This window comes from Apium graveolens, unplaced genomic scaffold (assembly GCF_009905375.1).
Source record: "Apium graveolens cultivar Ventura unplaced genomic scaffold, ASM990537v1 ctg6309, whole genome shotgun sequence".
NCBI classification, from domain to species: Eukaryota; Viridiplantae; Streptophyta; class Magnoliopsida; order Apiales; family Apiaceae; genus Apium; species Apium graveolens.
Genome location: NW_027419369.1, coordinates 62472 through 134560, shown reverse-complemented (window position 1 = coordinate 134560; position 72089 = coordinate 62472). Strand labels below are relative to the sequence as shown.

General features: G+C 33.7%; 2 long non-coding RNA genes across 4 annotated transcripts; both read right to left on the bottom strand.

The window, feature by feature from the left end:
* Positions 1–33328: 33328 nt before the first annotated feature.
* On the bottom strand, positions 33329–34234 carry LOC141703178 (uncharacterized). The gene is made up of 3 exons (XR_012567384.1): positions 34095–34234; positions 33782–33868; positions 33329–33562 (listed from the first exon to the last, which is right to left on the bottom strand). It is a non-coding gene; the product is annotated as an uncharacterized LOC141703178 (long non-coding RNA).
* Positions 34235–35011: 777 nt separating this feature from the next.
* Positions 35012–42205, bottom strand: LOC141703177 (uncharacterized). Of its 3 annotated transcripts, XR_012567382.1 has the most exons (7): positions 42054–42205; positions 41787–41959; positions 40751–40825; positions 39428–39563; positions 37650–37736; positions 35459–35638; positions 35012–35189 (listed from the first exon to the last, which is right to left on the bottom strand). It is a non-coding gene; the product is annotated as an uncharacterized LOC141703177 (long non-coding RNA). The 3 variants fall into 3 exon arrangements; XR_012567381.1 differs by lacking the exons at positions 41787–41959; positions 42054–42205 and having other exon boundaries at positions 40751–40928; XR_012567383.1 differs by lacking the exons at positions 35459–35638; positions 41787–41959; positions 42054–42205 and having other exon boundaries at positions 40751–40921.
* Between the last annotated feature and the right edge of the window lie 29884 nt (positions 42206–72089).

Genomic DNA, 72089 nt, shown 5'->3' with positions numbered 1-72089 from the left:
GGTTGCTTATATTGAGAAAACTCAAGAGAAGCAACAAGCTCAGATTGATCAAATTCTGACAAATCAAGCTTCTCAGCAATCGCAACTTACTGAAATCCAGACCTCAGTGGAACTCCTTATCTCTCTTTTATTACCTGCTGATGCCAAAAAGGGGGAGAAGGTAATTAAGTCCAAATGCAAAACCAACAAGTCACTGCAAGGAAAGGATGATGGAAAAGATGACCAAGGAAACTCTGGAATGGGTGGTGGTCATAGTCAAGGTAGAAGGTTTACATCAAGACAAGCTAGTCACAGAACAAGTTCTGATACTGGGAAAAGAATAAGTTCTGCTGCTGGTAAAAGGATAAGTTCTGATGAACTTCTAGATCTTGATGAGGAAATGTCAAGACAGTTATTTCTTTAAGAAAATCCAGGGATGGACTTGGAAAGTTTAAAGAAAGAAGAAGCCAGACTTAAATCAGAGAAAGTCACATCTAAATCTGAAGCTTCTGGTAAAAAGTTACTTCCAAAACCTAAAGGCATTGTGATCAAAGAAAGGATACATACTGAAGAAACTTTGGCTAGATCACAACCACAGATAGATCCAAGATCCAAGGGTAAAGAAAAGGTTGGTGAACCTATCAAGCCTTATGTACCTCCTGATGAAGAAGAAATTACTCATGGAAAAGATAATCTTGCTCTGACTTCAAGAAAAGTTCTTAAAACAACCTCTGACATGGCTCAAGTTGTTCAGAGTCAAGAAATTGTAAGTTCTGATATTCAGAAGAAGCAAGTAACCTCTGACAGTGCTCAAGTTAACTTGATATCAGAAAATAAATCTAAAACACTCCTACCAGGATTCACTAAAGCAAAACAGACTCAATCTTTGAAGACTACTTCAAGTGGTTTTGAAGCAAGAGTAGTTACTGGAAAGGAAGCTAGAGATAAAACTGGATTGGGAAGTGCTGATGAAAGAAGAGTACACAACACTACCGATGATCCAACTTCCTTGAGTGAACCAGGTATTGGAGCAACTCCTGAGAGATTGAATCAACTAGAATCTGTACAGATGGTTTACCATACCTACTTGAAAGAATACATCATGTTGTATTTCATGACAGATGGTAGGGTTTATCATATAAGACAAAATGCCATTCCATTGAAGTATTTTGAAGAATTGGAGCATGTATTATTCTTACTTCAAGTGGATGACAGAATAACAGAGACTGCTGCAAACTACTTAAAGGAACAGATTCAGAGACAGAAAAGACTTTATTCTGTTAAGTCTGACAGCAGATATGTTCCAAAGTACAGAAATCACAATGGTGATATTGTTGATATGAAGCCTAATACTGCACAGATCAGAACATATCTTGGTATTAAGGGGCTTGAATTCAATCTAGAGTCTAACAAAGCTTATGTCATAAGACTAGATCGGGAGTTGAGAAAAGCAAAGATTAATGATCTCAGAGCTGCAATATTTCAAACTGGTGAAGATACTGCAGAGCTTAAAGATGTCAAACGGAGAATGATTGATGAACTCAGATATGCTGAGAAATGTTTGTTGAAGAATTATCTCAGAACAACTCCTGACATCAGATAGATCAGAAAATGATGAAGCCAAGTCGAAGATCTACAACTGCTTAAATTCTGATATTTATACAGATTGAAGTTGTTATCAGAAGTTGAATTGGTAAAAACTTTAAGGACTGTAAGTTGTAGTTATCTTGTCTATTTCTCATGCATTTGTACTTAATGTTTTTGACATCATCAAATATCTGTTAAACTTGTATATTTTGTTAATTTACAAGTTGGGGGAGATTGTTAGATATATTTGATAATGTCATGGCTAATATGTTTTATGTTTAGATTTCAGATCTTATTTGAACAGAACAAATCAGTACTTAACTGATCAGTACTTATACTGGAAGTCAGAACTTAAGGGATATCAGTACTTATGTTATCAGGAGATAGATATCAGAACTTAAGTGCTGAAGGACGATCAGATAAGGACAGTAGCTGATTAAAGTTAAGAAGATCAAGATAAACATAAGAAGAGATATGCATGAAGAAGGAATTCCGTGAAGAATGGAATACTTGGAATAGAAGATATCTGATTGATATATTTTAGGAAGCAGAATTATATTCCATATCAATTAGTGATTATCTTGTAACTGTGTAGTATATAAACACAGACATAGGGTTTACACTATAAGTGTTATCATTATCGAGAATATTTTTTTTAATATAACCCTAGCAGCTCTCGTGATATTTTGTTCATCACTGAGAGATAACAGTTCCAGATTGTAACAGAGTTTATTGTTTAAATAAAGTTTATTTTCTGTTACATAAGTTCTTGAAGTTTGATTTGATTGTAATAAACACTGTATTCACCCCCTCTACAGTGAAAGTGTGACCTAACACAGTAAGGAGAGTATATTTTCCACAGCCATTCAATCCAAGAAAGTCCTACCACCTACAAAGTATTAGATGCATGAGTGTGTAGATATGAGTTGCATATAGCCACAATAATTAAGAGTTGCATAGTATCGGGGGAAAACACAAACCTGCCACTCAAAATCGACAATGAGATCAAGTCCGTTAAAGGTAAGAGACAAAGACTCTATCTGCAAATCACCAGCAAAGATCATCTAATAACCAATCAAATATACTCATACAACTCATTCAGGATGACGACCAAACTTAAGATGCATATTGGTAAAAAAAGATTTACATATTTTCATCATATTCAATTTCTGAAGAGGCGCACAATCAAGGTCATACTCTGAACAAGTGCTTTCTCACTGATAAAACAATGAAAAATAACGGGTATAAAAATATTAACTGAAAAATTGAGACTACTCCCAGCAACATACTACTTTTTAAGCTTTCAGAAAATTTTAGAAATTCTTATAAGTCATCTAACAGAATTGATCAAAGAAATATAATGAGAATATAAAGAACAAACTCCAAAGTTTCAGGCTTTAAAATGAAATTACCAAGTCAAAGAAGAAAAGGAGATGAATCAGTGTTATGTCTCAACTTATCATGAAAACAGGGATCAACAATCAGACCCATAAATTACATCTACCCTACAAAATTCAGAAGTTCATTTTGGGTGGGAAAGGCTATAGAAAACCTGTAGATTTCATCTATACTGACCATGGTTGAGGAAAGATGCCTTGCTCAAACCTTGAGGACCTCAATTATCAGGAAATGATTCATGACATGAAAGAGCAAGAATTCTGCAAGTTATTTCACATAGTATAATCCTTAAGCAATATGACACTCTATATCCAGTCATCTTTTTTATGTCTTTCATCACAAAATAATTAATTAAAACTAAGCACCACGATGAAATAAAATTATTCAAATAACAACAAAATCAATTACCAAGAGAGCAACATCGCCGGAAAACTTAGAGGCAACAAAAGAAGAAGAGCTATCCATCAAAACAAGCATAAGAAGATGTTGTGAAGAATCACTCAGGATAGGGTTGGAAAATATGTACATATTTACCGGTTAATCAGACAAAAAGAATTAAAGCCCGAATTTGAAACCCTAGACACCCTCCAAAATCATATAAACCGGAAAGTTAGTAACAACCTTTGAATTAGAGCCACGTAACTGTGTAATCAAATATCAAATCTTTAATTTTATCTTCGACTCATCCCTAAGAGTAGAGAGAGTGTTTTCAGAGAGAGCTGAGATAGAGATGTGAGAGAGTGTGTTTGACTGTTTTGTAAGTGGCCCAACCCGAGTCTTTTTCATTTGGTGGGAAAAATACCGCCCATTTTTTCACCTACAAAATTGTAATGTAATTTTTTTTTATTTTTAAATTTTAAATATTAAAGTATGATTTATTAAATAAAAGACAAAAAAAACTAACTTATGTATTTATGTACAATTTACTTTTATAAATTATATAATATTATGAATTACATTTCTAATTCGCTAATAAACCGAAATATAATTTTAAAACTAATTAATGATAATATTTTTATTTTATATTTTTTAAAAATAAAAAATTAACTAATGTAACATGTCATGCAACACCAACAATTTTGTGCAATAACTATTGTAACACTAACTGAGAGGTGTTACAATAGGACAAAAATTTATTAGGTAATGTAACGATGCTTGTAACTCTTGCATTACAGTACCCCACTTATGCGGTAGTGATTACTCCTACAAACTCTCCAGGGCATGACCCACTAGGACATGATATAGCAGCACGACTCAGACAAATAAATAGACAAAACACATAACTTCAAGTTTGAATTGACACTCCTTGATTTTTCTTATAAATACCATGTACCTCACCAAATAGAAAAATAAGTCCTTTTAAAATTCTCTTTATATATAGAGTCTTAGGACACCAGTTTTATCAAGTCGAGAAAATAAGAGTTGTCTGATTAATTCTCGGTTTCTTCAGTCTTAATTTTTCCCAATATTTCGATGATAGTTCTCGGGATCAGTTCAAGTTCGCTGAGATTATTTTTGATTTATCGATTATACTAGTATCTCGTTTTATACAGGGAAGCATGTCGCTACATACGGATGGTGCGGGGCTTTAAGGAGACAGTTTTCTGGACTCGAGATTAAATCCAATCTCTGTTTATTTTCTCAAACTCTTCTCCTAATTTAATTTTTAATTCTTATATGCTTATGTGATTTAAGAATTAGCAGTGTTCTTGTGCATTAGTTATATATTCAATATATAAAATAATGTCTATATCGTACAAGATTGATAGCACCGAGCTCTGTTGCTCAACAAGGAAACTACATGATGCAGCCCTACCAAGGTGCAACATGGCAGCAGTCACCTCAAGGTTGGATGATACAGCAGCTGCTCCAAGGTGTAACGGGGCAGGGGCAGCAGTAGCAGCACGGCTCACACTTACGGATCCTTCAAACTCCAACTAAATTGGCAGGAATTATGATTCAAAATTATAACTGAAATATAATTAATTAGTTTTAATTGTTTCTTGATTATCCCAGATTTGTAGCAGTAATTTATTAGGTTAACGTGTGATACTAATCAAACAAATTTGTCTAGTAATAACTCTATATGAATAAAAGTATAAGATTCTATCAAATATTAATATATGTCCCTTGTGTATCAATAATATCAATAGAAGTGGATGTGTGAAATAAGTTCAGTAGTTTACCGTAAGAATTCCTAATGAATTTTGTGCTTCATGTATTTCACTCAAAAATGTTTTGTCATAAGAATTTTTGCTTAGAAGTTTATGCATTTGAGCTTGACAAACCGCTATTAATACTAGGGATATATATCCAAAAGGAAAACTAGCTAATTATTTTACCTTGTATTCCACTATCCGAGTCACTCTGTTGTTTTCAAACAAGAAGTTATACACTAAACCATATTCAGGCTTCTCTGATAGCAAATTTTTGACAGAGTCTCCACCAGCCCTCAACATCTGATGAAAGCAAGAATCTGTCACAAGATTGGAAAAACATCCGACAGAATGTGTTGTTGGATGCTGAATTTTCTAAAAATAATGTGTTGTCAGACGGTATGCATATTTTATTTTTACCAAAAATTCTAAAAGGAAGAAATCATTGTTAAGGTATTAAAAAATTCTTCATTCTTCTGACAAATAGACTCAATCAGAAGTACTGCCACTACTTATAAATAAAACCATTAAAAAAAATATTTTTATCAGAATTTATGACGGCCTTTCATTGTCTGTCAGAAAGTCCCCTGCTACCTGCGGTTCACACATTCAGATTTCATTCCATTCGTCCCTTTTTTTATTCAAACCCACACTATTTCCTCATGCCATCAGAATGTATAAAAATTGAAAAGCTAACAGCTCCAATCTGAAATTTTATCTTCCTTCCATCAAAGTGTCCATACATAATGTAAATATGATCTATATACACATTGATATATCATTGTAAATGTTCATTATGGATGAATTAATAGATGATATGTCAGTTTATACTTTGTAGATGTCTTTTGAACGTAGTTGGATCCGTAAAAGATCTCATCCTAATGGTTATAGGTTTTACACAAGAATGTCATGACGGTGTTGATGAATTTATTGAATTTACGGAAAGAAAATGTAATCAATGAAGAATTTATTGGTAGTGGTTCGAATAATGTCCGATATGGAGATGTATTTGATCAATGAAAATGTAATCAATGAAGGAATGTCCGATATGGGGATGTGTTTGATCAAACGGAAATATTGAGGGATGCTTTTAGGGAAGAGTTTACCAACCACGAAGAGCGAAATATAAAAGTAGCAGAATTTTCAAACAATGTGAATGGTCACGGGGGCCACATATATAAAAAAATACAAAGTACACGTAGCTGACTTTTGTTATGAAATTAATTCATTTCAAAATTCAACATGGTTGTAGTGAAAAGGGCTTCAATGAGCTGCTCTCTCTACTTAGTGATGTATTTCCGCAAGATCCCCGAGAATTATAATGAATGTAAGAAGATGGATAAAAATTTGAACTTGGGATATGAGAAAATACATGATTGTGAAAATGGTTGCATGCTGTTTTATTGTGAAGACACCTATGGAAAGCGTTGCAAGTACTGTGAGTTAAGCAGATATAAAGATGCCCAGCGTGGAGGAAGCCGTACAATTCCGAGAAAGATCTTAAGATAATTTCTTTTCAGTGATCGTGTATAGAGGTTGTATATGTCTGGACGTACTGCTGAACAAATGAGGTGGTACAAGAATAGAGCTATAACTGAAGGGGTTATTTCTCACCCTACAGATGAAGAAGGGTGGAAAGAATTTGATAACAATTGTCCAGATTTTACACAAGAGGTTCTTAATGTTAAATTGGCCTTGCAACTTATGGTTCCCCCCATAGCAATGGTACTTCATCCCAGTATTCAGTTTGTCCTCTTGTAGGAGTTTTAATCTCCCCCCTTCTATATGCATGAAAGAGTCGTACATGTTCATGATATTACTCATACCTGGGTCTAGTGATCCTGTAAAAATTCTTAATACGTATCTTAGACCCTTAATAAATAAGTTTTTTCAATTGTGGAAAGTTGGTGTCCATACTTATTATGCCTTTTCGAAAACTAATTTTACATTAAGGGCAGTCTTATTATGGACAATGAGTGACTTTCCTCGATTAGGCATGGTGAGCGGTGGTCAACTCAAGGGAAGATGTGTTGTTATATTTGTATAGGGGAAGTCAAAGCTAAACAACTACCCTACAACATGAAGCCCAGTTTTTATGGATTGCATAAGGGGTTTCTGTTGATTAAAAATAAGATTACAAACTGGGAATCAAAGTGTTTATATGAAACTGTAAAAACAAAGAGTATTTATCTGAACGTATATTTTATTAGAATGCAAAACAAGATATATATGCACCTGCATAGAGATGCCATGCCAAAAAAATAGGACCAGACTCTCCTACAAACTAGCTACCACCTAACGTTTATTTCCATGACTTCCTAGAAACTCTCAGCTGAATATATGACCCAGTCATATGCAGATACATGAACTAAATTAAAATAAATACCAACACTCTCCCCTTAATCTTAAGCAGGCTTGTGCAGGTCCTTGACACGCAGAGCTCTCCTTGACACGCAGAGCTCTCATCCTTTCAAATTTCACAGTCGCCAATGCCTTCGTCAACATGTCAGCTCTCTGGAGATCAGTACTCACATGTTCAACAATAATCTCGCCCCGTTCAATGCACTCACGGATAAAATGGTAGCGAATGTCTATGTGTTTGCTACGTCCATGGAACACAGGATTTTTCGCTAAATCATTCGCTGATTTGTTATCGATATAAAGTACAACAGGACCAACGTAGCTTCCTGTTGCTTGACTTAACAGATTTCTCAGCCAAATAGCTTGGCAGGCAGCTGCAGTTGCCCCCATAAATTCTGCCTCACAGGAGGAAAGAGCCACGCAGCGCTGTTTTTGAGAGACCCATGTCACGAGGCTGTCATTCAGGTAGAAAGCCATACCACTGGTGCTTCTTCGATCGTCCACATGCCCTGCAAGATCACTGTCAGAGTAGCCACTCAACATATTGTTGTTGCTGTTTTTCGTGTATACCAATCCGTATCCCAAAGTTCCCCTCATGTATCTAAGAATTCGCTTTGCAGCTTGTAGATGCAGTATAGTTGGTGTCTCCATATATCTACTAATTATACCCACCGAATAGGCAATATCCGGCCTTGTATGAACCAAGTAGCGTAAACCCCCAACAATGCTCTTGAATTCAGTTGCGTTTACGGGCTTTCCACCTATATTCTTAGTTATACTCTCCTTTGGATCCATGGGGTACTTAGTGGGATTGCATCCCATCATTCCAGCTTTCTCAAGGATTTTTTTAGCATATGCTGTCTGTCTCAACTTAATGTAATCTCCTCCTTGCTCCACTTCAAGCCCCAAGTAATATGACAATTTTCCAAGGTCGCTCATCTCAAAACGAGCACTCATTTGATCTTTGAACCTTTGAATGAGGGACACGTTCGTACCCGTTATCAACAAATCATCGACATAAACCCCTATTATTAACAATTCCTTTCCAGTCCTTTTAGTGTAGACGGCATGTTCATACGGACATCGTATGAAACCCAGTTCTTCAAGACACTTACTCAATTTCCCGTACCAAGCACGTGGTGCTTGATGCAAACCATATAGTGCCTTCACAAGCCTGTAGACAAGTTGTTCCTTTCCTTGCTTCACGAAACCCTCGGGCTGAGTAACGTAGACTTCTTCGTGGATTTCGCCATTCAAAAACGCAGATTTGACATCCATATGATGCACTTCCCATGAATTTTTCGCAGCAAGGGCAAGAAGGAGTCTCACTGTCTCCAGGCGTGTTACAGGCGTGAATATTTCATCAAAATCCCTCCCTTGTTGCTGAACATACCCCTTCGCTACTATACGAGCTTTGTGCTTTGTTACTTCTCCGTTTGCATCCTTCTTAACCTTAAAAATCCATTTTAGTCCGATAGCCTTTTTACCAGCCGGGAGTTCCGTTAATATCCAAGTGTTATTCTTTTCGACTGCATCAATTTCATTTTTCATGGCCTGTTGCCAACAATGTTCCGTCACAGCCTTACTGTAACTTGTAGGTTCGGTTGTCCCCATTAACATAAGTTCGTCCTCGTCTAGCTCAATTTCTTCAGTAGCATCATAGACTTCTGCTAATGTTCTGAATCTCTTCGGTTGCTCGCAGCTTGTCTGTGCTTCTGAACTCCCAGTTACATCAAGAGTAGAACCACTCACGGAGGATGGAGTGGTGTCAGGTTCAGCAGTGGAAGAAAGTGAATTACTTTGTGACACGTAGTTTGCCTCTATATTGTCCTCGCTAACAGGTGACTGACTACGTAGTGGGCTATGAAATCCAGCGTCTTCAACTTCATTCCTATCATCTTCCTTATACAAATTACACACAGTAAACGTACCTTTCTGGTTGTCCCCCACTGTCTCTACTTTCTCCCAATCCCATCCTTTCCCTTCTTCAAAAATCACATCACGGCTTACATGAACACCTCCGTTGTCGGGATCATACACCCTATATGCTTTAGTTGACGGTTCTTTTCCCAGGTTGATAACCATTTTGCTGCGGTCACTAAGTTTGGTCACTTGGTTACCTGGAAACTTCATGTGAGATAAGCATCCAAATACTCTGACATGTGCTATATCCGGCTTTCTTCCTGACCAAGCCTCATACGGTGTCACCCCGGTTAAGGCTCGTATAGGCAATCGATTCAGTATGTAGACTGAATGTCTGACTGCTTCTGCCCAGAACATGCCAGGCATATTTTTATACTTCAGAAAACTCTGGGCCATTTCTACTACGGTTCGATTTCTCCTCTCCACCACACTGTTCTGTTGTGGTGAGTACGAGGCTGTGAGTTGTCTATATATACCTGCCTCATCACAATAATTATTAAACAATTTAGACGTGAACTCACCTCCTCTATCTGTCCGGAGTGTTTTGATTTTCCTTTCAGTTCCCTTTTCCACTTTTGCCCTGAAATTCTTGAATGCCTCAAGCGCGCCATCTTTGCTCTTTGAAAAATAAACCCACATAACTCGCATGTAGTCATCCACTAGTAGAAGAAAATACTTATTTCCTGCCATTGTTGGAGGTGAAATAGGTCCACACAAGTCTCCATGGACTATTTCCAAGATTTCGTTTGCACTATAAGTTCCTTGGCTTGGAAAAGAGTTTCGGGTCTGTTTTGACATAAGACAACCTTTGCATACTTCATTCTGGGATTTTATTTCAGGCATTCCAACCACCATTTTTCCGGTCGTCATTAAGTTCATGGCTTTGAAGTTCACGTGCCCAAGTCGGACGTGCCAGAGCCACGAACTCTCACTGGTCTTTGACAATAAACAGTTTGTATTTTCACTGTTAATGAGAATTTTGTAAAGATGATTAGTCGAGCGTTTTACCTTCATTATCAATCTGCCTCCTTCTTCATAAACCCAGAGATACTCCCCGTTTAGTACGACCTTGTTACCTTCTTCAGCTAGCTGGCCGAGGGAAATGATATTGCTACACAACGAAGGGATGTAGTATACCTTTTCCAAAACTCTTTCTTCTCCGTTTTTGCATTTCAATAGTATTGTCCCTCTCCCCTCGATGTGCACCACAGACCCATATCCAAATCTGACCTGTCCCTTGATGCTTTCATCCATTTCCTTGAACTTTGATAGCTGGCCTGACATATGGTTGCTGGCCCCGTTGTCGAGATACCAGAGATTTGAGTCATATTGCTTGTCTTTACCGGCTTGATTCAGCTTTGGCATTACGTTTCCTTCATCTAACAGTAACACCTTCTCTGATACTAATAATGCAGGCTCATCATCCTGCATTTGCACCAGATTTGCCTCATCCTTTTGTTCTCGTTGGCCCTTTGATTTTCTACATTCCGCAGCATAATGACCGTAGCCAAGGCAGTTAAAACAATGCACCCTGCTCTTATCACGAACTCCACGCACAAATTCCTTATTATTTCGACCTCTTGAAGACCCCTCTATTCCGCTCTTTCCACTTCGCTTAAGCCACTCTTCTCTTGTGAGTAGCAATTTTGTATCGTCTTTCTCTCTTCTAGACCATTCTTCAGCTGTCAACAATAGTTGTCCACTACCAGTGTCATTGTTCTGACCTCTAAGCCTCTCTTCATGTGCTTTAAGTGACCCAACTGTTTCCTCTACAGTCATGGTCTCCAGATTCCCGAATTGCTCAATAGTCGAAGCAATTTGAAGGAATTTGCTCGGTACTGCTCGTAGCAGTTTCTTCACCACGTAGGCCTCCTCAATTTCTTCCCCTAGAGCTCTAATGGTGGTCACTAAGCCATTAAGCTTCATACAGAAATCATCCAGTGCCTCCGTTTCCTTCATACTCATTGATTCAAACTCAGACTTAAGAGTTTGTATCCTTGCTTTCTTCACACGCTCAGCTCCCAAACACATGGTTTTGACCGCTTCCCAAGCCTCCTTTGCTGTCTTTTTCTCTGCAATAGACAGGAGAATGTCCTCCGGAATACCTTGATAAATAGCTGCCAGTGCTATATTATCTGTCTTTTCTTCGATCACTGTTTTCGAGTCTGTAGTTTCGACGGCAGATCACACACCTTGTGCTTGCATGTATACCCGCATTTTAATCGACCAGGCTGTATAATTTCCCCTGTTTAACATGGGGTAATTTAGCCCGATCGTCCCCTCTTTAGCCTTACCAGTCTCCATCGTAACCCCTTTTGGCATGAACTTTGGCATACACTGAAGTGCCTTAGCTCTGATACCAGAATGTTGATTAAAAATAAGATCACAAACTGGGAATCAAAGTGTTTATATGAAACTGTAAAAACAAAGAGTATTTATCTGAACGTATATTTTATTAGAATGCAAAACAAGATATATATGCACCTGCATATAGATGCCAAGCCAAAAAAACAGGACCAGACTCTCCTACAAACTAGCTACCACCTAACGTTTATTTCCATGACTTCCTAGAAACTCTCAGCTGAATATATGACCCAGTCATATGCAGATACATGAACTAAATTAAAATAAATTAAAACAGATAGAAAATGAAATAAGCACGCTTTAGATTAAACCAACACTCTCCCCTTAATCTTAAGCAGGCTTGTGCAGGTCCTTGACACCCAGCAGAGCTCTCATCCTTTCAAATTTCACAATCGCCAATGCCTTCGTCAACATGTCAGCTCTCTGGAGATCAGTACTCACATGTTCAACAATAATCTCGCCCCGTTCAATGCACTCACGGATAAAATGGTAGCGAATGTCTATGTGTTTGCTACGTCCATGGAACACAGGATTTTTTGCTAAATCAATCGCTGATTTGTTATCGATATAAAGTACAACAGGACCAACGTAGCTTCCTGTTGCTTGACTTAACAGATTTCTCAGCCAAATAGCTTGGCAGACAGCTGCAGTTGCCGCCATAAATTCTGCCTCACAGGAGGAAAGAGCCACGCAGCGCTGTTTTTGAGAGACCCATGTCACGAGGCTGTCATTCAGGTAGAAAACCATACCACTGGTGCTTCTTCGATCGTCCACATGCCCTGCAAGATCACTGTCAGAGTAGCCACTCAACATATTGTTGTTGCTGTTTTTCGTGTATACCAATCCGTATCCCAAAGTTCCCCTGATGTATCTAAGAATTCGCTTTGCAGCTTGTAGATGCAGTATAGTTGGTGTCTCCATATATCTACTAATTATACCCACCGAATAGGCAATATCCGGCCTTGTATGAACCAAGTAGCGTAAACCCCCAACAATGCTCTTGAATTCAGTTGCGTTTACGGGCTTTCCACCTACATTCTTAGTTATACTCTCCTTTGGATCCATGGGGTACTTAGTGGGATTGCATCCCATCATTCCAGCTTTCTCAAGGATTTTTTTAGCATATGCTATTTGTCTCAACTTAATGTAATCTCCTCCTTGCTCCACTTCAAGCCCCAAGTAATATGACAATTTTCCAAGGTCGCTCATCTCAAAACGAGCACTCATTTGATCTTTGAACCTTTGAATGAGGGACACGTTCGTACCCGTTATCAACAAATCATCGACATAAACCCCTATTATTAACAATTCCTTTCCAGTCCTTTTAGTGTAGACGGCATGTTCATACGGACATCGTATGAAACCCAGTTCTTCAAGACACTTACTCAATTTCCCGTACCAAGCACGTGGTGCTTGATGCAAACCATATAGTGCCTTCACAAGCCTGTAGACAAGTTGTTCCTTTCCTTGCTTCACGAAACCCTCGGGCTGAGTAACGTAGACTTCTTCGTGGATTTCCCCATTCAAAAACGCAGATTTGACATCCATATGATGCACTTCCCATGAATTTTTCGCAGCAAGGGCAAGAAGGAGTCTCACTGTCTCCAGGCGTGTTACAGGCGTGAATATTTCATCAAAATCCCTCCCTTATTGCTGAACATACCCCTTCGCTACTATACGAGCTTTGTGCTTTGTTACTTCTCCGTTTGCATCCTTCTTAACCTTAAAAATCCATTTCAGTCCGATAGCCTTTTTACCAGCCGGGAGTTCCGTTAATATCCAAGTGTTATTCTTTTCGACTGCATCAATTTCATTTTTCATGGCCTGTTGCCAACAATGTTCCGTCACAGCCTTACTGTAACTTGTAGGTTCGGTTGTCCCCATTAACATAAGTTCGTCCTCGTCTAGCTCAATTTCTTCAGTAGCATCATAGACTTCTGCCAATGTTCTGAATCTCTTCGGTTGCTCGCAGCTTGTCTGTGCTTCTGAACTCCCAGTTACATCAAGAGTAGAACCACTCACGGAGGATGGAGTGGTGTCAGGTTCAGTAGTGGAAGAAAGTGAATTACTTTGTGACACATAGCTTGCCTCTATATTGTCCTCGCTAACAGGTGACTGACTACGTAGTGGGCTATGGAATCCAGCGTCTTCAACTTCATTCCTATCATCTTCCTTATACAAATTACACACAGTAAACGTACCTTGCCGGTTGTCCCCCACTGTCTCTACTTTCTCCCAATCCCATCCTTTCCCTTCTTTAAAAATCACATCACGGCTTACATGAACACCTCCGCTGTCGGGATCATACACCCTATATGCTTTAGTTGACGGTTCTTTTCCCAGGTTGATAACCATTTTGCTGCGGTCACTAAGTTTGGTCACTTGGTTACCTGGAAACTTCATGTGAGATAAGCATCCAAATACTCTGACATGTGCTATATCCGGCTTTCTTCCTGACCAAGCCTCATACAGTGTCACCCCGGTTAAGGCTCGTGTAGGCAATCGATTCAGTATGTAGACTGAATGTCTGACTGCTTCTGCCCAGAACATGCCAGGCATATTTTTATACTTCAGAAAACTCTGGGCCATTTCTACTACGGTTCGCTTTCTCCTCTCCACCACACCGTTCTGTTATGGTGAGTACGGGGCTGTGAGTTGTCTATATATTCCTGCCTCATCACAATAATTATTAAACAATTTAGACGTGAACTCACCTCCTCTATCTGTCCGGAGTGTTTTGATTTTCCTTTTAGTTCCCTTTTCCACTTTTGCCCTGAAATTCTTGAATGCCTCAAGCGCGTCATCTTTGCTCTTTAAAAAATAAACCCACATAACTCGCGTGTAGTCATCCACTAGTAGAAGAAAATACTTATTTCCTGCCATTGTTGGAGGTGAAATAGGTCCACACAAGTCTCCATGGACTATTTCCAAGATTTCGTTTGCACTATAAGTTGCTTGGCTTGGAAAAGAGTTTCGGGTATGTTTTGACATAAGACAACCTTTGCATACTTCATTCTGGGATTTTATTTCAGGCATTCCAACCACCATTTTTCCGGTCGTCATTAAGTTCATGGCTTTGAATTTCACGTGCCCAAGTCGGGCGTGCCAGAGCCACGAACTCTCACTGGTCTTTGACAGTAAACAGTTTGTATTTTCACTGTTAATGAGAATTTTGTAAAGACAATTAGTCGAGCGTTTTACCTTCATTATCAATCTGCCTCCTTCTTCGTAAACCCAGAGATACTCACCGTTTAGTACGACCTTGTTACCTTCTTCAGCTAGCTGGCCGAGTGAAATGATATTGCTACACAACGAAGAGATGTAGTATATCTTTTCCAAAACTCTTTCTTCTCCGTTTTTGCATTTCAATAGTATTGTCCCTCTCCCCTCGATGTGCACCACAGACCCATCTCCAAATCTGACCTGTCCCTTGATGCTTTCATCCATTTCCTTGAACTTTGATAGCTGGCCTGACATATGGTTGCTGGCCCCGTTGTCGAGATACCAGAGATTTGAGTCATTTTATTTGTCTTTACCGGCTTGATTCAGCTTTGGCATTACGTTTCCTTTATCTAACAGTAACACATTCTCTGATACTAATAATTCAGGCTCATCATCCTGCATTTGCACCAGATTTGCCTCCTCCTTTTGTTCTCGTTGGCCCTTTGATTTTCTACATTCCGCAGCATAATGACCGTAGCCAAGGCAGTTAAAACAACGCACCCTGCTCTTATCACGAACTCCACGCACAAATTCCTTATTATTTCGACCTCTTGAAGACCCCTCTATTCCGCTCTTTCCACTTCGCTTAAGCCACTCTTCTCTTGTGAGTTGCAATTTTGTATCGTCTTTCTCTCTTCTAGACCATTCTTCAGCTGTCAACAATAGTTGTCCACTACCAGTGTCATTGTTCTGACCTCTAAGCCTCTCTTCATGTGCTTTAAGTGACCCAACTGTTTCCTCTACAGTCATGGTCTCCAGATTCTCGAATTGCTCAATAGTCGAAGCAATTTGAAGGAATTTGCTCGGTACTGCTCGTAGCAGTTTCTTCACCACGTAGGCCTCCTCAATTTCTTCCCCTAGAGCTCTAATGGTGGTCACTAAGCCATTGAGCTTCATACAGAAATCATCCATTGCCTCCGTTTCCTTCATACTCATTGATTCAAACTCAGACTTAAGAGTTTGTATCCTTGCTTTCTTCACACGCTCAGCTCCCAAACACATGGTTTTGACCGCTTCCCAAGCCTCCTTTGCTGTCTTTTTCTCTGCAATAAACAGGAGAATGTCCTCCGGAATACCTTGATAAATAGCTGCCAGTGCTATATTATCTGTCTTTTCTCCGATCACTGTTTTCGAGTCTGTAGTTTCGACAGCAGACCACACACCTTGTGCTTGCATGTATACCCGCATTTTAATTGACCAGGCTGTATAATTTCCCCTGTTTAACATGGGGTAATTTAGCCCGATCGTCCCCTCTTTAGCCTTACCAGTCTCCATCGTAACCCCTTTTGGCATGAACTTTGGCATACACTGCAGTGCCTTAGCTCTGATACCAGAATGTTGATTAAAAATAAGATCACAAACTGGGAATCAAAGTGTTTATATGAAACTGTAAAAACAAAGAGTATTTATCTGAACGTATATTTTATTAGAATGCAAAACAAGATATATATGCACCTGCATACAGATGCCAAGCCAAAAAAACAGGACCAGACTCTCCTACAAACTAGCTACCACCTAACGTTTATTTCCATGACTTCCTAGAAACTCTCAGCTGAATATATGACCCAGTCATATGCAGATACATGAACTAAATTAAAATAAATTAAAACATATAGAAAATGAAATAAGCACGCTTTAGATTAAACCAACAGTTTCCAGACAAACGTCGAAAAAAATGGTGAACGGGGTTTGTTGATCGTGTTATGTTTGCCGGGATAGTTTTTCCTCTTCCTGGATAACCTCATTCCAAAGAAAGGGTTGAAGGATTTAGGGTTTTTCATAATTAGACACATGTTACTAGTTTTTTTGACTTGCCATATTAGAATTCCCTAAGTTTACGTTATTCTATTGATGTCATACATACGAAGAAATATATATTGACATGCATACGAAGAAATATATATTGACAACATTTTCCTTAGCATAACTAATAGTGGTAAATCGAAGGAAACTACATTTATAAGACAATATTTGAAAGTTTTGGGAATAATGAAAGATCTATCACTTAGGGGTACTCAAAGGCCTCGAGCAAAATATTTTCTTACACGAGAGCAATTGAAACTCTTATGTAGTTGGGTGAGAAAAGTGCAGCTTCCTAACGGCTGGTCTTCAAACGTTAAGAGATGTGTTAAGGTCCCCGAGTTGAAGTTCCGCGGCATGAAGTCACAAAATTGTTATGTATTTATGTAATAACTTATACCTTTTTCCTTCGGTGAAATTCTTTAAGATGATGTGTTAAAAGCAATTTGTGACCTATCAAATTTTTTCAAATTTTTTTTTTCAAAAATTTATGCTCAACGACACTCCTTGTATCTGATTTGAAGAAAGCAGAGAACAATATTGTTGGAATTGTTTGTACATTGGAGACCATATTTACACCTAATTTATTTGATCCAATGGAACATCTTCTTGTTCACAAGGTGGGGGTTTTTCACTATAACCGGAATAATTTTGGTATGGATTCGACTCATGGAAATAGATAATTGGAACATATTCAGGTCCTAAAGTTAAACTAGGGTTCAAAAGTTGGGGTTCCATGGATAATATGAACCTTGGGGTACCTGAAGCTACTCGGTAGGGGTCTAGCTAATATGGTGGTTGTAGAGTTGTGCTATGAGGAACCCTGGAAGCACATGGTAGTTGTGCTGGAATTACCTCTATAATTCAACGTTTAGGGTTACTAATGTATTGTTTATGATTTTAAAAGCTACTAATATTAAGTAACTAGAGTGGTCTATAACCAATGGACTTAATTTTCTTCATTTTTTAATTTTTTAAAATTATATAAAACAGAAAAAAATATAATAAAATACACTCAAATCCTCCTAACTATATTACAATATTTTAAAAAGAAAACTTTAATTTTAATAAAAAATGATTTCATCAAATTGTAAAAAAACCTTTTAAAATATTTAAAAAAAACTAAAAATATATTTTGAAGAATTTTTTTTGTTGCGAAAGGTCCTAAATGATATTAAAAGATGATTATAAAGAAGAAAATAACTTTTTTAAAAATATGAACAATAAAATATCCTATATCTGCGTAAACTAGACTGTACGGTTTGGATTTAAAGTTAGAGTCAAGGGGTTAGATCAGGGTTAGAAATTTTTAATACATAAATTATTTTTTAAAACGAACCAAGAGTAAAAATGTCTGGTCAAGTTTATTACTAATTATATTTTTCAATTGTTAATATTATTGTAATAAAAACTTTCGTGGGGACTTTGAATTTGAATATGGGGGAATTAAACCGAGGGGGATTTCAATTTTTGTGAAAACTTGAATAACCGGCCTACAAAATTAATCACTTAATGACTTTAACCAAGCGAATTTAGTTGTTTTTATTTTAGGCTGGATATTTTAACTTTTCAAGGAAAAAAAAATTGGGGGGGGGGGGTGACTTTGAATTTTGATAGAAATTTGAATATATCGCCATTACAAAGTCAACGACAATAACCAACCAAATTTAGTCGATTTTAGTTTAGTCTTACCTAGGAAAAATATCCTATATCTGCGTAAACTAGACTGTAGGGTTTGGATTTAAAGTTAGAGTTTAGGGGTTAGATGAGGGTTAGAAATTTTTAATACATAAATTATTTTTTTAAAACGAACCAACAGTAAAAATGTCACGTCAAATTTATTACTAATTATATTTTTCAATTGTTAATTTTTGTAATAAAAACTTTCGGGGGTACTTTGAATTTGAATATGGGGGAATTAAACCGAGGGGGATTTCAATTTTTGTGAAAACTTGAATAACCCGCCTACAAAATTAATCACTTAATGACTTTAACCAAGCGAATTTAGTTGTTTTTATTTTATGCTGGATATTTTAACTTTTCAAGAAAAAAAAATTGGGGGGGGGGGTGACTTTGAATTTTCATAGAAATTTGAATATCCCGCCATTACAAAGTCAACGACAATAACCAACCAAATTTAGTCGATTTTAGTTTAGTCCCAAAAATTTGAATTTTTATGAAATTTTGGAGAAATTCTAAAATATCGTGAAAATTTGATTAAAACAATATTTACATAATCAACCGATTTTTTTAATCAATGTGTTGGATTTAATTCAACTCATTATTTTAATAGTTAGTCTTTCCCCTTACCTTTATTTTTATATCTTACTCTTGATCTATCATATCATTATAATACAAAAATTTTGGTGTAATCAACTTCACACTCTACAAATTCAAATGTAATCATATCACAAACTTAATCATGAATTTGTATTTGATTATATCTATTTTTTTTATCTATAAACATATAATTTTTTTTACATATGCTTGTTTATATTCAAATATATCAATATTACATGTATGTTAACATGTTAATCAATGCTTTTGGTAAATTGTAGGTAATTGACAAAATCACTTTGTTTTAACGGATGTTGAAGACAGTAATGATAAAGAAGAAGATGGCTCACTCGTGGAGAATTGATGATTTTGAAGTTGAAAGATCTAAAATATATTAAAACCCTACCACACTTTTAAATTTTATTAAATCCACTGTTGTACCCTTCCCGTCTTTACCAATATGCAACCTAATGTCCATTGAAGCACTAGTATATACTCACACACACCTCTATGTATAATTGAGGAACGTTAAACTCTCTTATTGATTAAAATAGAACTAGATACAGGGTAATATAAGTCTGCTAAAAACAAGGATCAAAACAACCAACTCCTACACTATCTCCACTACCTTATTTCTCCTATTACTACGCCAACTACTAGCTGACTACTTCTACGTACAAATAAAACATATATAGCCAAGCAACAACTATATTTTAAATATGTTTAGATTATTAAAAACCCAACAAGTTCCCCCCTAAACTCAACATATTTTTTCACATCCTGCATCACCTGCAACAATGTCCTTGACACCTAGCAAATTCTGTATTGCTTCGAACTTAACCTTTCCTAAAGCCTTTGTCAGAATATCTGCTCGTTGTTCCTGTGTGCTCACATACTTCACAATCAGCTCACCTCTCTCAATGCACTCCCGGATAAAATGGAACCTGACATCTATGTGTTTACTCCTCCTGCGTAGCACCGGATTCTTCATTAATTCAATAGCCGATCTATTATCCACACACAATATCACAGCTCCAACTTCTTGCCCTGTTAGTTCACCTAGTAAGCCTCGAAGCCATATGCTTTGACACGCCGCCATGGTGGTTGCCATATATTCAGCTTCACAGGAGGAGAGTGCAATCACTCTTTGTTTCTGAGATGCCCAAGAAATGAGATTTCCATCCAGATAAAAACACATTCCCCCTGTGCTTCTTCTGTCTACAACATCCCCAGCCAAGTCGCTGTCTGAAAAACCAATTACAGCCCTCTTGCTTCCCGCCTTCTTGTACTCGAGTCCATACTCGACTGTCCCTTGTATATATCTCAGAATATGCTTTACTGCTTGTTGGTGCTTCGTTGTAGGTGCTTCCATGAATCTACTAACTACCCCTACAGCGTAAGAAACATCAGGTCACGTGTGGGTTAAATACCTCAAGCTTCCAACAATGCTCCTGTATTCCTTAGCATCTACCAATTATCCTCCTTCATCCTTATCAAGTTGCATTTTCTGCTCCATTGGATACCTTGCCAAATTGCAGTCCATCATTCCTGCTTTTTTAAGAATTTTCTTGGCGTATGTAGTCTGTTTCAAGGTAATGGATGACCCCCCCTGCTTCACCTCTATACCCAAGTTGTAAGATAGTAAACCCAGATTGCTCATTTCAAACTTAACACTCATTTGTTCCTTAATGTGTTTAATCTCATCCTCACTCGATCCCACGACTATCAAGTCATCTACGTAAACTCCCACAATCAACACACTTCCTTCCCTACACCTTGTGTACACTGCTTGCTCATGTAAACATCTTTTAAAACCCAACGCTCGCAAGCATCTATCCAACTTTGCATTCCATGCTCTAGGGGCCTGACGCAAGCCATACAGTGCTTTTATCAATTTATATACCTTTTGTTCTTGACCTCTCTTCACAAAACCCTCTGGTTGTGCAACATATACCTCCTCCATTAACTCTCCATTCAAGAACGCTGACTTGACATCAAGATGGTGTACCTCCCACTGTTCTCTAGCTGAGAGTGCCAACAACAACCGTATTGTCTCCAAACGTGCCACTGGAGCAAAAACCTCTTCATAATCGATTCCTTTTCTTTGGACATACCCTTTTGCAACGAGTCGGGCCTTATGTTTGATAATATTTCCATCCGCGTCTCTTTTGAGTTTATAGACCTACTTGAAACCAATAGCCTTATGCCCGGATGGTAGATCAGTGAGAAACCATGTTTTGTTCTTCTCGATGGCTTCCACATCCAGTTTCACCGCATTCTGCCATTCCTGCTCCTTCACTGCTTCAGCATAACAAAATGGTTCCTCAGCCTTTAGTAACATAAGTTCATCGATCATGTTTATCACCTCTGTTTCATTATACAAGTATTCCATCGTTCTATAACGATGTGGCCCACTACTGAGTTCAGCAGAACCACCCGCTGAAGTGACACTTGCAGATGACTCAGATATAAACGTTTTTGGAGTTCCTGTTCGTGGTGTTTGTACAGGTGTTGGCACCTCATTTTCGGTCTCTGAGATTTCTTCTCTCTTTGTAAAAACATTTTTGATGGTGAAATACTCAGATGTCAATCTCCCGTCACCTCCTTCTTGTTGCCACGGCCAGAAGCTTTTCTCTTGAAATACCACATCTCTACTCACATGTACTGTCCCTGTTCTGGGATCATACAACCTTTCTCCTTTTGTGCCTGGTTCTCTCCCAAGATATATAACCTGCTTACTGCGATCATCAAGTTTTTTAATACGTACCATCGGGATTTTCATATACGCGATACACCTAAATACTCGGATATGGGCTAGATTTGGCTTCCTTCCATTCCAGGCTTCATATGGAGTTTTTCCATTCAAACTTCGTGTTGGCAAATGGTTCAGGACATACACAGTGTGACGTGCTGCCTCCCCCCACATATACGAAGGCATTTTCGACTCTTTAAGGAAACTTCTGATCATGGCTGCCACCGTTCGATTCCTGCGCTCTACTACCCCATTTTATTGTGGGGTGTAGGGTGCTGTAAGTTGTCTGCTAACACCTGATTCTTCACAAAACTCTGCAAATAATTGTGAGTAGAACTCCCCTCCACGGTCTGTCCTTAGTGTCTTTATGTTCGTCTCTGTTTTATTTTCGACCATCACCTTAAACTTCTTAAACACAGCTAATGCTTCACTCTTCTCCTTCAAACAATAAACCCACATTTTTTACTAAATCTTCTACAAACAACAAGAAATAACGATTACCTCCTGGAGTTGTTGGTGATGGGTCCACAAATGTCTGCGTATACTAGCTCCAACACCTTTTTTGATTCGAATTTGTTTGTGAAGGGAACGATCCTCTTGACTGTTTTGACATCAAGCATCCTTCACACCTGGTTGATGGGTGTGTCAACCTTGGGATTCCCTTTGCCATTCCCTCCTTTGACATCAACTCAAGTGCTTGGAAATGAGGTCTAACCACTAGTTAATTGTACTAATTAAACTGATGCTTGAGTTTTAAAATGGCAAATCAAATAAAATTATTTTAATCTAAAATTTTTATTATATCACTAATATATATATCTATCAACATCTATAAGGTTGGATCGATGAAAAATATTTTGAAAAAAAATCAAAACACCAATTTAGGACCAAACACTATGTGTTAGTCAAACTGATGTTTGACTTTTAAAATGGCAAACCAAATCAAATTATTTTGATGTGAAATTTTAGTTATATCACTAATATGTATATCTATCGACATCCACAAGGTTGGATCGATGAAAAATATTTTAAAAAAATTTGAAACACCAATTCAGGACCAAACACTATGTAGTTGTGTAAGTCAAACTGATGTTTCACTGTTGAAAATGGTAAACCAAAATAAAATTGTTTTAATCTGAAATTTTTGTAATATCACTAGTATATATCTATTGAAATCGATACAATTGGATTGATGAAAAATATTTTTAAAAAAATCAAAACACCAATTCAGGACAAAACACTAGTCAGCTGTACTAATCAAATTGATACCTGAATGTTGAAATGTCAAACCAAAAAAAATTATTTTGATCTGAAACTTTGGTTTTATCACTAATATATATATATATATATATATATATATATATATATCTATTAACATCCATACGGTTAGATCGATGAAAATTATTATTAAAAAAATCAAAACACCAATTCAGGACTAAACACTAGTTATCTGTAGTAGTTAAACTGATACCTGAATGTTAAAATGGTAAAACAAAATAAAAATAATTTCCATCTGAAGATTTGGTTATATCACTAATATATATATATATATTGACATCCATACAGTTGGATCGATTAAAAATATTTTTAAATAAATTGAAACACCAATTCATGACTAAATACTAGTTAGCTGTATTAGTCAAACTGATGTTTGACTTTTCAAATGGCAAACCAAAAAAAATTAATTTCAACTGAAACTTTGGTTATATCACTAATATATATATATATATATTGACATCCATATGATTGGATCGATTGAAAAATATTTTGGCAAACCAAATAAAATTATTTTGACCTAAAACTTTGCTTATATCACTAATATATATCTGTTGACATCCATATTGTTCGATTAATGAAAAATATGTTTTAAAAACTAAAACACCAATTTAGAATTAAACAATAGTTAGTTGTACCAGTCAAACTGTTGTTGACTTTTCAAAACCAAATAAAATTATTTTGATTTAAAACTTTGATTATGATTTGATTTTCTGATTCATATTTAATTATTTTAATAATCCAACCGTATAGATGTAAAAAATTTCAAAAAGTAAAGGGTTCTCGGGAAAATCAACTAATTTAAATAATTAATCTTAGTTAGTTTTACAAAATCGATTTAGGGGTTTGTAACCCTAGAATATTTATTCTATTTTCTTGATTACTTTTAACCAATACGATATAATTAAACTTAATAGTAAATTCCACTGCACACTAATACTGGTGGGATTTATAATAAACAATCAAAAGCACGATTCTATGTTCTTATTAAAATAATGGTTAAAATAAGTTTTTGCAAAAAATCATAATATTAAAATAATTTACCAAAAGTTAGATATCATGGAAATAATTAAAAAAATTAAAATTGGTAAGCACTTAATTAAATTAAGGCCCGGCCCATTAAAAAAAATGCTAGCAAATTACCATTTTCTATACAAGACCATCACAAACAGAAGCAAAAAGCGGTGGCCGCCTGCCTCTATATCCACTCACATCTCTGAACCCCGTCACTGCCTCTCAATAACATGAAGTCCTGAACTCAAAACAAACCAAAAATATGTCACTACTAGCGAGTTGACCCACATTTCTCTCTCTCCTCATACTTGGACCCCCATGCCTCTACCATCTTCTCCCACGCTCACCTCAATTTAATAGTCCTCATCCTGTTACATAAATTTATTTCAATTCTTCTCCGAACTCTCGGTCTCTCCGACTTTCTCCAACCCGAAGTCTTTTGGTCGACCCGACCCGACTCCTCCACCATCGACGGAGATTGGAGTTCTCGGCGCGTTGGAGCTGTTGTTACACGCGCTGAGGTCGGAGAGTGAGCGAACTCGAAATGACTCGGCGTTGGCGCTTTACACTCTCATTCATAAAGAGTAACCAAGTTAAAATAATTAAATTCAGAATAGTTACAGTTTGTTAGAGAATGATGATATGGCGGTGTGAGTTTTACCCATGTTGTGTAATATGGCTAGGTGTGTGGAGTGTGGAGGGAAAGTCAATTATGTTGCATCACAATGTGGCGATGAGTTTGGTGATGATATTTGGGGAGAGTTGACTCTGAGTCGACTCGGGATAATTGTTTGGCGGCTTTGTAATATGAGATTTAGTGGTTTAACTTTAGAGTGTGGGGATGGGGAGGTTTTGAGTAGATTTTGAGTGAGGTTTTTGATAAAAAGGTAAGTCAACTTGATCAGGAGAGAAAAGGTGAGGATGATGTTGAGTGTTTTGACAGGAAGCAGAGCAGGAGGTGGATTAAAGCTTGGTTGTTTCTGCGTGTGTATATTCAAATTCACATATACCCGGAATCTTGGGAAAAGGAAATTTTCCGGTTTCCGATGAGATTTTTTTTAAACATTTTTTATTTAATTCAACCAAAAGCAGTCGAATTTAAAATTGTATTTTTGACCATATAAGGTCGAATTTAATTTTTGGGCAGGCCTTTTAAATTTTTCAGAAAATTCAAATTTTCTACGGAATTTTCAAATTTATTTGAAAATATAAATTCGACCGCCTTTAGTCGAATTTAAGCGGTTGTATTTATCCAGTCTTAATTAGTCGGTCGAATTTGATTAAATACGGTCGAACTTCTAAATTCGACTCCCTTTATTACAACCGATTCAAAATCGGTCGAAATTAAGTAAATTCGACCGCGCGCGGTCGAGTTAAGCTAAATTCGACTGATTTTTTTTCGGTCAAATTTAGCCTTTTTTTTGTAGTGTGATGAGTATACAAAACCTACTCAAAATATCTATTTTTCACAATATCATAATGGTGAAAAAAGTGAAGAAGTGAGCGTTATTTCATCCCAGGTTTTTCCTTCACAGAAAATAAAAGATAAAAGGGCACGAACAAAGAATTTTACGAATCAGGAGGATGAGATGCTTATTTCGGCATGCCAAAATTTATTATCCGACCCTATCACTCGAGTTCATCAAACTAATGGAAGCTATTGGGAAAGAGTATACAACTATATTATTAGGCACAAAGTTGTTCAATCTGACCGTACTTCGAACCCATTGATGCATTGCTGGTCTGTTATTCAATATGGGATTAATAAATTTCATGGATTTTATAACCAAGTAGGTGCACCAAGTGGCTGATTCGAAAGTGATAAGGTAATTTATAATCTTTATTTTGTTTATTATAATCAAGTTTAATATAATTTTATGGTTGATTTACTTCTTGTAACAACTAAAACAAATCAAACGTGCAAAAGCTATGTATAAAACCCTATACGAAACTAACATTTTATTAGAGTATTTCTTGAATGTTTAGAGAAACCGAAATGGAATGTAAGTTTTGCTACAAAAAATCCAAAAAAATTCAAAGGGATAGTGCTACAACTTCTTCTCCATGTACTCCTGAGTGCGTGGTATAGGAGAATTTGGAACTTTAAAAACCAGTTGGGAGTAAAGCTGCAAGAGAGATGGACAAAAAAGGAAAAGACCGGAAAATAAAATTGATGATGGTGGAGCTGCCGTTTTGGAACAAATTAGAGCTGTTTAATTTGAATCTAAAAAAGAAAAGAACAAACAGTTTCACCATGTTGTGAATTATTATCCATATGTCCTATACCGCCTAAAGTACAATTTTTGTAATAAATTAAAAAATAACCTTTTAATCTTTTACTTGATTGGTTGACTTTAAATTTTTAATGTATATTGCTCTCTCTCTCTCTCTCTCCCTCTCTCTCTATATATGTATACATATATATATATATCACAGTTTACCAATTAGTTTTAATATTTAGAATAAAATAAAAAAGACGTCATTAATAACAACTAAAAAGAAAAAGTACTTTAAAATAATATTATCAGTTTGAGTAGTGCTAGAACTATCAAATTGTATACCAAAATTTGGTTCCAAATTACATGACATGGTGACTGAGATGATATTATTGGTGGGATTCGTGTGAATGTAGGGGGTCCGCTACTATTAATTAATTTGTAGCATGACATGTGACATTTGAAATCCATTTTGGTTACCAATTTGGTACCTCTAGCATTATTCTAAGTAATTAATTACAAATTGTCAGTTATAATGCTTAACACTTGTGCAATTTTACATTTTTGTCGTTTGTATAATTTACTCAATTATGTATTTGGATTTTTTTACATTTTTAAGTTTTCAAATTACTACAGTTTCAACAAAATGACAAACTATTACACCTAATAATCATTTACGACATTTAAGTGCTTCGAATCACAACCACATACTATCATCTTTAAAAATAGATGATTATTATATTTTTATATTTTATAAGTTCTCATACATGGTAAGGGGTACAATGATTCCATTAGGACATAACAACACGTGAGTGGTCTGTGTTAGCTGTAACAGGTAGGTGGTATAACAAAACTACCACAGCTCGTACATGTAGATCCTTTAAACTCCAAATGAGTTAGATGAGTTTGGTGATTCTTGTATTACAGTTGAAAATGTGGTGTCATAAGCTTGCACAAACACCTATCAATTCATATCATAACCCTAAGAACTAATAATTTTCTGATTGTGATAAACAGTTAAGATAGACATGGGATATCGAAGGAGGTCACCCCTTAATGTTTTAAGATTCTTTTAGATGAAAAATTGTAGTTAATAAATTTGACTTGCCAGACATGTTAACCCATCTTATATCCTTGATTCCTATTGCAAAATTTTAGTTTGTAGAAGACTACCACCAACTTGATCTTAAGATAATCTTTTCAAACAATTTGTCAAGACCATTCCCTAAAAAACAATTACACTAGAATCTTTCAATCTTTATGGTTGATAGTAGCTTCAAATATCTTCAACATCATATTACCAATGATGCTTAAATATATTAAAGAACTTTTTCCATTGTTGGGATGCAGACTTCTTTATTGCAACTAAGACGGTAAACGAACCGAGCTGTTCGTGAACAGTTCAAGCACGACTCGTTAAATTAAAGCTCGATTCGGCTGGGCTCGTTAAGAGCTCGAGCTCGAATTCGAACACAAAAAAATGTTCCTTAAGCTTAACGAGCTCGAGATGAACCCTAGCTTGTTCGACTCGAGCTCAGCTCGAGATCGATACGAAATTAGTAAATCGGTTTGAAATTAGATAACTCGTGTTCGGCTCGTTAGAGCTCGAAAAAAATACGTATAATATTTTTTCTATTTTTACGGTATATATTTAAACCACCCCTTCTTTATTTAAGAAGCCATTTTAAAATACAAATCTGCAATAAAACACAACAAAATTGAACATTACAACTTAAATCGATGTATAACAAGATACATAAATAGAGGAATTAAATATGTATATATATGAAATATAATCAAATTTGTGCATCGTGAGAGATATAGAAAGAGGATAAATGATTATGGATAACTAAGAGATGATAAATGATAATAGAAGCTAATCTCATTTTCGTCATAACTCGGCTCAACTCGGTTCATTTATAGCCCTACTCGTATGTACCAATTCTTCGGTCTTGACAGATTCATTTATATATATAATCTTACTTGATGTCTATAATGAAATTATACACCTAGAGGGAGGGGGGTTGAATAGGTGTTATTGCTAACTAATATCGATTTGAAAGTATTACCAAATATTTATCAAACTGTTAGACAACTTGTTGTTATATTCGAATATCTGCTGTCAGCAAGCTGACACCCGATATGCAATGCAGAAATAAATAACAGCAAGTAAATAACACAACACAAAGAGTTTTATCCAGGTCCTACCCCTATATCTAATGCTTTACGTCCTGGTCCCTTACCAACTTGGTAAGAGAATATATTATTAATCATTTAAATTATACGATTATAAGATTCAGTAATATATCTCCCTTTATCCCTTGTTCCTGATAGCAACTTGCTGATAACACTTGTTATCCAACTTCAACTACTCAGCAACAAATGTTTACACCTTGAATGACACAAGTTTAAATGAAAATTATAACAGAAAATTTAAACTCGATGAATATAAATATACGTGAATAAATTTGAGCTCAGAATAAGAATATTCAATGAATGCAAGTTGTATTTTCTGACATGGCATGGGGTATACTTCGTGGATCAAACTCAAAAAAAGTATACCCCATTGTATTTATAGACTAAGTTAACTTTCAAATCAATTCAACAATACTCCCGATCTTGACCAAGTCACACAACTAGTTTGTTATTATTTGAATGTTAAGATAATCTATAGTACGTTAAAAATAAAGATAAAAGATATATTAGAAAAATATTTTAAAAACGTCTATCTTTAGTTTAAATTCAAATACCAATCGAAAAAGAAAGTTATTAAGATAAAAAATTTATTTACAACTTTCTAGAAAATAGCAAGTGGTTTTAGTAAAAGAGTTTGAAGAAACAAAAAGCTCTAATATAAATAAACACATTAAATATACCATAGAGTCCTTACAAAAACTCATTCCTAACTATTTCCTCAAAGACCGTAATTTTGGTTTATCCAGAATAACTTCAAGCTGTAACTCTAAGCTCACTGATAATCCTATCAAAATATTGTAAGCTTGCTGATATAATAATTATATTATAATATTTGACTTCTTTGAAATAATATTAGTAACAATTATAGATAAATTATAATCAACTTGCTATTAAGATAACATAACAATCTATAAGTATATGATACTCCGCCTAAATCATATATCACCTGGTCATAAGATAAAGCTAAAGCAACCATAACATCATCAAATTAAATTAAACCACATTCAAGTTATTCAAACCAAAATAAACCAGATAAAATCCAACAACACCTACTGCTGAACTAAATCACCAAGTTCAAACAGATCACCACTTAAACCAAATAAGTTCACACAAACGATCAAATAAGTACTTAAACCAAAATAACAAACAATTTTCCTAAATTCTCCCTCTTAATTATTAAAAAAATGTAAAATTTAGGAATTATCTTCAACATCCTCATTCTTATCCCTGTCTTTGTCCTCCATGTCCTCCTTGCTAAACTCTCCATCTTTGGTGTCACTAGGAGTAATATAAAAATATATGCCATCCTGATCTACAGCAACAACCAAATTATTATCTACTGATCTTCTTGTTGAAGTGTAGGGAAAAGCACCAGAAGGATCAGAAGGTCCGGTTGGAGTAGCAATACCCAACAACACATCCTTGAGTATAATCTGATCAGCAACAATCTTATCCAACCTCTTAAGAATTATCTGTTTATCAGACTTGATATCAGCCATAAAATTATTGAGCTTATTGGATAATTCCTCATCAAACTGAGTAACATGAGGAGATATATGGATGTGGGATGGCTTAAGAACTTTAACAACAACAAAGGAGCCATCAGCTTCAACCTTCAGACCACTCTGAGAATATCACTCACCCTCTTAAAATTCTTTGGTAGTGAGAGTCTCAGTATCAGACATTTCAAGACCACACCACTAAAACACCTTGATCAAAAGCAGACCATACGGTAATTTAGTGGTTGGTTTCCCATCAAAAACCTCAACTATATTCTTCAAAATAAATTCACTTATATCAATCCTTTTACCATCTTGAAGCATACTCACAATAAGTATATCTAGCAAAGTTGGTCAACAATCTATGACATAAATTTTCCAAACAAACTTTAAACAATAAGTGAGCCATTGGCACCACATAAGCATTAGTAGTGGCAAAATACTCAACCTACTTACCATTTCAAGTAATCAATTGGACTTGATCTAATGCAGAAAAACCATCTAAATCCTTAGGGCTTGTCTTACTATAAATGGACACATTAGATGGACTCAAAATATCTAACATACCACTTAAAACACCAGCATTCATATTAATCATGACTCCATCAACAAATGAAATATATCCATTTTTCTCAACATACAAATTACCATAATATTCTCTAACAAGCACAGGGTAACAGACTTTCGACAAATCAATAAAAGAAGATCCAAACTCTAACTCATGAAATAACTTAACATCACCACAGTTGTACAAAACCTTATCAACAAAAGGTTTACCAAGGAGTATTTTTCGTGTGCCAAGAAACTTTGATTCAAACATAGAGTGAAACTTATCTAGAATCCCAAAATTTAATTTGACCCTCTTTAAAGCACGACCAACTCCAATATCTGATTTTTCCATACCTGACTATCATCTCTACTATCAACAATGACTGGATTAGCCTCCGTAAATCAGAAAGTTCTTCATCTCAAAGTCGTCTAGATTTCAAAAGAGGTTGTGAATCATCATCAGTGAAATGACCTGCTTGACCCTTAGCGTGTACTTCAATTTATTCCTCATGATCAATCGACCGGTGATGGTAGCTATAGCTAAGAGAGAGTATTTGTTAAAAAGGAGTGTGAAGACCTTATATATAATTGAGGGGCAAGTATATAAGTAATTGAAGAGTTGTATCTGAAATACCTCTCTAATACTTCTTTTAATGACTAAAAGGGCAGTATTTTTAGGAATAAAATTAAAAGAACTAATCCCCTTATATAAATCATGATAAAATAAAAAAATTAACAAAATCAAATATCAGGTCAAACACTTAACCTCTCAATATATAAGAGCACATAAAAATTTTAAAATTCAAATAAAGTATGAATTTATTAAACAAATCTTGAAACTATGCACAACACGAAACAAGATATTAAACATTTAATTCACATAACGGGTAGATCACATGTCATAAGAATTTAAAATTATAAACATAATGTACATCGTATGCAAACTAAACCAATAAATTGAAAAATTTAAGAGTGAGCTGATAATACCTGATACCAGCTTGTAAGCTTGCTTATTGAACATTACACATTCCCAATTCTCTTCTGAGTGTGCAGAAACGCTTTTCAACTAGAGGTTTTGTGAAAATATCAGCAATTTGAGCATCAGTAACCAAAAAATATCAGCTTAACTATCACTTTCGCCACATTGTCTCTCAAGAAATGATGTCTAACATCGATATGCTTGGTTCCCGAGTTATTCACTAAATTCTCAGAAATATTGATAGTACTTGTATTGTCACAGTAAATAGGAGTTTGACCATAAAAAATTCCAAAATCCTTAAGTTGTTATCTCATCCAAAGTATTTGTTACCAATAACTCACAGCTGCTAAATATTTCCCTCAACATATGTTTGCTCCTTGCTTAACCAAGAAACCAAACTTTGTCCTAAGCACCAACACCACTGGTACTCTTTCTATATGATTGACTACTTGCATAATCTGCATCTCTACACCCAACAAGGTCAAATGCATTTGTGATATGATAGAATAAACCAAGAGTAATAGTTCCACTCAAATATTTGAAAATTCTCTTAACAACGTTCAAATGAGACTCTTTAGGCTTAGATGGAAATCTTGCACAAACACAAAAACTATACATAATATTAGGTCTATAGGCTGTAAGATATAATAAGTTTCCAATCATATCTCTATAAGTCCGAATATCAACATCTTTACCATGTACATCGGTTGTCAGCTTGCTGACTACACTCATTGGTGTTGATTTCAACTTGACATTATTATAACCAAACTTTTGAGTAAGTTCTTGATGTACTTTTATTGATGTATATATATGCCTTCAGGAGTTTGCTTGTTTATAAGACCTAAAAATAATTGAGCTCTCCCATTTTGCTCTTATCAAATTCACTATCCTAACACTTAGAAAACCATTCGCACAAAGAATCAGTAATAGCACCAAATATAATATCATCATTATATATTTGCACAACGAAAATATCTTTAACTTTAAACATATTAAATAAAGTTGGATTAATAGTACCTCGAATGAAACCATTCTTAATTAAAAATCACTTAACTTTTCATACCAAGAACGAGGTGCTTGCCTTAATCTATATAAAGCTTTCCTCAACTTGAACACATAACACTACAAGAAATCTGGCCATTTACGACGGTTTTTTTGAACTGAAATCGTCGTAATTGAGCCATTTCAGACTGAGAAAAATCGTCGTTTTTGGTCGAGTAGTAAATTCGCTTTTTCGTCACAAGATAAAATTACTTCGCAAGTTAGGGAGTAGGGGCCCACATATTCAATAAAATAATAAATCAACTTACGACGGAATTTATTATAATAAAATACCAAAATACGATGAACAATAACGTCATAAGTTATGTACTTACGACGGAAGAATGCGTCGTAAGTTAGAAATTTCCGATAGAAGAAGCGACATATTTTAGAAGATGGGGCCTACAAGGTGGGAAAATGAAAATTCAAAAAAAAATATTTTTAAATATGAAAATGGATACATTACGATGAAATATATGGAGAACAACCGTCGTAAGTTCATTTTACCAGACTAATTACGACGAAATGTTTGAAAAACAACCGTCGTAAGTTTGTTTTTCCAAAATAACCAAAAACTAAATTTTCAGTATCCGGCCATTTTCGGCTTCCAATTTAAATTCTTAACCTGCCAAAATCTTATACAATCGCAAACTCAAAACAAACTCTAAACCTCGCAATCAAGTCACAATATATAATTACATTAGTTATACCGTAAATACGTACTAATTCACAATCAAAAGTAGAAAGCAAATTAAAATTCAGTTTACAAACACCCACAAACCAAATTCAGTTTACAAGCACAACTTGGTTATCTTACAAATCAGGTTTCCTGATTGACACAGTAGATATAACTAATTAAAATAAAATTACTGTAGTTAATGGAGGGAGTAACGATCAACATCTTTATCTTCATCTTCATCATTGTTGCTTCGGAAGTCATTGCCATTCAATAGTGCGTTGTCAATTCTAGTACCCTGCATTAAAAAATATATAATATCTGTAAAGTGCAATTAACTTGATACCAAATAACAGAAACTTTTACCAAATTGTAGTATTTGCATGACATGAGTAACTGTAAAGCCACATATATACAAAAAAAATTGCTTAAAATAATAAATCTTATTAGAACATAGGTTGATCAGGAGTTGTTCAATGTAGCTATTAAAACAATGATAAATGGATTTAAAACAAACCATCTTAGCTCGGCCTTTGGTAGTCTGAAATTGTTGCTATGCATTCTGCCTCTTGAAAGCATGTATCTTCTTATATTTATCGGCTTTCTATCGACAATAAAACACTTTATCAATAAAATATTAAGCGAAAATTGTGCAGGACTTAAGTAAAGCACGGCAATGAAAGTAAAAGAAAAGAGGGGAACTTCAGTGTTAATAGACAAAAATATGGGCAACAGCTGCCTAGGTGAACAAGACCCCTTCAACTTGACATAGCAGTTCCAACAATGTACCATGAGTGATACATAAGCATGAAACGGAGCACTATGAATACCTCAGTTATCATTTGAGCTTGCTTAGCTAGTCCTCACTAAAAGAATAATGATTTGCTCCAAAAGCTTCACATATTTTTAGGATTTTATTCTTTGCTTTTCTTCGGAGACGAAGACTACAAATATATTTTTCTCAACCTGTATGATATATCACCATTAGGAAATCAATATTATCATATACGACTCGTATGTATATAAAAAACGATGCAAACAATAACAATTATAGGTAAAAATAACTGAATAGGTAATGAAATGACTACATATACGTTACACAATTTCTCTACGAAATAAACTTTTCAGTTTTCACTACATCATCTCAAGTGAATATAATCAACCAAATCCAGAGGTATCAACAATTTTCCCAGAGACAGGATCAATGACTGGGTGCCCGACAACAACCTGCTTCAAGTACCACTAGTACAAACTTGGCTTTTAGTGTCGGTTAAAATAGGTCAAAGGTGTCGATTATTAGGCGTAGTATATGTAGGCGACACTATAAGTATAGGCTTTAGGCGATGGTTAATTAGACAATGTTAAAAGTTAGTCTGTGACGGTTTAATAACTGACACAAAAAGGCATATAACCGACACCTATGGATGTACAACAGCGTCGGTCGTCTTGAACCGCCGACACATATAGTCTTTTTATTAGCGTCGGTTGATAAAAATGCCGACACCTATAATATTTATTTATAACGGCACTCCTCCAATAATCGACGGCTAAAGCTGTTTAATTAAAAAAATATATTTTCCCATTTTATTGATATTGTTTTCAACCTACTTCACATATATACACATCCATCAAATAAAAATATAACAAACATCAATGGAAAACACGCAAAAGTAAAATTATGAAATATCATCATAAAATAAATTAAAATAAATTTAAATAAATTTGTGATATCTTGTTTATCCTTGGAATAAAAAGTACATTAATATCTACGAGTATTACATTTTACAGACAGACTGTTTTAATTCAAAATGAAGCTAATGAAACAGGAAATAGCAGCTTTCAATTGTGAGTTGTGACTTCATTCGGAATAGCAACCTGCAACCTTGTAAGGCATGCTATCAGAGGTCTAAGCTGATACCACAAGCCTACAGTAGGAAGGAGACTCGTTATCTTATGATGCAAATAAGAGGATAGAAATGTAACAAAAATGAGAACAAAATTTGTTAAATCAAATAGAAAATCATTGATAATAAAATTCTTTACATGGTAAAAGCAACCTAAAACAAATTCCATACACTGAAGTATCAAACCATACTGATGATGCAAAAAATTAGAAAGATTTACGTCAAACGAGAGAGTAGCAAAGTAGCATATATGAAAAAGTAAACAAGTATTTAAGTGATAATGACCTCACCTTTGACTGTACCTATCCCAGCCTGTGAGAAATTCACAGTTACTTCTATTGAGATCACAGGATAATTACTAACAACCAATGTTGTGGCTATCTAAGATCCAATTGACCCTCCTCCAAGAATGGAAACCTTCTTTATACTTCTTGGTATAGTATCAGTCCACGATAAGACATTCTTGGAATCTGTCAACATAAGTGGATTTCATAAATATAGAACTGAGTTTACATACCCCTATAAATCAGAAATGAAGAAACATGATTAAGTTCATACAGCCAGATTTCAAAAGAAATACATGAATACAAAATACATCGAATCGACTCATTAAGAACTTAATGAATACTTTCTACACTCTCTAACTTTTAATTAAATTGTTTTCCCAAGATTGCAACCTTCAATGTGTGCTATGAGTATTACAGTCTATTAGTTTTAGTAAAATTCCTAAAGACTACACTGGAAGCTTATAGGACGGAAAAACATCTCTAGCACAAAAATGTGATGTGCAACTATATGGACATCTCACTATTTTGATTTAGAAAGATTGATTCCGTAACCATTTTAGTAGTACTAAGTTGAGAAAAATATTTAATAATGTATATAAAAAAAACAAAAGCAAAGAATTGCATACCAATATCATTTCAAGAGATTTCAACGCGCTAACCATGCATGGGAGTATTTGCGTCCTTGAAAAGATTAATGATCATTAAATAGTCAAGTTGGCATGGTAAGGAAGATACATCTAATTGGTACTTCCAAAAATATTTAACAGAAGTGGTTGAACTCTCTGTTCAGATTAAAGTTACTTTTCTTAACCCTTATCATCATAATTTAGAACCTATACACGTGGTAGCAACTATAAAAAAATACCTCCAAATCCAGGAATAATGCCAATCTGCAGCTCAGGGTTGCCTAGTTGTGCATAAGATGTAGACATATGTGCATGACAACTCTAGGAAGTGAGAGAGTGAAAGAAATGAACACAAGAAATTCTTTAGAGACTGTAGACACAATCCGCACAGCCATATTGGTTAAGAAGATATTTCTCTAAATTTAATTAATTACGGAAATACAAGGTGCAAAAACATAAGGAATTCCTGTGCCTAGCTTCAAGGGCATTTGTGGCGGCAATCATTTTCACCAGAATAGGGTCTCTCCTCGAAAGAAACTAAATGAGATAGAGAAGAACAGAAATTTATAAGAAATTATATGGCTTCAATAACAATGGATGGATATTACTAGTCACCAATATTGCGTATCAATTTTATCATTGATCTATCATAGTTATGCTTTGAAGCAACTACCACAAAATATTTGCTCAAATAAAGTTTGGATTTATTTATCTTCATTCTAATACAAGGTTAAAAATTTAAATCTATTAATCATGCTCAATAATGTTACTAGATAGTTTCAGATAAAAGCATGTTAGGACACAAAGCGAGACAAGAAAAACACTGACATTAATTCAAAATCCTGACAAACAATCTATAGTAGCAGAACATTAGACGAATAGAACATTAATTTTGAGAGTCAATAAATATGAATTAATCACTTTGATTAGCCAGGGATAGAAAACAAAAGTGATTTACAGCTTTACTCATTGATTGTGCTATTTTCATATCTATTAGTTACCTAAACAAAAAGGTAAAGAGAAGCCCAAAGCAGTAATATAAACTTCACTTTCTCTCTATTTAAAATAATTAAGTAGATGAGAGTACAAAGCAGAAGATTTTGGTTATATAGTGTCCTGTAACATGTGTTTTATATAATATTAGTCACGTAGCTCAGTGTAGATGCAGTGTCTGTAAAACAAATTCCTAAATATCAGAGGTGAGAATTGCAGAGAATTACAAAGAATTGAATCACGGGACCAGAGATGAGAAACATATAATAGACTACAGGGGGAAAATGTGGAGAGTTGAGGGCTCAGAATTCAAATTCTAGGAATAAAATAGAGATAGATTAGTTGAACTGGTCCATTACATACATGTCATTTATGTCAATTACATTGTAACTTGAGGTTTTTTAGTACAAACAAAGAAAAAACTAAGAATTCTTAGTTGGTAAATACATTCAATAGAAAGATTGTCAAATCAATTTCAATAAAAACCCCAAAATTAAAACCTAAAAAATTATCATTTCTAATTTAATATAAATAAATTGAGTAGAGTGCTCAATTCGATTTGAATGAAAACTCACAAATTGATTTGCTACGAAGATCCAAAAGCCCAAGTCGATTTGCTAAGATAAGACCCAGCAACTAAGCCAAGCAGTTCCATGGATTTTCTGCATTAGAGAAAATAAAAAAAAAATTAAATAGCTCTTCTGCCTTTTGTAGAATAGATCGATCTGAAAGATTATGTAGAAGAGATTGAAGGGATCCGAGAACCATTGTCATAGATGGGAGATGACCAAAGGGGGAGGAAGTTGCTCGTGAACAGGTGGAGAGAGATACAATATCAATTACACTTGCACGCTAATCGACGTTTTTTAGCTTGAGCTTTGTAACGTGGGTTAAGCACATAATAGGTACGCAAGTATAAATAATTAAAAAGTGAATAATGATAAGATATATATAGGGGTATTTCATTAGAATTTAGTTTATTATTTTATAATAAGTGATAAAAAAAGTAATGCTAAAAAATTTAAAATATAATTGAATCGTTAAATTGATCAAGTAATAAACGAAATTTACGTGTAACATATTTTTATGTAAACATCTATAATATGGTTTATGAAGAGTTAAGTTCTATATTTAATATTTATATAATGTTTAGGACTTTTTAAAAAAAAATCAAGTTGAAAAAGATTTTTGAAAAAATAATATCAATTTTTAAAAAATTTACAAATATATATATACTTTTTAATTTTTTGCAAAATTATGATTTTACAAATATTTTTTTTCAAAAAAATGACTTTTTTGCAACTTGATGCAATTATATGTAATCTCCACGGGTTTTTGCGTTTGACTAGATTGCCAAAAAACTCGATAGAACTATTTGCATATTTGGTTGATTTTCGTTGCATAGTATTTTTATAAATATTTTCAAAAAACAGTAAAATTGTAAAAAAAAATCGTATTTTTGGTAATTTCTCTAATTTTTAATCTACTTACAAAAGTTCAACTTTTTCAAATTAAGAAAAAAAATAAAATTTGTGCAAGAAACATTTTTTTCATGTTTGTTTCAACATTTAAAAAATTATAATTGTGAAATATAATTCTAAATTTATAAGAAATAAACATACTTTCCTATATTTATTGTCAAAATTATAAAATCTACTACAAATTATTTATTATAAGATAAAAATATTTAAATAAAATAATGTGATGATCATTTTTTTAGGGACTTAAGATGACTTTGAAAATGAAATAAAAAAAATACGAAAACTTAATAAATTTATTTTAACCAAATATTGAAAAAGATAGGTTTTTACCGATTTTTAGTAAATCCAAAATTTCATTATTAATTTTAGAAGAAGTATGTCAGGAGGAGAGAAGATTGTGTTAGCAACCGGCCCAGTTCACCTTTGTTGGCGACATAGGGAACCAACGCTTATGAAATTTTTTTGGAATCACTGTTTCAATCAGCCGACGCTTATCTTAATTTTAGGCGTTGGCTGTTTATAAACCGACACATTTGTATATTTTAAACATCGGTTATTCATAGCAACGGACGCAATAAATCTACTCATGGGCACAATAGCGTCGCCTAAACTAGCAACCAACACTTAAATGTGTATAAGCGATGGTTTTCTCTAAAACCGACGCAAAAGGTGTGAAATATTAAGTGAAAATTGTGCAGGACTTAAGTAAAGCACGACAATGAAAGTAAAAGAAAAGAGGGGAACTTCATTGTTAATAGACAGAAATATGGGCAACAACTGCCTAGGTGAACAAGACCCCTTCAACTTGACATAGCAGTTCCAACAATGTACAATGAATGAAACATAAGCATGAAATGGAGCACTATGAATACCTCAGTTATCATTTGAGCTTGCTTAGCTAGTCCTCACTAAAAGAATAATGATTTGCTCCAAAAGCTTCACATATTTTTAGGATTTTATTCTTTGCTTTTCCTCGGAGACGAAGACCGCAAATATATTTTTCTCAACCTGTATGATACTTCACTGTCAGGAAGTCAATATTATCATATACGACTCGTATGTATATAAAAAATAATGCAAGCAATAACAATTATACGTAAAAACAACTGAATAGGTAATGAAAGGACTACATATACGTTACCCAATTTCTCTACGAAATAAACTTTTCAGTTTTCACTACTTCATCTCAAGTGAATATAATCAACCAAATCCAGAGGTATTAACCTTTTCCCCACAAACAGGATCAATGACTGGGTGCCCGACAACAGCCTGCTTCAAGTACACATTACCCCGGTAGCACGAAATAAAATCCTTTTAAATGACATAGATTTCGCTTTAGGGACAAGACCGCTTATAAAAGCCAATTTACTTTTTGCAGAGTACGATATATGATGCGAGGTATGATAGAAAATGGGGCAAGACAAGGTGTAAGAGAAAGTGTTGAGCAACATGCTACTTTGTTGGCTCAAAATGTACCCCTAGTTGATCCTATGGACATTGCTTCCGACAAGGAACAAGTTTTAGCATCACTACAGGTGGAGCCACAGCCGGACTCTGGAAATTGGGTATCTAGTATTTTGCTAATTTTACGACAACATCTACCATTTTTATGGGGTTTTATCTGCTTTTGCACCTCTGCTTAACCATATCTAACACAGTTCAAGGGCTTGAATTTGTTAGGTTGGACTTGCCAGATTCTGTTGGGGAAGTTATTGCATGTTTTATATTAGTTCTTCAAGGTCAACAGGTGCTGGCACTTGTATCACGTTTTATGCATGCCAGGGTTAAGAGAGGTATTTATCTAAAGTATGTATGTTCTTCAAGTCAATTTTATAATTAATTTGAAGTAAAATGTTTACTCTCCTGCTAAGAACCAGGTGATTTAGTAAGTACAGTCTCTTATATATTTAACTGTGGTATGATACTGATAATTTGAGTTTGGTACTGCCAACATGCTATACATATCTAGATTTTACGTTTCTAACCTAAATTAAATCAAGAGATACATATTTTTGTACTTTCTACATTCTTATTGATTCCTACTGCTTCTCATCCAATCCAACTAGATAATATTTATTTGTATTTATTGTGTTGTTACATCAATCTTTTTCTATTAACTTATCTCATCATTTCATAATTAAAAACATAGGCAGTGAGCATGGACTTAAAGCACAGGGGGAAGGGTGGTTACTAACCGTTGCCTTGCTTGAAGGGAACAACTTGGCCACTTTTGAGTCAACTGGGTTCTCTGATGTTTATGTAGTGTTTAGCTGCAATGGTAGGACTAAAATCAGCTCAATCAAGTTCCATAAATCTGATCCTCTGTGGAACGGTATGTTTCTGGTTTATGTATTCAACAATTGGCATGTTACTCTGGTGTTACATCGAATTGCTACAGGGGAAAAGAAAATGTCTCAAGCATGGAATTTAATATCCTATTCCTTGACTAGTTTAACATTATTAGCCTTGTTATCTGATTAAAATTCTGGCGTGAACTTTTCAAAAATATTTGAATTTGATGCAATGGATGAACCCCCACATCAAAACCAGAACTTTACTGCTAGCGTTAAATTCCGATCTAAAAACCAGCAAATGGCTAATAAACCATACTCTACGCAACAATATAACTTCACTGCTAGACAATTAGAATTAGCACAATTACATGTACATATATACACATAGAGATAGAGAAATATGGCATATTAAAACCCATATTCAATTTGCTTCAGCAACTATTCCGATCTAATAAGAGCAAATTTCTACTCTTAGCAAACTCTCCTCAATAACAACAATTAAATTTTAAAATACAGATCAATTCTATTTAGGACTCATACTTTGATATTAAACTTGTGATTAAAATCAGCACCACTGCATTTATATTAAACTTGCTATTTCATAGATTGCTTTATCTTATAGGAGTAACATTTAGTATGCTCCCATCATCGATTACTCGGTCCAAAACTTGAAATTATTGATACTACCACACTTTCCACTTCTACCTGTTAGTCATATAGAAGCAAAGCAAGCTACCTGTTCTACGCGTTATACAATACAACACACTTTCCACTTCATCGATCTAGTTGTTATTTTGTCGTCATTGATACTAGCACACTTTCCACTTATATCAAGCCATATAAATTAGACAAAAATACACTTAAATACCATTATTTCATAAAGTTAAAAATCCAGAAATAACAAAAATAAAAAATATTTTTTGTGTGTGTAAAATACCATTGTCATGGATCTCAAAATCTTGAGATCTCAAGTCAAAACTAAAATCCATTTCTTCATCTTCTTGAGGCCTTCCTTGTTTTCTCAACTTCTCAACTCCCATCAACAAACTCCTCAACTTCCCAGGAGACAATCCCCCTCCTCCACTTTCCTCAAAATCAACTAAAGAGGACCTGAAACGAAAGAGAGAACATAAAAAGTCGAGTTTAAGTAGAGAAACTTTGATTTGAACCCTAATTGAAATCTAGAACCCCAATTTGAAGAAACCTTAATTAAAGCTTTCAAATTTCACACACAACCGTGTCGAGAGATTCTGAAATCAATTAATTTGACACTCCGTGACTAGATCTATACTTCAAGTAACGAGAGGGAGAGAATAAGATTTAGGAGAGAGAGGAAGAGAGAGAGGGAGTTGGAAGAGCGAGAGAGACAAAGAGGGGTTAATCAAAAACAGGATTAAGTGAAAAAATAAATAGGCGGCCGGTGAAAAAATGAAATAATGAGCGCGATTTAAAATTTACCTGTATTTTAAAATTTATATAAATATATTAAACAAAATATCTTAAATAATATTTAAATATCTAACTCATTTATCTATAAGATTTTATTTATTTAAAAATGTATTTATCACTTTTATATTATTTATTTATTTAGGAATCAAAGTAATACTTAATTTTTTCTTTTACATTAAAATTACAACATATTATTAATTTAGTAAAACAAAATATTACTTAAAAAAAATAAAATATTGACATCTATATGGTTAGATACTCAAAAAACAAAAGATGTATATATTTTAGTGATTCGACTAAAACTACTTACCACTGTCAAGTTCTCTATCAATATTTTGGTTTTTAAAAATATTTATAAATGATCCAACCGTACGGATGTCAAGAACTGTGTATATTGGTGATATGACAAAAGTTTCAGAAAAAAATTAATTTATTTCATTTGCTATTTTAACAATCAACCAATGATTTAACTAGTGCTACTTATCCGTGTTTAGTCCAATGTTGATATTTCAATTTTTTAAAAAATATTTATGAATGATCCAGCCGTACAGATGTAAATATATATATATATATATATATATATATATATATATATATATATATATATATATTAGTTATATAACCAAAATTTCATATCAAAATAATTTTATTTGGTTTGCCATTTTAACAGTAAAGCATGAGTTTGACTAGTACAGCTAACTGGTGTTTAATCCTGAATGTGTGTTTCTATTATTTTAAAAATATTTTTCAATGATCGAACCGTATGGATGTCAATAGATATATATATATTAGTGATATAACCAAAATTTAATATCAAAATAATTTTATTTGGTTTGACTTTTGAACAGTGAAGCATGAGTTTGACTAGTTTAGCTAACTAGTGTTGAATCTTGAATTAGTGTTTCGATTATTTTAAAAATATTTTTCTATGATCGAACCATATGGATGTCAATAGATATATATATTAGTGATATAACCAAAATTTTATATCAAAATAATTTTATTTGGTTTGACATTTTAACAGTCAATCATCAGTTTGACTAGTACAACTAACTAGTGTTAAATCTTGAATTAGTGTTTCAATTATTTTAAAAATATCTTTCAACGATCCAACAGTATGTATGTCAATAAATATATATATTAGTGATATAACCAAAATTTCATATCAAAATAATTTTATTTTGTTTGACATTTTAACAGTCAAACATCAGTTTGACTACTACAACTAACAAGTGTTGAATCTTGAATTAGTGTTTTGATTATTTTAAAAATATTTTTCAACGATCCAACCGTATGTATGTCAATAAATATATATATATATATTAGTGATATAACCAAAATTTCATAACATAATAAATTGATTTGGTTTGACATTTTAACAGTCAAGCATCATTTTGACTAGTACAGCTAACTAGTGTTGAATCTTGAATTAGTGTTTCGATTATTATAAAAATATTTTTCAACGATCCAACTGTATGGATATCAATATATATATATAGGGAAATGGTCAAATACAAACTAAAATTAAAATAGAAACTTAGAACCAATGTAAGCCATTAGATCTACCTAATCTAATGGTCCCCCTAAATCACACCACCCAACTATCCTGCACTCTCCCAAACCCAATTTCAGCTTTTTCCCTCCGTTTTTAATTTGATATTTCCCGTCAAACCGTAATATTTTAAAAAATCTGATTTCACTGTATTTTTCAACATCTGTCAACGATCGATTTGCATACCATATGTGTTATGTTTCGAATTAATTTTAAAAAGAAAATTATTTGGTTTCTAGTTTCCATTCTAAATTGGTTTCTATTGGAGTAGCCCCATATATATATTAGTGATATAACCAAAATTTCATATCAAAATAATTTTATTTGGTTTCACATTTTAACAGTCAAACATCAGTTTGACTAGTACAGCTAACTAATGTTGAATCTTGAATTAGTGTCTCGATTATTTTATAAATATTTTTCAACGATCCAACCGTATGTATGTCAATATATATATATATATATATTAGTGATATAACCAAAATTTGAATTTAAAATAATTTTATTTGGTTTGACATTTTAATAGTCAGGTATCAGTTTGACTAGTACAAATAACTAGTGTTGAATCCTGAATTAGTGTTACGATTATTTTAAAAATAATTTTCAACGATCCTACCGTATAGATGAATATATATATATATATATATATATATATATCTATATATTAGTGATATAATAAATGTTTCATATTAAATAATTTTATCAAAATATTTAATTTTTTCTGAAATTCTTCAAATGTCACCCATACAAATAAATGTTGACATTAATATGGTTGTATCATGAAATAATATTTCTTAAAAATTGAAATTATCAAAAATCATGTGCTAATTTAAAACAGAATCTGTCATAAATTATTATCCGCAAAAAATTTGAGAAAAGTCAAATTTACCGCCAAAATTTTAATTTCAGTCGTAAATTGGATGTTCAAATATTTTCCGTCACAAATATTTCGTCGTAAATTGAGATGAAATATTTTTTTATTTAATTTCAATTTAAAATTTTAATAAAAATATTTAACTTACGACGAAATGTTCACATCGTCGCAACTTCAAATAATTTTTATTTTTGTTTAATCGTGTCGTGCATAACTTTATTAATAAAATACTAAACTTACGACGGTTTTGGCTTTCGTCGTAAATAGTTATGACGTTTTACTTTTTTCCGTCGTTAATTGGGCGCGCATTTTTTTCCATCGTAAGTTGGCCGTCGTAATTGGCCTATTTTGTTGTAGTGTAATTTGGATATTTTTCATTCTCAAATCGAGGAGGTTTCTTGACATAAACTTCCTTTTTAAGAAATCCATTTAAGAACACACTCTTTACATCCATTTGGTATAACTTGATTTTATTGTAGCATGCAAATGAAAGTAGTATTCTGATTGATTCCAATCTTGGAACATTAGCATAATTTTAATCAAAATCAATGCCTTCTTATTGATTGTATTCTTGTGCCACCCAAACATCACATTTATCAAATTGATTGAGTTCTTCTAGCATTTCCATGATCCAATTTTAATTATTAAGAGTTTCATTGATATTCTTTGTTTCTTCCCTAGCTTGGAAAAGCTGAAAAAGCACAAATATTTGTTGCACCTTTTCTTATCTTAATTCCTTCTGATCTATCACCAAAATTAATTCTGGAGGATGATTTGTCACTGTCTGAGATGACTTTGGTAGAGAATTTTGAGCTATGACTTCCTCATTTGTTCAAATAGATACTTACCATCAAAATATATTATGAAGCTTCTCAGTAGCTCTATTTCTCCTTGGACCTTTCAAAGTAAGTCTAGATAACTGTTCCAAAGTTTTATCAATAGATGAAGAAGTTCCAGCTTTTTTATCAACTTCTGGAGTTGCATCTTTTGACTTGTCAACTTACTGCGAATCAGTATTCTTCACTGCCAGCTCGCTGCCAGTACCAGTACCTGCAACGTCTTCCTCTTCCCTTGATAGATCATCATTAGACTCTTGAAATGAGACATCAATAGACTCTTTAACAACATTTTTATATATATTATACACTCTATATGCATGACCTGTTAAAGAATAACCTAAAAATGTAACTTCATAAGATTTAGAACCCAATTTACCATCCCTTTTAGACATTTTAATTATAAAGCACTTTGTACCAAAGATATTGCAGTACCCAATATTAGGTTTCTTCTTCCTCAATTCATATGGAGTCTTGTTGAGTAATGGCCTGATTAGCACTATGTTAAGAACATAACTTGTTGTGTTGACAGCTTTTGCCCAAACAGTCCTTGGCAACATGCTTTCCTGAAGCAAAGTCCATGTTGTTTCTTGCAATGACATGTTCTTATGCTCCACAACTCCTTTTTGTTGTGGTGTACGAGATGCAAAAAATTGATGTGTACTTTTTTTACAGTAAGGAATAAAATCCTTTTGGAATTAACCACCATGATCACTTCGTAGATCTATAAGTCTTGTTTCATGCTTATTCTAAAGTAACTTGATTAGCTTATAGATCACTTCGTAGATCTATAAGTCCTTTTGGAATAAATGCACAATATTTAGTAGATAATAACAATACCCAAGTATAGCTAGAATAATCATCAACAAGAACAAAAGCATACCACCTGCAATACTCTTATAAGCTTCCGGACCAAATAAATCTCTAAAGGTTTAGAAGTTGATACCACTTTCTTTACTTTGTGTGATGTTCTGATTTGCTTTTCTAGTTGACAAGAAGTACATGTTTCTATTTTAACATACTTCAATTTTGGTAATCCTCGAACTAGCTATTTTATTGATAGCTTGCTAAGTAATTTCATGTGTGCATGTCCAAGTCTTTTTTGCAAAATTTCTAGACTTATATCAATTGCTTCTAAACAACATGACTGTTCCTGTTCTTCAAAATCCAATACATAAATAAAAAAATTCTATACTAGCAACTAGAGGAATTTTATTAGAACCCACAAGTATAATACACTCATGTTGACCAAATCTAATTTATGACCATCATTAAATAATTGACTTATACTAAGCAGATTTTAAGTAAGATCTTTAACATATTGAGCTTTATTTAAAGACACAATACAATTACTAATTTTTCCTTTTCCAAGAATAGAAAGAGTCTTGTTATCATCAATTATGACACTTCCACCCTTCTTCATCTTTAGACTAAAAAACTGAGATTTGTCTCCACTCATGTGCATTGTTGCACCACCATCCAAAATCCATTAATTTGACTTTAATTTTGCCATGAGACAAACCTACAAAACAAATAAAGATAACTAAACATTTTGTTACCCATTTTAGCTTGGGTCCAACATGGTTAGTAGATAGAACATATAAAACATTCAAATCATATTTTTTAGCCTAATTTTAAATATTTTGGGAGTCTGATTCTTTGTTCTGCCGGTCTTGTCAGCTTGCCATTTTGGTTTAACAGCTTGCTCCGGTGAGCTGTCTGTCTATTCCATCTTTTTGACACTGCCCGTTTAACTTTGTATTGCTTAGCTAGATGACCTTTTTTCCCACCCGTGTTGCCACCTTTCCTGGGCAGAACATAGTCACTTAAAATCCCATTTTTGCCTTCATACTTCAGAGAATGATCCTTTGATGTAGATGCCATTCCGAGACCACCTTTATCCAAAGGAACTCGAGTTTGTTGGATCATAGATTTGAGTACTTCTTTTCCTTGAACAAACTTTCCCCTTTATTTTTGAAGATTCTTGATTTCATCTTCCAGTTCCTTGATCTTCTTAGCTTGTTCTTCTTAGCTTGTTCTTCCTTGAGTTCTTTTGTTCATTCCTACTCATAATTTGTTGGTTGTTTTTTTAAGTTGAGCAATCTGTTCCTTGAGATTTTTTATTATTTTAACATTTGATTTGGAATCCATTAGATCTGAAATGACTATTCAAAGATGAATATTTTCTTATTCTAGCTCATAATTCTCATTCTTTAAATTTATAAGCTCAATCATTGATTGAATAGCTTTATCCTGCATGGCTAGTTCATCTAAAGAAAAAATATAATGTACTTTAGAACTAATAGAATTTACCTTGCTACTTGAGTCTAATCCATTGTAATCAGTTTCACATGATTTTTCAAGTCTTACATAATCTAAGTTAACCATCTCTCCACTTGACTCGTCATAATTTGAATCTTAATCATCACTTCAAGTCAGAAGTGCTTTAGATTTCCTCTTGTCTCTGAAATCAGCTTCATGTTTAGGCCGTTTTAACTTATTTTTCAGCTTGTAGCAATCTCTTTTGAAGTAAATTTTGTTTCCGCATTCATGACATGTGTCTTCCTTTGAATCTTTCTTTGCACCAAAAGCTTTTCCTTTGTCTCTCCTCATTTTGTTCTTCTTTTCAATCAGTTTCTTGATTTTCCTGGACATGAAAGTCATTTCTTCATCTGACTCTTAGCCCTCATCTGATTTCAGCTTGTTAACAGACGAGTGCAAATATAAATTATTATTTTCTCAGTTGGTAGTTTGACACGTTCAGATTTGATGGCTTCAATTCTTGACTTAAATTTTTCCAGCTCAGCAAAGATAGTTAGATGATCCATTGTATTAGAATTTGTAGCAGATTCCAAAATTGTAGTCTTGGATTGATAGATAAAAGGAACCAAGCTAAATACTATCATGTTGATCTCCTCTTGTGAAATCTTCTTTCCCAATATTTGTAAACCATTTATTGTATTCTGGAACCTTACTTAAGCTTCCTTGATAGTTTCAACATCTTCAAGCTTGAAGTTTCCAAGATCATTCAATAGAGCACTAAGTTTAACTTTCGTCAATGCTTTTAATCCTTCATGGTATGTTTCAAGAGCATTTCAAATCTCCTTGACAGTATTGAAAGATGATAATTTATCATATTCAGCTTGATTTGGACCCATAATAAGCATGCTTCTAGCTTTCCATTGTATCCAATCTTTAATAGCTCGTCAGTAGTAAGTGCATCAACATCTTTGACTCTCCCTTTGTCATCTTTAAACTCATATGGTCCTTTCTGAACTACTCTTAGAACAAGTGGATCCCTTTATCGATTTCTTCGTCTTCCTCTTCTTCTTTGTTTAAATATTCATTCATTTCTTGAGGATCCATTAGGCTTATAGTATGAATAAATGATAACAATGAGAAGAGATTTTGGGAGAGATTTTCAGTGATGATTCAGACTTCTTAAAAAAAAGCTTTTAAATATCGAGCGGTTATGAAATATATTTGTGTATGTGACCATTAGGAATAGAAAATATAATAAAAAAAACAGAGAGGATGTTGAGGAGGGCTGTTGGTATTGTCTGCAATCTTTATACAGACAGACTTATGTAAAGTGTTTGAGATATAAAACTGAGAAAAGAAAGTTGCGTTGTTGTATTACTAAAAGAAACTGTAATACATAAATAATAGAAACCAACCAGGAAGGTGGTGCAGAAAAAAAATGAAAAGCCCAGTAACTAATTTAAACGCTTCCTAAAACTACTCAACTACGTGCATGACTAAGTCACACGACTATATCTGATAAATCTATCTATTATTTATTCAGTAATTAAAATAAAACAAGCCCAGCAGTCTTGATTAAAAGCCCAACATTCACCTCCTTAATCAAAGACTTTTCTTGACTAAATCTTTAACTCCCAGTAACGCTCTCATCTGCTCGAACTTCACCTTCGATATGGCTTTGGTTAAAATATCAGCCTTCTGCTCCTCTGTTCGAACATACTTCAGGATCACTTCTCCACGCTCAACACAATCTCTAATAAAGTGGTAACGAATATCAATATGTTTGTTGCGTCCATGAAATACTGGATTCTTTGACAGATCAATTGCAGATTTATTGTCAACGTACAGTTCCATAGGTCCAATGTATGCATCCGAGATTTGATTTAGAAATTTACGCAACCATATGCCTTGACATGCTACAGCAGTTGCAGCCATAAACTCGGCTTCACACGAAGATAAAGCTACGCATTTTTGTTTCTGTGACACCCAGGATATTTAACTTTCATTCAGATAAAATGCTAACCCACCTGTGCTCTTTCTGTCATCCAAGTTGCCAGCTAAATCACTGTCCGAAAACCCTGCTAATAGATAATTCCCTTTACCTCTCAAGTAAACCAGTCCGAAGTCCACAGTTCCACGTACGTATCGCATTATACACTTCACTGCATTCAAGTGGAGGACAGTGGGTCTTTCCATGTATCTGCTAACAACACCAACTGAAAATGAAATATCTGGGCGTGTGTGCACCAAATATCTCAGACTACCCACAAGGCTTTTATAATCAGTTGGGTTCACAGCCTTTCCTTTCTCGTCCTTGTGCAACTGGATTTTAGGCTCCATAGGATATTTCACAGAGTTACACTCAGACATCCCAGCTTTCTCCAATAATTTTCTCGCATACGCAGCCTGCTTCAATTCTATGTAGTCCTTTCCTTGCTTGACCTCAATACCCAGGTAGTATGACAACTTGCCTAAATCAGACATGTCAAACTCTTTAGCCATCTGCTCTTTAAATTTTCCTATATTCGACAGCCTTGTCCCAGTAATTATTAAATCATCCACGTAGACACCCACTATCAGAGACTCATATCCTTCTCTACGTGTATAAACCGCATGCTCGTGTTGACATTTAGTAAAACCCAGTCCTTCAAGACATCTCCTTAAGCGAGCATACCATGCCCTTGGCGCCTGACACAGTCCGTAGAGAGCTTTCATAAGCCTGTACACTTTATGTTCCTCACCAGTTTTTTCAAAACCTTCAGGCTGAAAAACATATACCTCCTCTTGCAAATCGCCATTGAGGAAGGCGGATTTTACATCTAAATGATGGACTTCCCATCCATTTTTAGCTGCAAGAGCCAAGATCAACCGGACTGTCTCCAACCGAGTAACCGGGGCAAAAACTTCTTCATAGTCAACCCCTTGTTTTTGTACATAACCTTTTGCTACGAGATGGGCTTTGTACTTGATGACTTCTCCTTCAGTATTTTTCTTTACTTTGAAAACCCACTTTAGCCCAATCGGCCTTTTTCCAACTGGTAGTTCTGTTAGCCTCCAAGTCTGATTTTTTCTATCGATTCTATCTCTTGATTCATTGCAATTTTTCACTCCTTTTCTTTGGCTACTTCATGTTAGTTTGAGGGCTCTTCCACACTTAGCAGAAGTAAATCATCAGGCAATTCTATCTCTTCTGTTTCATCATAAATTTCTCCCAACAACCTGAATCTTCTCGGTTCAATGCTTTGTGATGAATCTGCTGCTCTGCTTGTTTGTTCAGCTGACTGTGAGGACTCTAACAGTCGAGAATTCTCAGGAGTATATGGAGTCGACTGAAATAAAGGTGACTGGGACTCCAGCTCAAACTCACTAGTTTCTGTCACCCCTGTGCTAATGTTGATCACAGAAAATGTAGGTGCTACAACACCCATACCCATCTCTGTGTCATTCCATGGCCATCCTTTCGAATCCTCAAATATGGCATCCCCGCTTACATGGATTCTCCCTAATTTTGGATCAAATAAACGATATGCCTTGGACCCTGGTTCTTTACCGAGGTTCACAACCGGCTTACTCCGGTCATCCAACTTCTTAACATAAACAGCAGAAATTTTCATATGTGACATACACCCAAAATTTTTAACATGATCAATGTTTGGTTTGTTACCTGACCAAACCTCGTAGGGTGTTTTTCCAGTTAGAGCTCTAGTGGGTAGTCGGTTCAACAAGTAAACAGCGTGCCTTACTGCTTCACCCCAAAATTTTGATGGCATTTCCCTTTCTTTCAACAAGCTTCTTGCCATCTCAACCACGGTTCTATTCCGACGTTCAACCACACCATTTTGCTGCGGGGAATATGGTTCCGTGAGATGTCTCATGATGCCTGCTTCATCACAAAATTCATTAAATTTTGCTGAGCAAAACTCCCCACGTCTGTGTGTCCTCAAGATTTTTATTTTTTCTTCATGACCATTTTCAACCAGAGCTTTGAACTTTCTGAAAGAATCCAGAGCCTCATCCTTTGTTTTCAACATGTACACCCACATAACTCTACTGAAATCATCAACTAGCAGCATGAAGTAGTGACATCCACCTGGTGTTGGCGGTGAAATGGGACCACACAAGTCACCATGGATGAGCTCCAGAATTTTGCTTGCAGTGAACGTCATTTTTGAAGGAAATGATTTTCTGGTCTGTTTAGATACCAGAAAACCCTGGTACACATCTTTTGGTTGTACCATTTTTGGCAAACCATACACCATATCATTTTCTGACATAATTGACATAGCCTTAAAATTAACGTGGCCCAGTCTGGTGTGCCACAACCGAGTTGTTTCCTCAGCTCTTGACAACAAGCAAACACCTCCTGTATCCTCAATAATTATTTTATAGAGTCTGTTTGGAGATCGACGTACCTTCATCACCTGCTTTCCAGACGTGTCATAAACCCACAAGAATTCAGCTTTCATAATTACTTTGTTCCCCTCTTCTGACAGTTGACCCAAAGATATGATATTACTACAAAGAGTTGGGATAAAATATACCTCTTTCAACAACCTCTGTTCTCCATCCTTGCATTTAAAAACTATCGATCCCTTTCCCTTTATGATGACTGTTGATCCATCTCCGAAATGAACCTTCCCAGCTACATTTCCATCTAGTTCCTTGAATTTAGATCGATCTCCAGTCATATGGTTGCTTGCCCCGTTATCAAGATACCACAAGTTGCTCTGTATTTTTCTGTCACCATCTGCACTTAGCTTAGGAATAACTCCTCCCTCGTTTAGTAAGACAAGCTCACCGTCACTTGTATTCTTTTCAGACAACATAAGTGCTGGCTCGTGATCAACTATCTGTGTCAAATTTGCCTCTTATTTTTTCTCTTTTTCTCGCCTTTGTTTTCTGCATTCTGATGCGTAATGACCGTAAATGCCACAATTATAGCATTTCAGCTTACTCCTAGCACGTCTTGAGCCATTTTCACGACCTCCATCTTCGGCTTGGCCCTGTTTTCCTTTGTCTGTACTGTGGCTTTTGGCAAAACCTTTTCCTTTACCACGACTCCCACCTCCAGAATGATACTTTTCAAGGCCACCCTTATTCGATCTTTTCTGCCACTCCTCCTGAGTTAACAGAAGTTGACCTCCAGTGCTTTCTGCCTGTCCACGCAACCTTTCATCATGGGCCTTCAGTCGACCCACCACCTCATCTACCGTCATCTCTTCCATATTTCCAAATTGCTCTATGGTTGAAGCAATCTGCAAATATCTTGAAGGAACTGCACGAAGCAATTTCTTCACGACATTGGATTCCTCCATATTTTCTCCTAGAACATGGATATTTGTTACTATACCATACAACTTCATACAAAAGTCGTCAAGCTGGTCCGTTTCCCTCATGCTCATCGTCTCAAACTCCGTCTTTAACGTCTGTACTTTCGCCTTTTGTACACGGTCAGCGCCTATGCACATTGTCTTGATCGCATCCCAGGCCTCCTTGGCTGATGTCTTTTCAACAATGGATAGCAATACCTCCTCTGGTATGCTCTGGTAGATAGTAGCTAATGCTATTTTATCCATCCTTGCTTCTACAGCTACCTTTGGGTCATCTGGGTCTATAGCATCCCACACTCCTTGTGCTTGCATATAGACTTTTAGCTTCAGTGACCATGACGTGTAGTTGTTCTTCGCCAACATAGGATAACTCAAACCAATAGTGCCTTCTTTGTGCTTCTGCGTCTCCATTACAACTGATGTCTTAGGCATGTACTTGGGCATCCACTGGTTTTATCAAGCTCTGATAGCAAAATATTGTCTACAATCTTTATACAGACAGACTTATGTAAAGTGTTTGAGATATAAAACTGAGAAAAGAAAGTTGCGTTGTTGTATTACTAAAAGAAACTGCAATACATAAATAATAGAAACCAACCAGGAAGGTGGTGCAGAAAAAAACTGAAAAAATTCCTACTATTACTCCAGTACTGCTACTAATTCAAACGCTTCCTAAAACTACTCAACTACGTGCATGATTAACTCACAAGACTATATCTGATAAATCTATCTATTATTTATTCAACAATTAAAATAAAACAAGCCCAGCAGTCTTGATAGCCCAACAGTCTTGATTAAAAGCCCAACAGTTGGGGGCCAAATATTATCATAAGAGCCCCTTAAGTAGAAGTTTTTAAAAGGAGCCTTGCAAGTAGCTCTTATATTTTCCTAATAGCGATAGTCTGCATGGACATTTAATACTTTTCTTTCGTTTTTCTCCTAATAGTTGTATGTGCTTGGTGATAAAAGACATAATTAGATTGAGTAATAATTATACGGGTGAAAAATTATTATGATAATTGATTTGAATAATAATTATATTTAGAAAATTATTATGAATGTTATGTGTTTATCACAAAGTTGGAGATTGGACATCAAGAAAGGAAGTTTGTATAATAAGTATGGGAAGAATTTTAGAACAAGTATGCTATGTTTGGTGGGTAAGTTATGGGTGGGTGTATATATTACCATTTAAGTTTGATGGGTATATATACATTATCATATGTTTAACTTTAGTCACATCACTCTAATTTATGTACTATCGGATTGCTTGAGATGTATGTACATCCATTTCTCTTTAATCTTGATTTTTCTGTCCGGGTTACACTGGCCTCTTAAATATAAAAACAAAAACGGTTTTTGTCAACATTCTCCTTTGGTTCCACTGTATTTTACTTTTTCATTTCCAATTTTAAAGGTAGTTGGTAATTCATTTGCTTTATACTACATTATATCAAAAACTCTAATGTTTTGTGATAATATTTTCATAGCAGGTTATCAAAGTCCACTTGGTTAAGTTCTAATGAGAAGCATCTAAATTTGAAATGAGCAATTTATGAGCTATCCATATTTTATTTACATATTGGCACATACTACAAGAACATTATTTTAGAATTTATTTTGAAAGGTTATAAGATGCCGAGATTCATGTGCACAAAGAGAAAATTTACATGGTTTATAAATGGTTAAACGAGAAAATAAAAATAAATTTAGGTAGGTGCTATCTAAAGAATATCATTGGGAAAGATTTATTTGGATTACTTTTAAAATATAGTGATTAGATTTATATTTGTTTAAAGTTATTATTTTTAATGTATAGTTCTTTTGACTATTTACATATTTTTAGATGTACACAATGCGGGAGCTCTTCAAAAACAGTCTCCTGATTCTCCGGCTTCAACAAAGCATCGGGGATTAGAGTAAGGCTGTCCACCATTAAAATAAGACACAACATTAAAATATATCTACCACCATATTTAGTAAATTACAAAAATATCTAGAAAATATTAAATCAAGGCAAAAGAAACAAATTTAAAGTACAAAAGATTAAAAGATTCAATAAAATATATAATTTTTCCTTCTTGACTCACTCCTGAAGAAACTCCTCTAGTAAGATCTAGTAAAATCTAGAATCTTCAATTTTATTTTATAAATAGATAGTCCTTGGCCTATCACTATCTCATCCCTCCCCACATTTTCTTCTCCCCTCTTCTCCTAAGCAACTCAATATACATTTTAGTAAAAATTACAAGTAACTATAGTTTTTGTAGTTTTGAATAATCTTATTAAGATAGTATAGAAGATGTATCAGTTTTTATTTTTTTCTAGAATTTCATCTCCACTATCACAATTTTGATTTTGTATGAGCCAGATGGTAAGTCACAAGGTCTTTTTGAATAATCTTATATATGTATGTATACTATGATCACTTAGAATTAATTCTTTGTCTAGTCATAACTTTTGAGATTTGTTTTTTCAAGATATCTTTCCTGGCATCACAAAAAAGTTGTGTTTTCATTTCTGTTTTGATACTGAATTCAATAGTTTTTCACAATTAGAGCTACTTAGATCTTAACTAATTTTGATTTCAGATTTGAGCTAAGTTTTTCATTAATTTTGGTTTTCATCAAATTTCACCCATGTACGACCAAATCAAGATATATAAATTCTTATTTTTGGTTCATTATTTGTTCTTTTTTTAGATCTAAATATGAGAACTCAAAATTTTAATTGTCATCCATGTCCATATAAACTATTAAAATCTATTTATTGAAGATTCTACGCATATATTATCAATTTGATTTTAAATACTCTAATCCAAAATACTCATATTACTTGTTTTATCATGTACAGTAAACAATGAAGAAATTGCTCCACAATTAAGAGGTACTATTCTTTTATATTTATCAAATTCATAGAAAATAATTATTAATTATTTATTTAATTATCAGATTCCATGTAATAGTCATTTGTATTTGTTACTTACATTTGATTCAAAAGATTATTGGATGACAAATTATTTATTCTTGATTTGAAGGTGAAACTCTCAAAACACCTGGGATTCTGGTTGAACATAGGCAAGTAGTTTGTTTTTATTGCACATCCTTCTTTTACTTGCTGACATGATCACTCATGAATACTTTATAATATTATTTTTTATTGCCCTTCTTCATGATGCAGATATATTCTCTACTGAATTTTGAACCAATTCCCATTAACACAGCTTTTGAAAAGGGAGGGTCTCTTCTACGAAAATTGGAAATGTTAGATTATGTATGCTGATCCAATCATATATGATGTTTGCAATTCAATCATTTCAATTGTATTAATAGCATATAGCATAATAGTTTCATCAATTTTCAAAATTCTATGTTGTCAATTTACATTATCTTTATCCATATGTCCTGTACCTCCTCATGTACAATTTTTGTAATAAATTGAAAAATAATCTTTTAATCTTTTACTTGATTGGTTGATTTTGATTTATTTGAATGTATATTCCTCTCTCTATATAGGTATATCCTATAGGTATATCACCGTTTACTAATTAGTTTTATTATTTAGAATAAAACAAAATAGACAACTAAAAAGCAAAAAAGGTCCTTAAAAATAATATTATCAGTTTGAGTAGTGCTAGAGGTATCATATTGTATAATAAAATTTGGTTCCAAATTACATGACATGGTGAGTTGAGATGATATTACTGGTGAGATTTTTGTGAATGGAGGAGGTCCATTTTGGTTACCAATCTGTTACGTGTATCATTATTCTTATCACTTTATTACAAATTGTCACTTATAATGCTTAACACTTGTGCCGTTTTATATTTTTATCTTTTTGTATTATGTACTCAATTATATTTTTGACATTTCTAAGTTTTCAAATTTGTATAGTTTCAACAACATGACAAATTATTACACCCAATATCATTCACTACATTTAAGTGCTTCAAATCACAACCACATACTATCACCTTAAAAATAACTAATTATTATGTTATTATATTTTATTGGTTGTCAGTCATGGTGAGGGGTACAATATTTCCATTATGACATAACAACACATGAATGGTCTATGTTAGCTGCAAGAACTAGGTGGTATACAAAACTACCACTGCTCACACATGTTGATCCTTCAAATTCCAAATGAATTGGATGAGTTTGTTTGTTCATGTATTACACTTGAAAATGTGGCGTCATGAGCTCGTCATAACCCTAAGAACTCCTAATAATTTTCTCATTATAATAAAAGTTGAGATAGTTTGGGGATATGGATGGAGGTCACCCCTTAACTTTTTAAGATTCTTTTAGATGAAAAATTTATTCAATAAATTTTTCTTGCCAGACAAGTTAACCCGTCTTGTTGCCTTTATTTCTAGTGCAAAATTCTGGTTTGTAGTTGAGTAACACCAACTTGATGTTAGGTTAATCTTTTCAAACAAGTTGTCAAGTCCATTCCCCAAAACAAATTACACTAGAATCATTCGGTCTTCAATGTTGATAGTAGTTTCAAATATTCTCAACCTCTTATTACCAATGATGCTTGAATATATTAAAGAACATTTTTCACTATTGGAATGCAAATTTCTTCATTGCAACTAAGACACTATAAATGAACCGAGCTGTTCGTGAGCAGTTCAAGCTCGGCTCGTTAAATTAAAACTCGGTTTGGCTTAGCTCGTAAGAGCTCCAGCTCGAACAACAAAGAGTGTTATTTAAGCATAAACAGTTCGAGCCGAACTCTAGCATGTTCGACTCGAGTTCAGCTCGAAAGCGGTTTCAAATTCATAAATTGGTTCAAAATTGAATAATTCATTTGATAAGCTCTAGTTCGACTCGGTTTACTAATGAGCTCCAGCCCGAATACAACTTTTATGTGATAAAGATGCTCGGCTCGGTTCGTTAAGAAAAATGGTTAAGCTCAACTCATTTTCCTCAAAACTGGACTTGATGACTCAATTCTTTTAAGGCCTTACTAGTATGTACCAATTCTTCGGTCTTGATAGATTTTTTTATAGATATAATATTATTTGATGTCTATAAGTCCTAGTTATTTAAAATTCCTTTATTAACATCAATGTTACACTTTAACTTTAAACATCCCTTGTTCGATTGTGAAGCATTAATAACTATTAAATACCTAGAAAAGAACTCACTTTAATTGTATGTTACTATTATTATTGATCGAATATATTGACTTCAATTATTCATTTTCGTTCTTTGTATTATAGTATAAGTGATATTTTTTCAAATTATTATTTCTTCAATACTAAAAATATTAACAAATTACCATATGATTTTAGGTTACTCATTTAAGATGAATAACATCCTATATATAAATGTTAATTTTGTATGTGACTCACTATTTTTGGACTACTAGATGTTCTTTTCCTCGGAACCCTCAAACCGGATTTTAAAAAACTGGTTTATATTTGTGTCACAAGATTATTTTCATTACACAAAAGTGTGTAATGAGACAACGTTGCATACACAATTACTTGGGTCAATTATTAAGATTGATCAATTATTAAGCGTCGTGTAAGAGCTCCCCATCTTTCTGCATTTAATATAGAATGATGTAAATTTATGGAATATTTTTAAAGTAGTTTATATTCAAATCATTTTTTCCTCTAAAAATGATAAAATCAGATCCTTTCAATATTCATTAATAAATAAACAAGACATGATAATATGTTACCATATTTATTTAATGTGCTCGATAAAAACGAATAACTGTTATGTATATATATTTTGTTTGAAAAAAAAAATTAACATGAAAAGAAATATAACAATCCATATACTAAGTGAACAAGTAGGAAAATACTAAGAAACTTGAACATTTAAAATCAAGATAACATGCATGAAGTAAAAACAAGTATTAACAAAATGGGCTATCGACCTGACACACGAACTAATAACAAAGGACCATCAGAATTAATGAAATGAAAAATTATACATTGCATCTGGAATTAAAGAGCCTCAGCTACTGCAGTTGAATAACAAGTGAGAACTATAAATAATTTTTTAAATTTTCGGGTAACATCTCAATCTCGGTCTTCAACAATAAGCATTTGTCTTCTCCCACAACAAGAAACAGGGGCTATAAGTAACCGTTACAAATGAGACTGTCGCACATTGGTTGGTTTTGATTTACATTTTCAACCAAATATAATCGACCAATGTAATTGGTCGACCAATATAATTGGTCGTAATTATGTATATAATCAACCAAGTACCAACCCTCGGTTGGTCGGTTTTCTTTTCTTTTCCAACCGACAAAGATAAACAAATGAATCAGTTGAAAGTATTACCAAAATTGACCAATTTTGGTTTATTGTATTTCCTGTAGGTCCCATATTTTAGCCCAGCAGCCATGTGACTGTCCACATCAGATTAATACGACTAGTATCGGTTGAAAAAACATCAGTTGGACATGCATACAATTATAAACTACCTAAATCAATTAGAAATCTAAATTGCCATAAATGACATATTTTAGTTGGAAAAAGGGTTGTTGGAAAAGTGTGGTACGTGCATTTAATGCACTTATCAATATTTTAATGCAGTGTTGCAACGCTATTGGCCGACGAAGTGACATGTCACGTTAGAGGGCGAAAGAAAGCACCCAAAACCAACCGTTAGGGTTAATAATTGTTTAAGATTTTAAAAGCGACCCATATTAAGTGAGAATAATGGTCTATAACCAATGGACTAAATTTTCTTCTTTTTCAAATTTTTTTGTTAAATTATATAAAACAGAAAAAATATAATAAAAAGAAATATTTATTTTTATTAATTAATGATTTCATCAAATTGTAATAAAACCATTTAAATAATTAAAAAGAACTAAATAAATATTTTCAATATTATTTTTGTTACGAAAGGTCCCAAATGAAATTAAAAGATGATTACAAAGAAATAAATTAAATATTAAAATTATCGACAATAAAATGTCCTATATCTGCGTAAACTAGAGTGTAGGGTTTATATTTAGGGTTAGATTTTAGGGGTTAGATCAGGGTTAGAAAATTTTAATACATAAATTATTTTTTAAAACGATCCAGCGGTACGAGCATCAAGTTTATTACTAATTATAGTTTTAATTGTTAGTTTTCATAATAAAAAACTTTGGGGGAGGGGGCTTTGAATTTGAATTTGGGGGGAAATTAAACCTTGACGGGGGGATTTGAATTTTTGTAAAAACTTGAATAACCTGCCTACAGAAACAACCACATAAAAAATCAACTAAATTTAGTTGGTTATATTTTAGGCTGTATATTTTACCTTTTCATAAAACTTTGGGGAACGGGAATTTCCATAGAAATTTGAATATTTCGTCATTACAAAGCCAACGACAATAACCAACCGAATTTAGTTGATTTTATTTTAGTCTGAAAAATTAAATTTTTAATGATATTTTTAAAGGGAAATCCGAATTATCATGAAAATTTGATTTAACCAATAATTACATAACCGACTTTTTGAATCATTCGGTTGGATTTTAATTCAACTTGTTATTTAATAGTTAGTCTTTCCCCTTCCCTTTTTGTATATCTTATACTTAATCTATCATATCATTATAATACCCAATTTTTGGTGTAGTCAACTTCACACTCTTCAAATTCAAATGTAATCATATCACAAACTTAATCATGAGTATGTATTTGATGATATCTCTTTTTTAATGTATAGACATATAAATTTATAGTTTTTTTACATATGTGTGTTTGTATTCAAATATCTCAAATATTACATGTATATTTATATGTTAAATAATGCTTTTGGTAAATAGTAGGTAATTGACAAAATAACTTTGTTCTAACGGATGTTGAAGACAATGATGATAAAGAAGAAGATGGCTCACTTGTGAATAAGTTAATGATTTTAAAGATGAAAGACTTCAAATATCTTAAGCCCCCTACCACACTTTTAAATTGTGTTGAATCCACTGATGTACCCTTCCCGTGTTTACCAATATGCAACTTAATGTCCATTGGATTATTCTCTAAACTATAATCAGACAACACGACCTTTTCGAACAGATTTATGGCATACCCAATAGTGTGATAATATTATAGGGTCACTCATATAAAATAATATAATGATTTGCTATTGAAATTTCATAATAGTTCAAAGACTCGTACATGTAACAAGGAGATCATCTACCTACACTCCAATTATGAAGGTTTTAGTTCTCTCCATTTTTGTATATACCGCATACTCGTATGGACATTTAGTGAAAGCCCCAATTTTTCGATGTATTTACTGAAAAGAGCATACTAGGCTCGTGGATCCTGATGCAATCTGTACAAAGCTTTTATCAACCTATACACCATTTTTCTTTGCAAATGTCTCTAGTTGGGTAACATAAATTGTATCATGCAATTCTCCGTTCTGGAAATGCGAACTCAACATTCAAATGATGAACCTACCACCCATTTTTTCGTGCATTCTAGTAACATTCTCACAGTCTCAAGCCTTGTCAGTGGTGGAAGTACCTCATCATAATCCACACCTTGCTTTTCTACGTAACACTTCATGATTAACCTAGCATTGTGCTTAATTTCCCTGTTTGTGTCACTCTTACGCCTAAAACCCCACTTCAAATGCACAGTTTTTCCCATGTGGCAATTCGACTATGGCCCGTGTGTTAGTTTTTTCAATGGTTTCAATCTCGTTGTTCATGGATTGTTCCCATGTTTTTCTCATTTTCAGCTTCCAACGCTTCCGTTTCATTATAAATATCACTGAGTACACAAAAATTCTGAGGTTCACTATTGCTATTATTTGATGACTTACTCTGTGCATAATTTTGTGCGCTACTTTCCCTGTCTCATATTTCTCTGTTCGGATTGTATGGCTCCCTGTATTCATGCTAGAATTTGTTGGTTCCTCCTCGCTTTGATAGCCACCTTGTTCAGCACCTCCATTCGACCGATTTTCCTACCAAAATAAATGAATCATGTGATCTAGAATTCTATGATTCCTGTTCAACAACTCATAGTCGTGGCCTTTTTTCTTCAAATATAATGTCATGTATAGAGCCAAAATTTGGATTATAGGAGCGATACACTTTAGTTCTGTCCTCTCTCCCGATATTAACCACACCAACTTACGGCGATCACTGAGTTTGCTTGTATGCATACTAGGCAGTTTCATTTGGGCCACACAATATTTCACAATAATTTAAGAATTCTTTCGAGTTAAATTATCCACCCCTGTCCATATGAAACACTTCAAATTTTCTTTTGATTCTTTTTCAACCAAGATTCTAAACTTTTTGAATGCATTGAAGGCCTCAATTTTTCCTTTCAACTTTAAAATCAACACTAAATAAGTAAAGTCATCAACTAAGAGTAAAAAATACATGTTGGCCGCTGTTGTCTATGGTGAAATACGTCTGGAAATATCACCATGAATTAATCCCAACACCTCCAACACCCTCTTAGCTCGATAATCAATATTCTTTGGAATAGAATTTCTGATTTTCTTTGACATTAAACAACCTTCATATAAAGTCTTCAGTTAAAAGAAAATAGGTATGCCATGTGCCATTATGTTGATATTAATTTTATCACTTGAAAGTTAACATGGCCAAACCTTGAGTGCCACACCCAAGTTGATTATTCCCTATTAACTAGTAGACATGAAGGTTTCAAAGTTTCTAGGACAATCTTTTATAGACTATTTTTAGAGCGTCTACCTTTCATGACTAAGCATTTTTTGCTGTCATACACCCACAAATAAAGCCCTCTAAGCGTGACATCATTCTTTTCCCAGCTAGTTGACCCAAATATATGATATTGCTGCACAAGTTCACGAATATATTAGACCTTATGGATATTCAATTATTCTCCTTTTTTGCATCTAAAACCAACTTTACCCTTACCCTTCATAGCGACGCCGAACCTGATTTTCCTGTCACGCTTTCATCTAAACTCTTGAACTTAGACTTGGTACCAGTCGTGTGATTTGATGCTCCATTACCTAAATACAATACTTTTGACTCTCAATTCTTGTTATCATTCTCATTTAATCAACGAGGTTGTACTTCATTCTCATTCATTTAATAATCTTGGTTGTATTTCATACTCATTCACATAAATATTGCCTTTGCTTTTTTTCTACACTCAACCACTAAATGTGTTTTGAAGATAGTGTGTTTATGTGCATGTTTTATCATTTCTCTTAAAACACTTTATCTCTACAAATTAGATTGCTTTCTTCACCATATACATTATATTTCAAAAAATATGAAATATCCTAAAACACATTCACCCCCACTATGTTTTATTAATTACTTAATAGATTGGATCGATAAAAAATATTTTTAAAAAATTAAAAACACTACTTCAGGACTAAACACTAGTTAGGTGTACTAGTCAAACTGATGCTTGAGTTTTAAAATGGCAAACCAAATAAAATTATTTTGATCTAAAATTTTGGTTATATCACTAATATGTATATCTATCGACATCCATAAGGTTGGATCGGTGAAAAATATTTTTAAAAAAATCAAAACACCAATTTAGGACCAAACACTATGTGTTAGTCAAACTGATATTTGACTTTTAAAATGGCAAACCAAATCAAATTATTTTGATGTGAAATTTTGGTTATATCACTAATATGTATATCTATCAACATCCACACGGTTTGATCGATGAAAAATATTTAAAAAAAATTGAAACACCAATGCAGGACCAAACACTATGTAGTTGTGTTATGTTCGACTGTTGAAAATGGAAAACCAAATTTGTTTTAATCTGAATTTTCGTTATATCACTAATATATATATCTATTGAAATCCATACAGTTGGATTGATGAAAAATATTTTTAAAAAAAATCAAAACACCAATTCAGGACTAAACACTAGTTAGCTGTACTAGTCAAACTGATACCTGAATGTTGAAATGTCAAACCATAGAAAATTATTTTGATCTGATGTTTGACTTTTCAAATAGAGAATCAAATAAAATTATTTTGACCTAAAACTTTGGTTATATCACTAATATATATATATGTTGACATTTAAACTGTTGGATTGATGAAAAATATTTTTTAAAAACTAAAACACCAATTTAGGATTTAACACTAGTTAGCTGTACTAGTCAAACTGTTGTTTGACTTTTCAAAACCAAATAAAATTATTTTGATTTAAAACTTTGATTATGATTTGATTTTCTGATTCATATTTAATTATTATATGAATCCAACCGTACAGATATAATAATTTTCAAAAAGTAAAGGGTTCTCGGGAAAAATCAACTAATTTAAATAAGTAAATCTTAGTTAGTTTTACAAAATGGATTTAGGGGTTTGTAACCCTATAATGTTTCTTCTATTTTCTTGATTACTTTTAACCAATAAGATATAATTAAACTTAATAGTAAATTCCACTGCACACTAATACTGGTGGGATTTATGATAAATAATAAAAAACACGATTCTATGTTCTTTTTAAAATAATGGTTAAAATAAGTTTTTGTAAAATTCAAATTCTTGTAAAAAAATCATAATATTAAAATAATTTACCAAAAGTTAGATATCATGGAAATAATTTAAAAAATTTAAATTGGAAAGCACTTAATTAAATTAAGGCCCGACCCATTAAAAAAACCTAGTAAATTACCATTTTCTATACAAGACCATCACAAACAGAAGCAAAAAGCGGTGGCCGCCTGCATCTATATCCACTCACATCTCCGAACCCCCTCATTGTCTCTCAATAACATGAAGTCCTGAACTCAAAACAAACCAAAAATATGTCACTACAGCGAGTCGACCCACATTTCTCTCTCTCCTCATACTTGGACCCCCTGCCTCCACCATCTTCTCCCCCGCTCACCTCACTTTAATAGTCCTCATCCTGTTACATAAATTTATTTCAATTCTTCTCTGAACTCTCGGTCTCTCCGACTTTTTCCAACCCGAAGTCTCTCGGTCGACCCGACACAACTCCTCCACCATCGACGGAGATCGGAGTTCTCGGCGCGTTGGAGCCGTTGTTACACGCGCTGAGGTCGGAGAGTGAGCGAACTCGAAATGACTTGGCGTTGGCGCTTTATAATCTCTCGTTGATAAAGAGTAACCAAGTTAAAATGATTAAACTCAGAGTAGTTACAATTTTGTTAAGTTTGTTAGAGAATGATGATGTGGCGGTGTGAGTTTTACCCGTGTTGTGTAATATGGCCAGGTGTGTGGAGGGAAAGTCAATTATGTTGCATCACAATATGGCGATGAGTTTGGAGATGATGTTGAGGAGAGTTGACTCTGAGTCGACTTGGGATAATTGTTTGGCGGCTTTGTAATATGAGATTTAGTGGTTTAACTTTAGAGTGTGGGGATGGGGAGGTTTTGAGTAGATTTTGAGTGAGGTTTTTGATAAAAAGGTATGTCAACTCGATTGGGAGAGAAAAGGTGAGGATGATGTTGAATGTTTTGAGAGGAAGCTGAGCAGGAGGTGGATTAAAGCTTGATTGTGTCTGCCTGTGTATATTCAAATTCACATATGCCCGGAATATTGGGTTGCCAAAATATGCCCGGAACCTTGGGAAAAGGAAATTTTCCGGTTTCCGATGAGATTTTGTTTAAACATTTTTTTATTGAATTCAACCAAAAGCAGTCGAATTTAAAATTGTGTTTTAGACCATATAAGGTCGAATTTAATTTTTGGGCAGGCCTTTTAAATTTTCCAGAAAATTCAAATTTTTGTGCGGGATTTTCAAATTTTAATTGATAATATAAATTCGACCGCCTTTTGTCGAATTTGGCCGGTCGAATTTAAGCGGTTGTATTTATCCAGTCTTAATTAATCTGTCGAATTTAGTTAAATACGGTTGAACTTCTAAATTCGAATCCCTTTATTACAACCGATTCAAAATCGGTCGAAATTAAGTAAATTCGACCGCGCGCGGTCGAATTAAGCTAAATTCGACTGATTTTTTTGGTCAAATTTAGCCTTTTTTCTTCTAATGTGATGAGTATACAAAACGTACTGAAAATATCTATTTTTCACAATATCATAGTGGTGAACTAAGTGAAGAAGTGAGCGTTATTTCACCCCAGGTTTTTTCTTCGCAAAAAATAAAAAGATAAAAGGGCCCAAATAAAGAATTTTACGAAATAGGAGGATGAGATGCTTATTTCGGCATTCCAAAATTTATCATCCGACCCTATCACTCGAGTTCATCAAACTAATGGAAGCTATTGGGAAAGAGTATATGACTATTTTATTAGGCATGAAGATGTTCAATATGACTGTACTTGGAACTCATTGTCTGTTATTGAACTTGAGATTAATAAATTTCATGGATTTTATAACCAAGTAGGTGCACCAAGTGGCTGATCCGAAAGTGATAAGGTAATTTATAATCTTTATTTAGTTTATTATAAACAAGTTTAATGTAATTTTATGGTTGATTTACTTCTTGTATCAACTAAAACAGATCAACCGTGCAAAAGATATGTACAAAACCTTGTACAAAACTAATATTTCGTTAGAGTATTGCTAGAATGTTTAGAGAAACCGAAATGGAATGTATGTTTTGCTACAAAAAATCCAAAAAAATCAAAGAAACAGTACTACAACTTCTTCTCCATGTACTCCTGAATGCGTGGTGTGGGAGAACGAACTTTAAAAACTAGTTGGGAGGAAAGCTGCAAGAGAGATTGAGAAAAAAAGGAAAAGACGAGAAAATAAAATTGATGATGGTGGAGCTGCCATTTTGGAACAAATGAGAGTTGATTAATTTGAATCTAAAAAAGAAAAGAACAAACATTTTCACCATGTTGTGAATCATTATCCATATGTCCTCTACCACCCGAAGTACAATTTTTGTACTAAATTAAAAAATAACCTTTAATCTTTTACTTGATTGGTTGACTTTAAATTTTTAATATATATTTCTCTCTATCTCTCTCTCTTAATATATATACATATATATATATATATCACAGTTTACCAATTAATTTTAATAATTAGAATAAAACAAAAAAGACGTCAATAATAACAACAACTAAAAAGAAAAAAATGATTCAAAAAAAAACAACTAAAAAGAAAAAAAGAACTTAAAAATAATATTATCAGTTTGAGTAGTGCTAGAAGTATCAAATTGTATACCAAAATTTGGTTCCAAATTACAGGACATGGTGACTGAGATGATATTATTGGTGGAATTTGTGTGAATGTAGGGGGTCCGCTATTATTAATTGATTTATAGCATGACATGTGACAGTTGAAATCTAGTTTGGTTACCAATTTGGTACCTCTATTTTAATTACTTAATTACAAATTGTCACTTATAATGCTTAACACTTGTGCAATTTTACATTTTTGGATTTTTTTTACATTTTTAAGTTTTCAAATTAGTATAGTTTCAACAAAATGACAAACTATTACACCTAATAATCATTTACGACATTTATGTGCTTCAAATCACAACCACATACTATCATCTTAAAAAATAAATGATTATTATATTTTTATATTTTATAAGTTCTCAGCCATGGTGAGGGGTATAATGATTCCATTAGGATATAACGGAACTGCACGAAGCAATTTCTTCACGACGTTGGATTCCTTCATCTTTTCTCCTAGAACACGGATATTTGTTACTATACCATACAACTTCATACAAAAGTCGTCAAGCTGGTCCGTTTCCCTCATGCTCATCGTCTCAAACTCCATCTTTAATGTCTGTACTTTCGCCTTTTGTACACGGTCAGCGCCTATGCACATTGTCTTGATCGCATCCCGCGCCTTCTTGGCGGATGTCTTCTCAACAATGGATAGCAATACCTCCTCTGGTATGCTCTGGTAGATAGTAGCTAATGCTATTTTATCCATCCTTGCTTCTACAGCTACCTTTGGGTCATCTGGGTCTATAGCATCCCACACTCCTTGTGCTTGCATATAGACTTTTAGCTTCAGTGACCATGACGTGTAGTTGTTTTTCGCCAACATAGGATAACTCAAACCAATAGTGCCTTCTTTGTGCTTCTGCGTCTCCATTACAACTGATGTCTTAGGCATGTACTTGGGCATCCACTTGGGCATCTACAATCTTTATATAGACGGACTTATGTAAAGTGTTTGAGATATAAAACTGAGAAAAGAAAGTTGCGTTGTTGTATTACTAAAAGAAACTGCAATACATAAATAATAGAAACCAACCAGGAAGGTGGTGCAGAAAAAAACTGAAAACATTCCTACTATTACTCCTGCTACTAATTCAAACGCTTCCTAAAACTACTCAACTACGTGCATGACTAAGTCACAAGACTATATCTGATAAATGTATCTATTATTTATTAAGCAATTAAAATAAAACAAGCCCAGCAGTCTTGATAGCCCAACAGTCTTGATTAAAAGCCCAACAGTTGGGGGCCAAATATTACCTTAAGAGCCCCTTAAGTAGAAGTTTTTAAAAGGAGCCTTGCAAGTAGCTCTTATAGTTTCCAAATAGCGATAGTCTGCATGGACATTTAATACTTTTCTTTCGGTTTTCTCCTAATAGTTGTATGTGCTTGGTGATAAAAAATATAATTAGATTGAGAAATAATTATACAGGTGAAAAATTATTATCATATTTGATTTGGATAATAATTATATTTAGAAAATTATTATAAATATTATGTGTTTGTCACAAAGTTGGAGATTGGACATCAAGAAAGGAAGTTTGTATAATAAGTATGGGAAGAATTTTAGAACAAGTATGCTATGTTTTGGTGGGTAAGTTATGGGTGGGTGTATACATTACCATTTAAGTTTGATGGGTATATATACATTATCATATGTTTAACTTTAGTCACATCACTCTAATTTATGTACTATCGGATTGCTTGAGATGTATGTACATCCATTTCTCTTTAATCTTAATTTTTCTGTCGGGGTTACACTGGCCTCTTGAAAATAAAAACAAAAACAGTTTTTGTCAACATTCTCCTTTAGTTCCACTATATTTTACTTTTTCATTTCGAATTTTAAAGGTAGTTGGTAATTCATTTGCTTTATACTACATTATATCAAAAACTCCAATGTTTTGTGATAATATTTTCATAGCAGGTTATCAAAGTCCACTTGGTTAAGTTCTAATGAGAAGCATCTAAATTTGAAATAAGCAATTTATCAGCTATCCATATTTTATTTACATATTGGCACATACAACAAGAACATTATTTTAGCATTTATTTTGAAAGGTTATAAGATGCCGACATTCATGTGCACAAAGAGAAAATTTACATGGTTTATAAATGGTTAAAGGAGAAAATAAAAATAAATTTAGGTAGGTGCTATCTAAAGAATATCATTGGGAAAGATTTATTTGGATTACTTTTAAAATATAGTGATTAGATTTATATTTGTTTAAAGTTATTATTTTTAATGTATACTTCTTTTGACTATTTACTTATTTTTAGATGTACACAATGCGGGAGCTCTTCAAAAACAGTCTCCTATTCTCAGGCTTCAACAAAGTGTGGGGGATTATAGTAAGGCTGTCCAACATTAAAATAAGACACAACATTAAAATATATCTACCACCATATTTAGTAAATTACAAAAATATCTAGAAAATATTAGATCAAGGCAAAAGAAACAAATTTAAAGTACAAAAGATTAAAAGATTCAATAAAATATATAATTTTTCCTTCTTGACTCACTCCTGAAGAAACTCCTCTAGTAAGATCTAGTAAAATCTAGAATCTTCAATTTTATTTTATAAATAGATAGTCCTTGGCCTATCACTATCTCATCCCTCCCCACATTTTCTTCTCCCCTCTTCTCCTAAGCAACTCAATATACATTTTAGTAAAAATTACAAGTAACTATAGTTTTTGTAGTTTTGAATAATCTTATTAAGATAGTAGAGGAGATGTATCAGTTTTTATTTTTTTCTAGAATTTCATCTCCACTATCACAATTTTGATTTTGTATGAGCCAGATGGTAAGTCACATGGCCTTTTTGAATAATCTTATATATGTATGTATACTATGATCACTTAGAATTAATTCTTTATCTAGTCATAACTTTTCAGATTTGTTTTTTCAAGATATCTTTCCTGGCATCACAAAAAAGTTGTGTTTTCATTTCTGTTTTCATACTGAATTCAATAGTTTTTCACAATTAGAGCTACTTAGATCTTAACTAATTTTGATTTCAGATTTGAGCTAAATTTTTCATTAATTTTGGTTTTCATCAAATTTCACCCATGTACAACCAAATCAAGATATATAAATTTTTATTTGGTTCATTATTTGTTCTTTTTTTAGATCTAAATATGAGAACTCAAAATTTTAATTGTCATCCATGTCCATATAAACTATTAAAATCTCTTTATTGAAGATTCTACGCATATATTATCAATTTGATTTTAAATACTCTAATCCAAAATACTAATATTACTTGTTTTATCATGTACAGTAAACAATGAAGAAATTGCTCCACAATTAAGAGGTACTATTCTTTTATATTTATCAAATTCATAGAAAATAATTATTAATTATTTATTTAATTATCAGATTCCATGTAATAGTCATTTGTATTTGTTACTTACATTTGATTCAAAAGATTATTGGATGACAAATTATTTATTCTTGATTTGAAGGTGAAACTCTCAACACACCCGGGATTATCGTTGAACATAGGCAAGTAGTTTCTTTTTATTGCACATCCTTCTTTTACTCGCTGACATGATCACTCATGAATACTTTATAATATTATTTTTTTATTGCCCTTCTTCATGATGCAGATATATTCTCTACTGAATTTTGAACCAATTCCCATTAACACAGCTTTTGAAAAGGGAGGGTCTCTTCTACGAAAAGTGGAAATGTTAGATTATGTATGCCCATCCAATCATATATGATGTTTGCAATTCAATCATGTCAATTGTATTAATAGCATGTAGCATAATAGTTTCATCAATTTTCAAAATTCTATGTTGTCAATTTGCATTATCTTTATCCATATGTCCTGTACCTCCTCATGTACAATTTTTGTAATAAATTGAAAAATAATCTTTTAATCTTTTACTCTATTGGTTGATTTTGATTTATTTGAATGTATATTCCTCTCTCTATATATAGGTATATCCTATAGGTATATCACCGTTTAATAATTAGTTTTATTATTTAGAATAAAACAAAATCGACAACTAAAAAGCAAAAAAGGTCCTTAAAAATAATATTATCAGTTTGAGTAGTGCTAGAGGTATCATATTGTATAATAAAATTTGGTTCCAAATTACATGACATGGTGAGTTGAGATGATATTACTGGTGAGATTTTTGTGAATGGAGGAGGTCCATTTTGGTTACCAATCTGTTACGTGTATCATTATTCTTATCACTTTATTACAAATTGTCACTTATAATGCTGAACACTTGTGCCATTTTATATTTTTATCTTTTTGTATTATGTACTCAATTATATTTTTGACATTTCTAAGTTTTCAAATTTGTATAGTTTCAACAACATGACAAATTATTACACCCAATATCATTCACTACATTTAAGTGCTTCAAATCACAACCACATACTATCACCTTAAAAATAACTAATTATTATGTTATTATATTTTATTGGTTGTCAGCCATGGTGAGGGGTACAATATTTCCATTATGACATAACAACACATGAATGGTCTGTGTTAGCTACAAGAACTAGGTGGTATACAAAACTACCACTGCTCACACATGTTGATCCTTCAAACTCCGAATGAATTGGATGAGTTTGTTTGTTCATGTATTACACTTGAAAATGTGGCGTCGTGAGCTCGTCATAACCCTAAGAACTCCTAATAATTTTCTCATTATAATAAAAGTTGAGATAGTTTGGGGATATCGATGGAGGTCACCCCTTAACTTTTTAAGATTCTTTTAGATGAAAAATTTATTCAATAAATTTTCCTTGCCAGACAAGTTAACCCGTCTTGTT